At 40.9% G+C, this 72,089-nt stretch overlaps 1 long non-coding RNA gene across 1 annotated transcript; it reads left to right on the top strand.

Annotated features, from left to right (window-relative positions):
- The first annotated feature begins 17,578 nt into the window (after window positions 1-17,578).
- On the top strand, window positions 17,579-61,452 carry LOC135969051 (uncharacterized). The gene is made up of 3 exons (XR_010584114.1): window positions 17,579-17,691; window positions 24,745-24,881; window positions 61,201-61,452. It is a non-coding gene; the product is annotated as an uncharacterized lncRNA (long non-coding RNA).
- The last annotated feature ends 10,637 nt before the right edge of the window (window positions 61,453-72,089 follow it).

Here is a 72,089-nt window from a genome sequence, read left to right as displayed (position 1 = left end):
GTTTTTAACAAGAGAAAATGTTTGAGACAGCCATGCACTGCATTGCTAAGGCTATCACAATGGCATTGTCAAATACAGGAACACATGATGAAATCTGTGAGTGGCTCTAGACTAATTTGGTTGATGAAAGAGATGGTCTAAATATACACTTAACAGGAACCCAATCAATACCTGTTCAAAGAATAATAGTAGGCCGGGCACAGTGGCTCACACCTGTAATCCTAGCACGTTGGGAGGCCGAGGTGGGCACCTGAGGTCAGGGATTCAAGATCAGCCTGGCCAACGTGGTGAAATCCCATCGCTACTAAAAATACTAAAATTAGCCAGGTGTGGTGGCACATGCCTGTAATCCCAGCTACTCGGGAGGCTGAGGCAGGAGAATTGCTTGAACCCAGGAGGCGGAGGTTGCAGTGAGCCGAGATCATGCCTCTGTACTTCAGCCTGGGCGACAAAGTGAGACTCTGTCTCAAAAATAAATAAACAAATAAAAAATAATAGTAGTGGCTACAATGTATGCAGCACTTACTGTGTCTAGATACTATTCTAAGCACTGTCCATGTTGCAACTCATTTCATTCCATCAACTCTTCAAAGTAGACATTACTAAGATCCTATTTTACAACCAGGAAGCATTCACAGAGAGTATGAATAATTTACCTGAGAAGGGGTAGTACAGGGATCAGAGCCAAGCAGTGGGTAGCAGAGTCCATGTAAGTAATTACCACGCTACACTACCTCATGGATGAGCAATACCATCAGATCTTAGAAGTGAAATGCAATCTAGCAAGGAAAATTAATTGGGTCTTGTAATCAGTAAGGTCAGAGATGGGGCAGGATGCTTAAACTTTTAGAGAGGAGATGAGTCTGTTTTTCCCTCCTGTTTTCTTATTCATTTCTCCAACCAATTCTGGACACCTCCTATAGTTTCTGTCCTTCCCTCATTTTTGTATTTCCAAGGGCTTTATTTTCCAGTGCTTTTATTTTTGAAATAAAAAGAATTTAGGCCCACAATTCCAGTGTTTTGGGAGGCCAAGGTGAGAGATCACTTGAGCCCAGGAGTTTGAGACAGCAGTGAGCTATGGTCTTACCACTGCACTCCAGCCTGGGTGATGAAGCAAGACCCTGTCTCAGAAAAAAAAAAAAAAAAAAGAGAATTCAGACACACACAATTATTATTTGAGCTGGCATAGTGTTAACTTCCCCTGTGAGTAGATTGTCTCCTGATCCATACAAGGGAATAGTCTTTAGTTCTGCTCTTTCTTGATTGGTAAGTTATTACAGCTAAGATGTTAATGGCCAGTAATGGTTTAAGACTTTGCTTCTCAAACTTTTCTACCTATGGCAGACAGATTCTAGGGTGGCCCTCATGATTTCTACCTCCTGGGATTCACACCCTTGTACAATCCCCTCCCCTTGAGTATTGGCAGGACAGGTCTCGTTTCTAAGCAATAGAATACAGCAAGCATGACAGATGTATGTGATTTCACATATGTGATTATGTTACATAAGCAAGATTTTAATGTGTCTTGCTAGAAGACTCTCTCTCCCTTGCTGGCTTTGAAGAAGCAAGCTGCCATGTTGTATGCTGTCATATGGAGAGGACCACACAGTGAGGAGCTGAGAGCCCACAAGAAACTGAGGTCCTCAGTCCAGCAATCCACCAGGAACTGAATGCTGCTGACAGTGATGTGAGGTTGGAGATGGATCCATCTCCAGTTGAACCTTCAGATGAGAACCCAGGCCCAGTTGACACTTTGATTGCATTCTTGCAGAGGATCCAGCTAAGCCATGCCTGGACTCCTTACCCACAGAAACTATGAGATAACAAATGTATGTTGTTTTAAATTGCCCAGTTTGTGGTCATTTGTTATATAGCAATAGAAAACTAATACAGATTCCAAGCAGACCTAACAGCTGAGGAGCATGAGGTATATGTCTGGAAGGCTAGAGACTACCAGAAATGGTTTCTTACAGCAATAAATTGCTTTTATTTTGAAAATATGTGCAACATTTGCATTTTACCAATAACTTATGTTTTTGATTGCTTATCACTTAAATACCTTTAATTTTTCACCAATGGTTCAAATAAAATTGCTCTAGTAATTTCCTTTTTGTTTATTCTGGGGATTCAAATTCCCTCTCTTGTTTCTTGGGGAATGAAAATTCCAATTGGTTATACCTCTCCGACTTGCATTTTCATGAGTCCCATGGCCATATTTCAGAAGGTTTGGCTGAATAAGATGTTTAGAGAGAAGTATCACAGGCCCAGGGGAAGAGAAAGAAACTGGAAGGGCTTAAGGCTAGAATTATATGAATTAATAGGGCTGAAGAGCTGGTCCTCAAAGTGGATAGCCAGTAGTACAAAATATACTCCCCCACGGTGAATCAAACTTGGACTTTTTTCAGACTTTTGGTAAAATTATTGGCTGTCCTGTTCAGTGTGTAGGGCAGAGCAAGAGAAATATCTCCATTCAAATGGGAGTGTAGACAGGGCAGGGTCATGGTTGTTCAGGAGACTCCATCACTGTCAGTGTTAAGTGATGTAGGATGGGAATAAAGACCCTGGCTTACTGGGGTTTAGAGATAAAGTTTATTTCTGGTAGAGAAAACTGGAGTGTTAATTAGGAAAACAAAATCCAGAACATTGTAGGCAGACTGATCTGACACAACTGGTGTTGGAGAATGGCTATAGCTTAATGAACATAAAAACCATAGCAGAGTTTATCCTGGGCACACCCACAGGACCAAACTCAGGCTTTAACAGCCTTGATTACTATGGCTCAAGAATCATGCAAGATTAAACTTACAGGCGATAGGGCCCAGGGGCAAGTGAGACTGCAAAGGATAAGTAACTGGAGGTTTAGGAACCAAGAAAGAGCCTGGGAGAAAGATATCTGTGCACTTGGAGGACTTTGTGAATTAACCTCAAATCACACTACGTGTTCATCTGTGAAGATGGCCCTGTGAGTAATTCCTAAATGACAACTCTTTTTTTTTTTTTTTCCTTTTCTTGAGACAGGGTCTTGCTCTGTCGCCCAGGCTGGAGTGCAATAGCAGGATCATGGCTCACTGTAGTCTCAACCTCCCAGGCTCAATCAATCCTTCCTCCTCAGCCTCCTGAGTAGCTGGGACTGCAGTCATGTGCCAACATGCCAGGCTAATTTTTGTATTTTTTTGTAGAAACAGGGTTTCACCATGTTACCAAGGCTGGTCTTGAACTCCTGGTCTCAGGCAATCCACCCACCTCGGCCTCCCAAAGTGCTGGAATTACAGGTGTGAGCCACTGCACCTGGCCTCTAAATAACAACCTTTATCACTCCTTGAACCTTAAGCCCACCACTCTTGATTGCAGCCCCCTCAAATAGACCTTTATCTATTTAGAGAAGCTGGAGATGAGAAGAACACAGGAGAACATGAATACTGTCTTCAAATACTCTATAACTTTTCCCACATCAAAAAGAGAGAGAGAGAGTGTGTGTGTGTGTGTGTGTGTATTTGTGTGGCTATATGTGTGTGTATATTGTGTGTCTGTGTATATGTATATACATACATATATCTGTGGGTATATGTATATATTGTGTGTCTGTGTATATGTGTATACATACATATATCTGTGTGTATGTGTGTGTATAAAATCTCATGACTAGTGAATGGCAGAAAAGAAACTAGGTGGATAAGATGTGTTGTCTAGAGTTACTGGAAACGCAAATATCTGCCTAGCTTCCAAAGGTCACCTTCTTCCAGTGAACTTAGAAAAAAGACAGAATTTATCCCTTGTTCACTCTGGGGCAGGCCAAGATCTCCATGGCAACATGGACTTCTAGCCACACTTTAGGCTTCTGTTTGGTCTGCATTGACCATGAACTGGAACCCTGGTACTACCATTCTCTCTAGACACAATGCTTAATGCCACACTGGGCTCCAAGGACTGATGATACAGAGAAACTTGTCACTCTTCTTGTGTCTTGCATTATTGGCTGTTGAATGTTTTAGGATAATAAGATGGATTTACAGCTTTGGAGGTAGAGGACTTGAAACCAGGGTCACATTACGTAAAATTTATGGGAGGTCATTGTTTTGGATTGAGCTCCTGCACTAGGCTCCAAAAGACTAGACCAAACAAGCATGGAGTCACTGTGCTAGGTGCTATATTATCAAACTGAACTTAGAAATGGTCCAGTTTTCCAAAAAATTGGAGATTCATAGCAAACAATCATAAGGGTCCCAGTCAATCTGAGCTGGCATGATAAGGAAGTCTCCTCTGCTTTAACCCTCTAAGGAAAGTAATTTTGAAATGGCCAGTCTGCTTTTTTTTCCACTATGCTATTTCCTTGTTCTAGTTCAAGCTACCTTACAAAAACAAACTGTTCTGCCATGCCTGGTGAAGCACCCTTTTCTTTCATAGATGAGATACTGCCTGATTCATGAATCACTAATAAAAGACAATGAGACCATTAAACTCAATTTGTTGAAATTTTGGTTTTTGGCAGTTAATATGACCCTTTTGAGAGTCCACTGAAAACCAAAATGTTAAACTCTTTATGGCAGATTTGTACATCCCATTTGGGCATCCCAGTTCCCAGCCCAGTATCTCAATCTTCTCCTTCCATCTTCAGAGAGCTTCCTCTACTTACTGTGTGAATCTCGACCACCCCTATTCCAAGGTAACTCCTTTCTTAATTCATAAGGTTTGGTTTAATTTTACAATCCACTGTTATTTCCCACCTGCGTAGCCCATAGATAAAATATGCTAAACCAAAATAGTTCCCCCAGGTCTGATCTTCTCAGTTTAAATAACACTAGAGGAGGGTACAAGGCTTTAGTAGAACAGTCCAGAATGGATGGACTTTAGCACTCATGTGACACACTTCCCTAGGATGAGGTAAAAATACATTTCCACAGACTTACTTCTAGCCCCCCGTGTATAGCTCTTGAACAAAACATGTTTCCCAAGGATAAACAAAGTATATCATAGACATTATACTTCAGATACATTTTAAGAAAGAAAAACATTTTCCCAAAGTCAATACAGTCCACAGGATTTTCCTTTCCCTCAGTGGTGACAGACTAATATAGTTTGGCTCTGTCCCTACCCAAATCTCATCTTGAATTGTAGTTCCCATAATCCCCACATGTGGTGGGAGGAACCCAGTGGGAGGTAAGTGAATCATGGGGGCAGTTTCCCCTACACTATTCTCATGATAGTAAGTTCTCACGAGATCTGATAATTTTATAAGGGACTTCCCCCTTTGCTCGGTTCTCACTTTTCTTCTTCCTGCCGCTATGATTATGTTTCCTGAGGCCTCCCCAGCCATGCTGAACTGTGAGTCAATTAAACCTCTTTCTTTTATAAATTACCCAGTCTTGGGTAAGTCTTTATTAGCAGCATGAGAACAGACTAATACACAGACTTTTACTTTATTAATCAGAACAATTTTGTTTCTCACATGCAGGTTCTAGGGTTACACTTTGCATAGCCAGGTGTTGCTATCAATAAAATAGCCTCCAACACCAAGTGTTGATGCCCCAGCAGCAGAAAAAATCAGCAAAAGCTGTGAAATTAAAAAAAAATTAAACATGATCAAGAATTTTTAGCTAAGATTTCCTTCCTGATACATCTTTATAGGTAAAAGGGTGACATTACAAAGATTGATCATCCCTAGTCCAGACCAAGTCACCAAGGAATGTGGGTTTGTTCCTCTCCCACTTAGAGTTTTCACTAAACCATACCAAAGTCATGCTATGTATATAAAATGTTCATATTTCATCTTGTTATAATTACCTTTCAATCAGCAAAAGAAACTGCTATTGTCTGAATGTTAATGTTCCCCCAACCCCCCTGCAAATTCAAATGTTGGAATCTAATACCCAATGTGATAGTATTAGGAGGTGGGGCCTTTGGGAGGTGATGAGGTCATCAGGGCTCTGCCCTTATGGATGGGATTAGTGCCCTCATAAGAGAGGCTAGAGGGAGCCCATTCGCCTCTTCCACCATGTGAGGACGCAGCTGGATGGTGCCCTTTAGGAGGAACAGGACTCCACCAGACACTGAATCTGCTGGCACCTTGATCTTGAACTTCTCAGCCTCCAGAACTGTGAACAATAAATTTCTGTTGTTTATAAATTACCCAGTCTAAGGTATATTGTTATAACAGCCTGAATGGACTAAAACAGAAACTATCTTAGTAAAGATGTTAATAATTTGTTTAATTCTCTTTCCCTTCCTTGATCAATAGGAAATCAGTGTGGAGTCTCTATTTTGCTAGGACCCATAATCTTACAGTCTGCTAGGCCAATTTGACTCTTAAAAAGTGGTAAGTGGGTTTTAAACTTTCTTCCTACAGAGCATTTCAAACATACCAGAATAAAACAGAGTACTTTCAGAGCAAGTTAGCCAATAATTGTCTGGAATCTTTTTTCACACAAGGAGGAAAGCAAATCTGTCATAATTACATAGAAAAAATGCAGAGATGAATTTCTACTCTCTAGTAACTCTTCCTTCTGAAGCAAGCAGTGCCATTCAGTAATTGTATGAGTGTTGCAGTTGTACTCCTTTTGTAGTGCATTTGAGCTTTCTCATTTATATTAATCCTTAGCATGATGATAAGACTCAGCAACATCTGGCCCATATTTCCTTGTTGTTTTGCTCTATAGGTTCACACCACATTGACCTTTCAGTTCCTTAGTCATTCCTTTCTCCTGCCTGCTGCTGGGCCGAAGTGCAGTCTTCCCACTGCTGGGAATTCCCTGGTCTAGGTCAGCTTCACGGAATAATTTGTTTTCTTCTTGTTCAGTTGCAATTATACACAGGTTTGTGTATTTAATTAGTTAATGCTTGGATCCCTCATGAGATTGTAAGTTCCATGAGAGCAGGAACCAGATTTATATGTTTTATTCTTTTTATCAGCACATTCATAGTAGGTGCTGAAGAAATACAGCATAAATGAATGATTGAATGAATAAATGACTGTTGATTTGGGGGATGGATTTTTGCATTGGACTACAAATTATGTACGATAAAACTAAATAACAGCAGAAAGGATATAATGAGGACAAAAGGAACAGATATAATGAAGACAAAAGGAACAGAAAACTGCTAAAAATTCTTGCAAAGGAAAAGGAATAAAGGCACGGTAACGGCAAGAGATGGGCTAAAATGAATCAGAGAAAGAATGAAGGAAACGTTGATACGCAAGAGACCCTTGGCTTTTTCAGTTATTTTATAGGTTGTTACCAGGTGAGATTAAACCAACAGTCCAGAGAATTAGGGAGCTTCCAGCAAGGCAGTTTCAGCCTGGATTATGTGGTCTTGTCTATGACCCACTAGAAAGAGACTAGACTTTCTCATCCTCAGGAGTGAGGTGGAGTGAAATGAAGATGAGCCAGGTCAAGACTGGCTTTGTAAGTCATTCAACAAACATTTATTGAGGGTCTTCAGGGCATCGTATGACATTCTCTAGTGAAAGATAAATGAATGAAGAAATGGTCTCTGCCTTGGGAAATTTAAATCCTAGTCCAGGAAAGGAAAAAACTATGGAATACACACACACACACACACATTAATACACACATACACATATAAGCACATATAAAACACAAATATTTATAATGCACCTTAGTGTTGGAGTTAAATATGCTTAAAGTGCTTTTAAGCACTAAGGAGAGAGGGTTCGGTCCTTTGGTGCAGTGGGGTGGAACTATTAAAGTTTTCCCACACATGAAACCATTAAAGTTTTCCCACACATTTGGTTCTGAAACAATGCTATTTGCATGAACAACCCTAGTGTCAGCGTGAGGAAGTCTGCTAATCTTTCAGCTTTCATCGTGGTTGAAGTGAAAATGCCCACATAATTTTGGAAGCCCAGTGTCCCTCCTTTCTGGTGCTTAGGGCTCTGCTGAATCCTTCACCTCTCTCTGTTATTCATCCCTGTTCATGACTACTCATTTCTGAATTTGGTGGTCCTATTCCCTTCCCCATCCAAGTGCTCCCAAGTCAAGGATCTGTTTGTAATAGATTTTACTGAATGCTATAGGCAATGGCAGTGTGTGTGTGTGTGTGTGTGTGTGTGTGTGTTGGTTACATCACAGACCAGTAGAGCAAACAACTTAAAATGGAATATTAGAACACCTCATCCTTAAAACTCCTATCCTCTACTTGGCACCAAGGAGCCACCACTAACCAGCACTTTATCCCACTTCTAGCCTCCTGCTATGTTTCTGGGCCCTCTCTCAAGAATTTCTGGATGACTTTCTTTTTCCTTTCCAGCTTGTAGGCCCCCCCTCCCAAGGCTTTAAACATCCTGAGTAATTTATCTTATCATCTTATCCCAAACCATTTTGACTTTATTCCCAGAGACTTTTGCTTAATAGCCAATTATGCCTATTTAGGAGTTAGCTTAAATTGTGCTGTCTCTGGAATGAAATCTTGGGGTCAGTCTTTAAAGTAACACTTGTTTTTTTTAGTTCACACTTAGAATTGCTTGCCAAGTGCTATATAATGTCAAGTATAGTTTTCAAAAAAGTTAAAAACATGGTCTCATATGAATATTTAATAAATATGTGTCAAAGATGTATTTAATTCACTAGTGAGGGAACCAACAGGTTCAAAGTTTCAAGGACAAAAGGAAATGGTAAATGAATAAATGAATGACTACATATCTTCATCTAAAACAGAACACTGGAATAAGATTGCAAATTAAGATACAAAATTGATTAATTAACCAATTCCTGCAGTGGAATAAAACTGTAACCTTTGGGGTTATCATTCTACCCAATAGAAATCATATTTGCATTTTGTCCATCTTCTAAAAATTAATATCTAACTTTACAAAATCTTTGGGCCGGTTAAGGGATAATTTTTTAAAGGTAAAACCGTAAGTTTTGAACAAATACAAAATAATCTCATAAATTAGTGAGGGAATAAGTTAGATGTCATAAGAATTTCAAAGGAGAATTTAAAGAACACAAAGATATATTGGCAACCAGGAATACTAAGATGAATATATAAACAGATGCAAAACAGATCAATATCCATAAGGCAATGATCAATTAAATTGCCTGGACAATTTTATTTGCATTTCCATGAACAAGCATAATTTGGATTATTATCAGTTTTCTGCAATGCACAGAGTCGTAAAATAGTTCAAAGACAATGAAAGGCACATATAGCCTGGAAGAATAAGCTAGACAGTACATCCAGAAATCTTTCTTTGTCTGTTTCAAAGTCTTTCACCATTCTTCCTGACAGATTCTAATCAATAGTAAGTAGTATGTCAACCAAAAAGCTACCTCTCCCTAGAGCATCAGCTGATCCTAAGGGGGAACTTATCAGACAATGCTCTAGTATGACTTTGTAAAGACATGCAATAGACAATCTGCTTTTTTCCCATTTGGGATAATTCTTCTTAACAAGAGTTTGTACCATAAATCCTTTCCTTTTAATACAACAGGTCACTACACCTTGCAAGGCTGGCAAATATCCATAGTGTAGGAGGAAGGCTGCTGATAAGAAATTGGAGAGTGTAGTTGCTCTTCCAGTGCCACTGCCAGAAAGGGGTGCCTATTTCCCAGGGCACTGACTATAGAGGGGACCAGTCAGAGGGGACAGATTGCCTTTCTCCTGGGGGCAACCTGTTACTCTGTTGTACCTTTCACAGGACTACAGATTCCCATTTGTTTTTTTCTTTTTAAAGAAAGCATGCTTTGATTTGCCTTTTATTTTATTTTTTATTTGTATACATTTCTGGGATACAAGGGCAAATTTGTTACATGCATAGATTGCACAGTGGCTACATCAGGTGGATGTCAGGGTATCCATCACCAGAATAATGTAGATTGTACCAATTAAGTAATTTCTCATCATCTACCAACTCCCATCCCCTCACCCTTCTGAGTCTCCAAAGTCTACCATTCCACTCTCTATGTTCACGTGTACACATTTTTAAACTCCCACTTATGAGTGAGAATATGCAATATTTGTCTTTCTGTGTCTGACTTGTTTCACTTAAGATAATGGCCTCCAATTCCATTTATGTTGCTGCAAAAGACATGATTTTACTCCTTTTTAAATGGCTGAATAGTATACCATTGTGTATATATATCACATTTTCTTTATCCAATCATCTGTTAATGGACACAGGCTGGTTCTGTACCTTTTGTATTGTGAATGACACTTGTTTTTTCTGACATGGAGATCTGGTTATGCACCTTAGAATATGCACATTTTCCCTGGCACCTGAAGCAGCACCGAGGAGGAAGTAGAGAGAGCCAGAGGAGGCTCGGTAACTCTTTCCTCTTCATCAGGTCACTATTTCATACATGGTAGAACCATCAAAGATGCCACTGGTGATCCGAAAGAGTTAATGTTTATAAACACCTGATTTACCCCCTGGGAGAAGCTTAGTTAGATCCAGGCCCCACGGGGTAGCATCTGCTTTACAGGAGGCCTCACAAGGTTATTTGGTTTCTTGAATGTCTAATTCTCTGCTATGGTAACGTATGCAGTAAAAATGGTGTGTGTATTTGTATATGTATGATAGAGATGCAACACACAAAGACAGAACTAAGGAAATCTAGGAAGACAAATAATGAGTCTTTGCTTTGTTTGAGAACAATTGTGCACTTACACACTGTCCTTCAGAGTTTTGGCTGATGAAGACTAACATAACTGCATATTACTGCCTCCTAGACATTGTGTGTCTTTGAACTACTCCTCCCCCTGCTCTATTTTAACCACAAAGCATCACTAACAACCTGGGGAAAGACCAAGGGCAGCTTTGGGCCCTCCAGTTTTGTGTTTGTGGGGGTAGATGTTGGGTTTTGGGGGGTTTTGATTTTTGAAGGTTCACAGATTGCTGCAAGGCACCTCCCTCCAGCACAGCACAAAGAAAGAAGGGAGGACACCCAAGTTGAGAGCACACACAGTGTCCCACAGAGGACATCTCGCCTTCACAAATTCCTTCTGAACAAGTCGTGGTGCACTTTCCCTGTGGTGGGAGACAAATGGAGCCTCAGCTTTCAACACCATAATCGGGGCTGCTGCTGCCTCTCTTCTGTACCTCTATTTACAAACTTGGGAAGAAGCTGGACTGTCTTTTCCAGATTCCAACCATCTCTTCTGAATATCTACTCTAGAGTCCTGAGGCGAGTTGTCTGCACCATGCTCTCTGCCTCCTTTGTTCCTGCTGCCATAGTTCACAATATTGTCATTTTTTTTACATTTCTTCCTCATATTCTCCATTCATGAACTTTTTAAGGATTGGAAACAGTGTTATTAGCAAATAGCAAATGCTCATTTAGTATTTCCTAAGTGACAGCACTGTTTGGTTATGCACCTTAGAATATACACGTTTTCCCTGGCACGGGGATCAATTATATATATTTATGTATATGGTTGCCAAGGCCTCTGTTGGAAACCTTCAGGGCTGCATGCGCTCAGACAGCAGGATTTAGGGGATTTTTGAAAGATAATATGGTGCCTATGCCTATTACCAAATACCACTGGCAAGATCAGGTGCAACACCATAGAGTCAAACACATTAATATTTCTCTAGTTTCATGCATGAATTTTCACACTAAGTAAGAAAAATAAAAATAGTAAATAGCCTCCTATCAGTTCACATCAGGTGTTGCCACAAGAAGGAGTGATGAGAAAGCTTTTGGCTTATATAACCTTTTGATTCCAGAAGGGCAGATAGAAGCAGTGAACCCATAACGGTAATTCCGAATCATGGCTGCATTAGAGTGCCCCCTAAATCCTGAGAAACTTCAATGGGAACAACGGCCAGTAAATACGGAAAGTCTTGAGAATAAAAAAAACCACATGATGTGACTTATTCCTTTACCTTTTCTCAGTTTACAGTGTTAAGATGCGTTTTTTGTTGTTGTTGTTTGTTGTTTTTTGTTTGTTTTTTTTTTTTTTGAGACGGAGTCTCACGCTGTTGCCCAGGCTGGAGTGCAGTGGCGCGATCTCGGCTCACTGCAAGCTCCGCCTCCCGGGTTCCCGCCATTCTCCTGCCTCAGCCTCCTGAGTAGCTGGGACTACAGGCGCCCGCCACCGCGCCCGGCTAATTTTTTGTATTTTTAGTAGAGATGGGGTTTCACTGTGGTCTCGATCTCCTGACCTTGTGATCCGCCCGCCTCGGCCTCCCAAAGTGCTGGGATTACAGGCTTGAGCCACCGCGCCCGGCAAGATGCGTTTTTGTTGTTGTTCTATTGCAGGGTGCAAATTCAAGTGTCTCCATGGCAAGAAAGTGGCATAAATGAGTGAAGTTCTACCTATTGTTGCTTTGATGGAGCGTCTGCCCATTGTGACAGCTTCTGATTACTCAAAAGAATCCAGAAATCTGTATTTTTATTGAAAGACTTCTAATTTTTCAATGTTAGCTCTTTTTAAAATAATTATATTGTAATAAAACACAACATTTAGCCATACTTTAATGGTCTACAGTTTGAGACCTAAGGGACTGAGATCTGTTAGACTTGGGGACTGATGTCCTACAGTTTGGGACTTCTGGTTCTTGGTTCTGTTTTCAGCACCATCTGATGTTCAGGCTGTCTCATATGTGAACGTGAGGAAAATTAACCAAAGTTTAGAGTTAGAGCCATCTGGTAAACATTTTACTGAGTTAATTGATGTGTGGGGAGGGAAGGCATGAATTAAAAGAAAACGACCTCCCCCCCATGCCAAACCACTCATTTAGAATAGTTTGTCTTAGAGCAGCTCTTTTCAAGTGACTGCTATTGGCAAACGTCAGTTAGCAAGCACAATCTGAAATTCATATGTGATTATCTAATCTAGCTCTCTTGTTGGAGAATAATAAAGTAATTGGAAAAAAATGGCTTGATTTGATATGAGACAATCACAGATGATTGAAGTGATTTTATCTGAGGTATATATAGATGTTTTTCACATCCAGTATCCCCTTTCCTCTCTAGTTTCAATAATTTCCCCTTCATCAGTGAATTTAGTGCTTGACTGTTTTTCCATAAAAGAAAATGAAGTATATTATTCCACCTTTCCTTGAATGAAGGCATTATTTGGTTTCTTGAATTTCTAGCAGTCTGCTATAGTAACTTATGTAGTAAAAATCATGTGTGGTGTGTGTATTTGTGTATGTATGATGCACACACACAAAGAGAAAAAGGGATAGAGAGAGACACAGAAAGAACTGAAAGACAGAAGCATACAATTGTGTTGGAGCAGTGAAGGTGATTTTCGTTTCTTCTGTAGGATGGCTGGCTGCTGCTGGCTTAGGTTTAAGTGGTTTAGGCCTTGCCTTTTCAGGTTACAGAAGTAGCATCATCATTTTTTTGCAATATACAAACTGAAGATACCATGGATCTTTTCATTTAAAAAAAAAAACTGTTGGCCGGGCACGGTGGCTCACACCTGTAATCCCAGCACTTTGGGCGGCCAAGGTGGGCAGATCACGAGGTCAGGAATTCTAGACCAGCCTGGCCAACACGGTGAAACCCCATCTCTACTAAAACAAAATACGAAAATTAGCTGGGCATGGTGGTGGGCACCTGTAATCCCAGCTACTCGGGAGGCTGAGGCAGGAGAATCACTTGAAATCAGAAGGCGGAGGTTTCAGTGAGCCAAGATTGCACCACTGCACTCCAGCCTGGGCAACAAGAGTGAAATTCCATCTCAAAAAAAAAAAAAAAAATCTATCTGTAGGATTCAGTTCTTGAACTCAGAGAACTTGTGTTTCTGCTCCTGTTTTGTAACATGCATCTGCTATGTTTTGAATGTGTCTCTCAAAGTTCGTGTATTGGAAACTTAATACTCAATGCAAGTGTTGTGAGGTGGGGCCTAATAAGATGTGATTAGGTCATGAGGTCTCTGCCCTTGCGAATGAATTAATGTCATTATCATGGGAGTGGTTTAGTTGTCTTGAGAGTTGGTTTGTTATTAAAGTGAGTTTGGCCCCCTCTTGCTCTGTTGCTCTTGTTCTCCCTTGCTCTTCCGCCTTCTCCCATGGGATGATGCAGCACGAAGTCCCTTGCCAAATGCTGATGCCATGCTCTTGGACTTCCCAGCTTCCTGAACCAAACCATAAGCCAAATAAATTTCTATTCATTATAAATTACCCTGTCTATGGTATTCTGTTATAGCAACACAAAACAGACTAAGAAAATGTCTTTTAATCCTCAAGTTTTCTCATTCTTGGAGGTATCTAGTGGTGTGCCATTACATGTTTAGGAACTGGTACTCAAGAAATAAACAACACAAACAACAAAGTAAATAAACGAACTATGTAGACTTTGCCAATTCTCATGGTATAAATGCTCACACCATGGATGATTTCAAACTACTAACATAATGTGACTGCTGAGCTGTGCAGAGACACACAATTGGCTCTCATGAGTGGGTAGGATCTGGCTCCATCACACTGGGTGTAGCCAAAAGAACACTAAACAGAATTAAGAAGACCTGGGACAGTGTCTCATCTGTAAAATGTGCATAAAATAACAGCTCAGATTACCTCATGGGGATATGTAGTCATTTTCAAGTGGAAATACTAAAGAAAAACTGTAAAGAACTTTGAAAATATTTATACAAATATAAATATCATCATTACCATCCTTGGAGAGCCCCAAATTGCTCAATACCCAAAAGTTTTTTTTTTAAAAAATGACTTGGACTGCATTAGGTACTGCTTTTAAAAATGTGTTTTGTATCTTCTGGTCATAAAAGATTCAAACTATGTGAAAAGAGCCAACAGCCCATTTGACTTTAAGAACAATGAACTCATCAGAGTTATTTTTACATGGACTGTAGTTTGGCCTAGAGCCACTGGTCACAAGAAAGCATGAGTGTGTTCTGGGCAGCATTTCTGCCTTAAGCAGCTTCAAGGCAACACCTCCAAGACAAGGCGGTTCCCTTTGCAAATCTTTTCATGGTTTACAGAATTTTAACTAATTAATGTTTACCTTGGTTTTGCAAACAATATTACACAAAGAGAAACCCTCTTAATAGGGACATCCTCTCTAGAAGTATCTTTTTTAGAAGAGTGCTGTCCGATGAAATATACTGTGAGCCATGCATGTAATTTTTCTTTTAAGACAGTCTGACTCTGTTGCCCAGGCTGGAGTGCAGTGGCACAATCTCGGCTCACTGCAGCCTCTGCCTCCTGGGTTCAAGTGCTTATCCTGTCTCAGCCTCCCAAGTAGCTGGGATTACAGGTGTGCGCCATCACGCCTGGCTAATTTTTGTATTTTTGGTAGAGACAGGGTTTCACTCCATTGGCCAGGCTGGTCTCAAACTCCTCACCTCAGGCAATCCACCCACCTTGGCCTCCCAAAGTACTAGGATTACAGGTGTGAGTCACAGCACCTGACCATGCATGTAACTTTATTTGTTTAATAGTCACATTTAAAAAAGTAAAAGAAATGGGTAAAATTAATTTTAATAATATCTTTCATTTAACCCAATATATCTAGAATATTTCATTTAGCCCAATATATCTGGAATATTATTTCAACATGTAATCAGCAGCAGGCATCCCTTACCTGGCCACCCCCACCCTTTCCCTCAAACTGCCTTTGAAAAATCTCTACTAAAAATACAAAAAATTAGCCGGATGTGGTGACGGGCGCCTGTAGTCCCAGCTACTCGGGAGGCTGAGGCAGGAGAATGGCATGAACCCAGGAGGCAGAGCTTGCAGTGAACCGAGATCACACCACTGCACTCCAGCCTGGGCGACAGAGCAAGACTCTGACTCAAAAAAAAAAAAAAAGAGAGAAAGAAAAAAAGGAAAGGAAAGGAAAGGAAAGGAAAGGAAAGGAAAGGAAAGGAAAGGAAAGGAAAGGAAAGGAAAGGAAAGGAAAGGAAAGGAAAGGAAAGGAAAGGAAAGGAAAGGAAAGGAAAGGAAAGGAAAGGAAAGGAAAGGAAAGGAAAGGAAAGGAAAGGAAAGGAAAGGAAAGGAAAGGAAAGGAAAGGAAAGGAAAGGAAAGGAAAGGAAAGGAAAGGAAAGGAAAGGAAAGGAAAGGAAAGGAAAGGAAAGGAAAGGAAAGGAAAGGAAAGGAAAGGAAAGGAAAGGAAAGGAAAGGAAAGGAAAGGAAAGGAAAGGAAAGGAAAGGAAAGGAAAGGAAAGGAAAGGAAAGGAAAGGAAAGGAAAGGAAAGGAAAGGAAAGGAAAGGAAAGGAAAGGAAAGGAAAGGAAAGGAAAGGAAAGGAAAGGAAAGGAAAGGAAAGGAAAGGAAAGGAAAGGAAAGGAGAAAGAAAGAAAGATCCCTAACCTACAAGCTTTGGAAAAGAGTGATTTGAGTACTAACTCTGTATCCCACGTGGCGTGCCCAGCTTTGTGTCTATTAAACTCTCTACTACACGCCATGGTCTTTCCTATTGCAGTGGGTAAGAAGAACCCCTTGGGTAGTTACAATAATCTCTTGATTCCAAGAAAACCCATTGTTTAAGGAAACTCTCTTATTCTGACTACAGGAGCTTTTGTTATGGGAATTGACTATGCAGGGAAAACTCTCTCTAACTTTTCCTTTTCCATTATCCATTAATTGGGTTGTCAGGGCAATCTAGATTGAGTGTACCTATAGTTTGTAGGATGACCAGCCATACTGATTTGCCCAGGACTGAAGGTTGTCCCTGTACATGGACTTTGGTGCTAAAACTGGGAGAGTCCCAAGCAAACTGGGATGAACTCATCACCGTAAATTTAGAGAAAATGTTTTAAGCACTGCTGGGAGAGCCTATGTGGTGTGTCCTTACAGCAAATATTTGGGTAACAATCTCAAGATTGCTTAAACTCGCCATGCCTCAGTTGCCTTCCTGGCCTCAGTTCCATATTGGTAAATAAAGATCATAAATATAACCTATCTCATAGGGTTACTGTGAAGATTTGACGTATATTTAAGGTGTCTAGAGAAATGTAAGTTGCTTTAAACAGACTTGGCAGATAGTCAGTGCTCAGTTCATGCTTATTATTAGATTTTTAATTTGTTTCTTGAGGTCAGGATGCACATCTAATATCTCCGCATCACCCCTTCCCCAAAATGCTTAATACGCTGCCGTAAAGTAGAATAAACACTCATCAAATAGCCATTGATGGCTGAGCCCAGCAATCCCAGTTGTCCTGGCTCTGGTCTGGATGTGGAAGCCAGTCTCTGAGGCCTCCCAAATATGGTCAATGTGGTGCTTCCCAGTTCAGAATAGGCACTGACTGCTTCAGGTCCTGGTTTCTGGCCTGTCTGTCATCCTGCTGTGAAATATGACATCATTAGATGGTGTCATCTCTGGCCAGAACCCGAGTACTATCTCGAATTGTTTTCCCATGATTATCTTTGCAAAGCCGTTGGGTTCTGGGTTTTCCAAACAGCACAGCCAAAAAGAAGGCTTCAACATGGGATTTAAGCTATATGGCATCAAGACTGGTTGCCTTCCCACTGCCAGCATCCTTCTGCTCTTTTGTTTCCAGCAGAACCTGCCTCCACCATGCTGGAGACAGATAATACCACAGACTCACTTTCCCAGCTTCCCCTGTGTCTAGAGCAGGTGACCCATTCCTGGCCAATGGGACCAAAGAGAATACCTGCCAAGGGATTCTGGGACAAAGTTCCTCCCTCCTTTTCTGATATTTACTACTTGGAGCTGAGGGGGCCGTTGCAAGACCATGACAGAGAATCAAGAGAACTACAAAGAAGATGGAATTGGATGGAACATAAAGAAAGAATATGTGAGTCACTGCTGCTTTGAAGTCATTTAACTGCTGAATTAACCAAGTCTGGAACCTCCTGCCTCCAGACCTCTTATTATGTGAGATTTATCACTAGACCCCTGTTATTTAAGTCATTTTTAGTTGGATATTTAGTTTCTGCCCTGGAAAATATTCTAACTGACACAAATGAGTTCTTTGATGGCCCTAGGAAGAATTAGTCCTTAATTAGGCATAATCCCATGTTCTTTCTTCAAGACCCCTGCTGCCAAAAGCCAAGGGTAATCTGTCACTTCTAGAACTTCTCTGGCTGGCTCCTGCAGACAGTATAGTTTGATGGTTATGAGCACAAATCCAGGAGTCAGATCTTGGCAAGTGTGAGCTTTGGCAAGTTACTTAAACTCTCAGTATCTTAATTTTCTTCATCTGTGACCTGGGACTGATGATAATAATGCATCTAACTTGTAGAGTTTTGTGTTAAATGAATAAACACACAAAAAGTACTTGCCTGGCTCATAATATGCACCATAGGTGAGAGCTGTTTCGCTTATTTACTATTCATTTTATGTAACCTTGTGCTGTTATAGATTTACACACACATACACACACACACTTCTTCCATTACTCTTTCATGTCTCAATGGTTGTACTTATCATCCATAAAGAGAAATTCCATTTTCTAAAACAGCACATTTCTAGGAGCCAGGGAACATGCTTTTTCACTCGCTAGCTGTGCCATGAGCACTTCACTTATTTTCTCAGTATTCAGGTTTCTTCATTTGAAAAAGAAAGCTGGCCAGGTACAGTGGCTCATGCCTGTAATCCCACCACTTTGGGAGACCGAGGTGGGTGGATCGCTGGAGTCCAAGGTGGAAGGATTGCTTGAGGTCAGGAGTTCAAGATCAGCCTGGGCAATGTAGTGATACCTCATGTCTACTAAAAATAAAAAAAAATGAGCCAGGCATGGTGGCATGCACCTGTAGTCCCAGCCACTCGGGAGGCTGAGGCTGGAGAATCACTAGATTTAGGGAGGCCAAGTGAGCTGTGCAGTGAGCTATGATTGTACCACTGCACTCCAGCCTGGGTGACACAGTGAGACCCTATTTAAAAAAAAAAAAAAAAAAAAAAAAAGGAAGAAGAAAGAAAAAGGAAGGTATTGTCTTTATTTCAGTTTCCCCCAAAAAAGACCCTGATAAAGTGATAGTCATTTACTTGGGAGGTGATTCAAGGAAACTCCAATAATGGAGTGAGAAGGTGAGCCTGGAAAGGAAGGAAAGGCAGGGAAGCCATTAAAAGGTACATTATCAAGCTAACTTCCTGCTATGGACAAAGGGACAACAGGGCTTCATCCCACGAAGAGCTCTCAGCATAGACCACCCCATGCCTCAGAGGTACGCCCGCAAAGGAAGAGCCTGCTGGCTATTTAAGCACCATCTCCCTTCAGGCATTGGTTGAGAGCTGCTGGGGATGGTGGTGCATTCAATCTCAGGCTCTCCTCCCTCTGTGGGTGGGCTGAGCAGGCCCAGCCTCCAGAGGAAATTGGCAGTCAGCTGAAAGTGGGGCAGCACATACCACAATGGGAAGGTCTGAGGGGGGGCCTCTCTAGGCTAAAGCGGTGATTGATTCAACTCAGTAAATATGTTTTTGCGGGGGAGAGAGGGAAGTGGCAGAAGCTATTCTGTCCAAAGAACTTTGCTAGCTAAGCAACAGGATACGAAGATGAGTAAGAAATGGTTCCAGACTTTAAGGGTGTCACAATTCAGTGGCAGAGACAGGCATGTTAACAAATATTATGTTAACAATCTTTACCGTGTGAGGAGTCCAAGACTAGAAGTTTGTTTATTTTTACCTAACAGATTGGTAAATAGTGAGGCTATGGGAAAACAGACACTCTCGTGTATGGTTGCTAAGAGGAACGATTTGCCAATGTTTTTCAAAAATACAAATGTGTTTGTTTACCCTTTGACCCAGCAATCCATCTTCTGGGAATTTATCCTATAGATCTGCCTGTACATGAACAAAATGATGAATGTACAAGGTGATTCACTGCAGCATCATTGTAATAACAAAAGACTAGAAATAATCCAAGCGACCATCAGGAGGGACTGGTTAAATGCAGTGGAGTAATTTGCAGCTGTATAAAAGAGTGAAGGAGTCTTCCCCAGAATATATTGTTAAGTTAAAAAAAAACAAAATGAAAAGGCAGAGTATATATGGTGAGATAGAGGATTCAGAACTGATCAAGGAAAGGACATGACCACAAAATGACAGTAGCACAAATGAACTTTGTTTGGATGGTGCTTGGTTGGGATACATGAGTGAAGTTCTTCACACCAGGAGATCTTCTAGAAAGAGCAGCATGGAGCCACCACCCAGAAGAGGAGGAGAACAAGGGCATTCCCAGGGGAGAGGGAAATTGGAGAAGTGGCTCCTGCAGGTAGATGATGTTACCCAGTAACAAGGTGGGGAGTCTTTGGGTGACAGAGCTTGAATGGGCAGCAGTGGCTTGGTGTCTTTCGTATCCCCAAGGTTCATCTTATCTATGGCTTGCAGATGTTGGGTACAGCTTCATGGGATGTGCAGGGCAGGCAGGCTTTAAATAGCTAAAAATATGGTTATTTGGGCTACATTTAAGGCAACCAGATGTATATGAATTTGAGTTTAGTGCCAGAGGGCTTTGAGCTAATTGTCCTAGCCTGCTGTGAAGAAGTAAACAACATGGGGACCAATATCCAGGGTCCCCCACTTTTAGCCCATTTATATAACAGCATGTAACATGTTAACTCTATGTAAGAATGAGGGAGAAATCAGAACATATATGTGTTTGTACATAGTTCCATAAAGAAACATTGGAAGCATATGCAAGAAACTAATAAAAGGAATGAGGCAAAAGGATGGAGGACAGACCAGCTTATGGATGCCAGTAAGATTTCTAAATATATTTTTATACCATTTTGACTTTTGAACCATGTGAACGTCTCACTTTAAAAAACAAGTAAAATTAAAGCAAACAAAGAAGAGGGTTGTCCAAAGTTCACAAGCATCATGGAGGCAGGTGGTTAACACTGTTGGAGGGATGGGAGATTATGGTTTTAATGCAATCACATCATTCAGGTATTTATTTGCTGTCCACCTTGTCCTAAAACTTTAGTTCTGGCACATAGTAGGCACGTGGCAAATATCTTTTTGAATTAACAAGTAAGCAATGCAGAATTTGAGAAGCTAGTTTTCTGCATCTTTCTTTCTTTTTTTTTTTTTTGGAGAGACAAGGTTGCAATCTTGTCTAGGCTGGAGTGCAGTGGTGTGATTATAGCTCACTGCAACCTCGAACTCCTGGGCTCAAGTGATCCTCCCACTTCAGCCTTCCAAGTAGCTGAGACTGCAGGCATGCCACCATGCCCAGCCAATTTTTTAAAATTTTATAGAGAAAGGGTCTCACTATGTTGCCCAGGCTGATTTTGAACTCCTGGCCTCAAGCAATCCTCCTGCCTCGGCCTCCCAAAGTGCTGGGACTATAGGCGTGAACCACCACACCTGGGCAAGAAGCTAGTTTTCAAGTTCAAATGCAATTTCTAGGGGCATTTTATAAAGTGTAAGTTGCTATTCAAAGAAAATAATTGTTTTTATGTTTCTTACATTCCCTACAGAGCTTAACAAAAGTATCCTGCACTTCTTAGACCCTAAGATATTTATTGAACAAATGATTTAATTAAGAAATAATTTCCAGATTTCTGCTGTGATGGTACTTTTCCACTTAGGAGGCTTAGTTTTAAGTAAATTTCAGTTTCAAAAAGCCCTTTTTTTCAATTATTGGTTTATTCAACAAATATGTGTTCAACGCTTACTATGACCATGACTGACTGAATAGCCACCAAATACATGATTAAATCTCAGTCTCTTTTTTTTTTTTTTTTTTTTTTGAGACGGAGTCTTGCTCTGTCACCCAGGCTGGAGTGCAGTGGTGCGATCTCAGCTCACTGCAAGCTCCGCCTCCTGGGTTTACGCCATTCTCCTGCCTCAGCCTCCCAAGTAGCTGGGACTACAGGCGCCCGCCACCTCGCCTGGCTAGTTTTTTGTATTTTTTAGTAGAGACGGGGTTTCACCAGGTTAGCGAAGATGGTCTTGATCTCCTGACCTTGTGATCCGCCCATCTCGGCCTCCCAAAGTGCTGGGATTACAGGCTTGAGCCACCGTGCCCGGCCAAATCTCAGTCTCTTATCACACATCAGATTTTCATATCATTTATGGCATATGTAGGTATGTCAGGCAGTAAAGAAAACCTGTAGAATTTATTCTTTTTTTTTTTTTTTTTTTTGAGATGGGGTCTGCTATGTTGCCCAGGCTAGAGTGCAGTGGCACGATCTGGGCTCACTGCAAGCTCTGCCTCCTGGGTTCATGCCATTCTCCTGCCTCGGCCTCCCAAGTAGCTGGGACTACAGGTGCCTGCCACTACCCCCGGCTAATTTTTTGTATTTTTAGTAGGGACGGGGTTTCACCATGTTAGCCAGGATGGTCTTGATCTCCTGACCTCATGATCTGCCTGCCTTGGCCTACCAAAGTGCTGGGATTACAGGCGTGAGCCACCATGCCCGGCCAGAATTTATTCTATCCTTATGAACGGTGCTTGCTTAAATGTAATCCTGAAGTTTTTTTGTTTTGTTTTTGTTTTTTTCTTTACTGAGTACAAAAGAATATTTGTTTCTGGAAAAAGATATCTGCAATACATATATCCAAAAAGGATTTATAACCAGAATATATACAAAATTTCTCCAAATCAATAAAAGAGGACAAAAAACAATTTAAAACAGAGCAAAAGATTTAAACAGGCACTTTATAAAATAGGATATCCAAATGGCCAATGAGCATGTAAATATGGTGTTCAACATAACTGTTAATAGAAAAATGTAAAGTAAAACCACAGCAAGATATCACTACATACATGAGAATGGGTAAAATTTTAAAATCTGACAATGTCAAGTGTTGGTGAGGATGTGGAGCAACTGGAATTCATATACTGCTGGTGGGAATTTAACATGGTACAGCTCCATGGAAAAATGTTTGGCAGTTTCTAATAAAATTACCACTTGACCCAGCTATTTTAAATGAAAACGTGTCTGCAAAAAGATTCATATATGAAGGGCAACAAAGGCCTGGTCCAAATGTCCCTCCCTCCTCTGGGCTCTTTGTGGGCATTTGTTTCATACCACTTTCACCAATACACTTGATTGGGTGTCTATTTCTTAGCTGGATTACGAATTTTCATAGAGCATAAATGTGATGTGTGTTAGCTACTGCAGCTACCAGGCATTCTTTTTAAAAAATCCCCAGAGTGTGGCCGGGCGCAGTGGCTCAAGCCTGTAATCCCAGCACTTTGGGAGGCCGAGACGGGTGGATCACAAGGTCAAGAGATCGAGACCATCCTGGCTGATACGGTGAAACCCTGTCTCTACTAAAAAAAAAAAAAAAAAAAAAACTAGCCGGGTGAGGTGGTGGGCGCCTGTAGTCCCAGCTACTTGGGAGGCTGAGGCAGAAGAATGGCATGAACCCGGGAGGCGGAGCTTGCAGTAAGCTGAGATCTGGCCACGGCACTCCAGCCTGGGCGACAGAGCAAGACTCCGTCTCAAGAAAAAAATAATCCCCAGAGTTTAACTTATGGCCTGCTGCCTAGTAGGCACTCAATAAACGTTGAATTAATGAATCACCTCCATTTCAAACTAGTCATTTAAAAAAAGAGCCAGTGCCATGTTTTTACCCTCTGCTAGCATTGCATGTAGTGCCCCTTTAGGCTAGTCTGTGCAGGATGGGAGCATTTTCATTGAACTATATAGGTTTAAATAACCATATGCACGATGCAGAAATTAGAACTTGAAAGTGATAAACAGTGTCTGATTCAATACACAGTAGCCTAAATGTAAGCCAGTCATGGTGAGTTATGCCCTGTCATATACATACGTAAATATACATATACATATGTATGTAAAACGAAGCAGAATCAGTAGTTCTTATGGGCAACTAACTGTGCTTAGCAGCTGCCAAAAATTCACAGGAAACCCCTAAGCGGTCAGACTCATGGTGCCTGGAAAGCAATCCAAAGTAAATTAACTAGTGATCATACAATATTCTTATTCTCCCGGATCATCTGTTTGCTGGCATGAAGAGTGGGTGGGAGGAATTGTAAAAGAGAGAAAAATAAAGCATCAGAAAAAGCTGTAGAACACAGCAAGAATATCTTTCCCGGAAGGTCTCTGGGCCCCATATCCTAATTATTTTGTTCCATCCTCCCCACTGAATACAGAATTTCTGAAATAATGCGGGAGTTCAGTTGGTGCAGTTTAGTCCAGCCTGAATTGAGAATAACTCTTTGTTCTTAAAAGACTCTACAGTGTACCAAGAACAAGGAAACACTTTGGAAATAACAATTCTGTGATGCCTCCCAGGAATAGATGATAATCCTAAAAGCATATTTCCATTTCTAACTCCAAGGGCACTTTAATAATGGAAGTCATGTAAGTAGCTAACCTTGGAACATTTAAAATCTGAGTACAATGTCTATGGCATATTCATATTTTAACAATCATTTTTAAATACTCAAGATTCTACCAAAGTCTATTTTTCTTTCTCCACGATAGATAACATTGGATTGTCACATCACGCTTCATTTATTTCACATACGTGTGAGATAAAATTAAACTCAGAATGATTTTCTGCTATTTATTGTTTTGACATACTATTTTTACATTTAGTACTGAATGTGAAAAAAAAACTCTAATGCCATTTTCTTTAAGAAACATCACACGATCTTGCTGAAATGTTCATTAATATTGGGTTAATGGAGCTTTGGATTAGGATCCTAAAAATTTCACTGTTTTAAATTTTCAAAATGCAAACAACGACCTTTCCCCTTTGAGTATTTTCAAGAGATAGCTATGAATTAATTAGTCAGTTTTATAAACACGAATGTTCTTCTCTAATTTGTAAGCCAAAGAAAAGTTACTTTTTTTTTTTAACAAGTTCCAATCAACCATACAGTTTTAAATTCGGGGCCCTAAATCTGACTCTCAAATTCTTGTTCCAGGGTATGTGACAGAGCTCCCTCCTGGTGGTTTTTAAAGATGCTGGAAAGAGTGGTGGGGACATGGAGGCCTTAGAAGAAGCCCTTGCAGTGTTGTCTTGCGCTTTCCTGGGGACTGTTGGAATCTGCTGCAGGGATGAGTGAGTAATTAGACTGTGTCTCCTCTGAGCTCTTTGACTGAGCTGTCATACATTTTGCCTCGTTTCCAAATCCTCCTCTGTGTGGTACGTGATGTGTACTTCCTGCTGCTTGGCCTGCCTGCCTGAAAACCACCACACCATCACAAACTACCAGTTTTAATAAAATTACAGAATTCAAGTGACAAGCACAACTGGCCTACTCAGCTGTGGGAACCAATGCAACTGATTTGAAGTAAGCATACAGCCCAACTGGTGAGAGAGAAATGCTCAAGGTTGACAGAGAGAGTGGCCTATTGGCTATAGGTGTTCAGTGTTCCCTACCAGTGTGCAGAAGAGGAAATGGAGGCTGGTGAATCCCTGGTTTTGGTTTGGCAAAGTGTCATACCAGAGCTTCTGATGTACTTAAGGCAGGGCTGGTTTTGGAGAAAATTGTAAAGAAATGTGCTCTCTTCATGTTTTGGGGAGTTTTATTGAGGTATAGTTCATAAATAGGGATTATATATATTTAAGATACACAACTTGATATTTTGATACATGTAGACATTGTGAAATGATCATTGCAATCAACCGAATTCACTTATCTATCACCTCATATATTTTCTCTTCTTTCTTCCTCTTTTCTTTCTTTCTCTCTCTCTCTTTTCTCTTTCCCTTCCTTCCTTCCTTCCTTTCTCTCTTTCTCTTTCCCTCCCCTGCCCCCTGCCCTCCTCCCCTCCCCTCCCCTCCCCTCCTCTCCTCTCCTCTTCTCTCCTCTCTCCTTCCTTCCTTCCTTCCTTCCTTCCTTCCTTCCTTCCTTTCTTTTTCTTTCCTTCTTTCTTTCTTTCACTGAGTACACTTGATATCTACCCTCTTAGCAAATTTCAAGTATATAACACAGTATTATGACAACACAGTAGTCACTCTACTGTATATTAGACTCTGAGCACTTATTCAACTTGTATAACTGAATTTTTATCACCTTTGACCAATATCTCCCCACTTTTCCCCCACCTTAGCAACCACCATTCTACTCTCTATTTCTAAGAGTTTGACTATCTTAGATTCTACAAGAAACATGCTCAGTTGGTTTTGATGCCCTGATCTTGCAGCATTCTCTGCCCACTGGCAGACACTCACAGTCCTTGAGTTTCCCTAGCTTCTCAGGGCCTCCCACCAAGTCTTTGCACCCAGGACAAGACGCTGCCTCAATGCTTCTAGATCCCATTTCAGTGGATGGGATTTTAGGGCCTGAGAGTACAGAATTTTAAAAAATAAAGTAAGTGCAGAAGTATGAGTCTCTAGAATGCATTTCCTTGCAGTGTACTGGCTTTTGCTTGATCACCCTTCATTATTTGCTAGATACAGAGCTAAGTCCTCATACAAGGAAGAGTTGCAGAAAGAGAAAATGAAAGCATCCTTGCCCTTTGGCAGCTTACATTCTAAGAAAATTTGAAATGCATGTATAATTTCTAATTAACCTTTAGGAATAAAAACAAACACGGAAACGAAGTAGGAAACATACCAGAGAGAACGTGGCCGTTTTGAAATGCCCTTTTCTCTCAACAGTCCTTGTGATTTCTAGGATTATTGGGTTTTCTTCTTAGGCTATCCCATTAAACCATGCAAGGTAAGGTAATGGAGAACCAAAAATGTCCCAGTTTCTTCTTCAATAAGTGGGTCTTTGTAGGTTGAGTCCCAAGGACCTTGCCAACAGTAAATGATCATATACTTGTTGATGTGTATTATGATTGTGTGTGCTTATTTCTTTTAATCTTGCCTCCTTGGCTAGACTACTATTTCTTTTTGTTTGTTTTGTTTTGAGACGGAGTCTCTGTCACCCAGGCTGGAGTGCAGTGGCACAATCTTGGCTCACTGCAACCTCCGCCTCCTGGGTTCAAGCAATTTTCATGCCTCAGCCTCCTGAGTAGCTGGGATTACAGATGCCAACCACCAGGCCCAGCTAATTTTTTGTATTTTTTAGTAGAGACAGGGTTTCACTATGTTGGCCAGGCTGGTCTTGAACTCCTGACGTCAGGTGATCCACCCACCTGGGCCTCCCAAAGTGCTGGGATTACAGGCGTGAGGCACCGCGCCAGGCCCTAGACTATTATTTTTCAATCATAGTACCTTTTCCATTTAGAGTCCACACAACTTCAGATCTTTGTCCCTAATGGGTGTATATTAAATGCTAACTTACATATGTTATGTATGTTATGGCAAACTGAGCAAGTATGGTCATTACAGGCAAATGCTTCACCTGTGGCTGTGATTTCCACATTGCTGTATACACAGCACATCTACTCCCGGGCTTGTTCCATTTTCAGACCTTGTGTGATGACCCTCAGCACAACAGAAAGTTCTCCAACTGGTAAACTTTCCCTATGTGACTCCTGACCCGTGGCCTGCCAAGACTGGCCCAGAGACTATCGCCTGCCCTTTCTTTCTTTTAAGCCCTCCTAACAATGACCGTGCTGTCTCTCCTAGTATTCTGTGTGCTTCTAACATTCTGCTTTAGGAATACCGTACTGTCTTTCAAGAGGCTAATTAGAAGGAAACAGAAATTGGGCTGTTGAAGACGATTCCTAGTCATGTTCTAAAAATAACAGATTGTTGAGGCTGTGTTGGAAGTAGGCTTCTTGAAATGCACACACTGCCCTTGTCTGATCATTGTCTATTGTGTTGAGTAAGGTGCTTTATGTACAAGAACATACAGGCCCAGAGAGATCCATTGCCACCATTTTTAGTTAAAGGTCATAATAGCGTAGCCCCAAGGGTTTCACTTTTGAGTCTGTCTCAGTGGAACTGATCTTGGAAATTGCTTCCTCCCACAGTCTTGTCATTATCCCATTTTCAATTCGCCCTGCACACTGGCAGATAGCATCTCTTTGGAAGATGGATGGGGGCTGCAAATGGGTAGGGACTGCGGGCTGGGGGTGAGCCCTTTCTCTGAGCTCCTCTTGTCTTCACCAGGCTTTTAAAGTGCACAATCATTTTTTCTTTTATTATATAAAGGTGGCAGGTTTATGTACAGTTAAGGAAGAATCCTTAGCAGGTGGCTAGATTTTTATTTCTGCTCGCTGCAGGTGGAATGGGGAGAACTAAAAGGATAACATAAATTAAAACCCAAGCAGGTGGTTTCATGCTTGGGGACCGAGTTGGAAACATTGCTACTTGGAGGTGATACAAAAATTAAAATAAGGAAACATGGACAGGCTTCGATTACTGTGACAGATAATGTCAAGAACTTCTTTCCTGGCAGGGTAGATTCTGATGTGGACTAAAATGGATTTGTGTAGTTATTGCCTTATGGTCTGTGGAAAAGTAAACATCCAGACCAAAATAATCTCTCTACCTATTTTGGAGTAGTGAAAGGAGACGCACCACCCCTGGCCTTTGGAATTGTGTGTCAGGTTGGAGCCACAGTCTTACTCTTGGGAGTGGGCAAACCCTATCATCAGGCCCTGTTTGGAGGGAGTCATCTCCTCCACAACCCAGGACTCTTTACACAGGGAAGAATACCACCTTTTGGCAGAGGCAAGAGCACTTCATGTTAGTGACCCTTCATGTGATGGGGGATAAAGGGACAACACTCTTGTCTCCTGGCGTCCAGTAATTTTCATCATGTTAGAATAAAAGGAAGATGCCATCGAGACAAACGAGGAATTATTCTTAGTTTTGGCAAGCCCTAAAACAGTGATAGGGGGGCTGAAAAGTTCACATGGAGTAGAAAGTTATTGCCAAAGTACTTGATCGCACAGGCCCATGATCCCACAGTGCATAGATTGACTCTGTAATTCAGTCTCCATAGAAGTTGATTCGGTACCACTTTTGCACCGAGTGGGTGTGGCTGTCACAAAGAGAAAGCTAGTGGGAGCAGAGATAGTTGATTTATGTAACAACTTTCATGCCTCATAGAATGTTCCATTCTCTAGAAAAAATAATTACCTGCTTATGAGCAATTCTTTGGAGCAGAGCTCTGCTTCTTTTCTGCATAGTACAAACTTTATTTATTTCTAACTTTTGCCCCTGGGCCTTCAATTTGTAGTCCAAATATACTACAGAAACATGAGACCTTTAAGGCAGCCAGGCACAAAATGTCGAATTGAAGGGAAAAAAAGCAAGTTTAAAAAAGAGAAACCATGAATTGTCTTCTTGAAAAAATGACATGCATAGCCCAATTATTCTTCAATTCCTCCATAGCAATTTGACCTGATACTCATTTTTAAAACACAGCTCTCATTCTGGGTGTCCTCTCAGCTTTCTAGGATAGGTTCCTGAAACAAAAGCCAAACAAAAGCCAAACATTCTAATGAAACATGGCCACAAACACTGGTGCAAGAAGTCTCCAAATCACTCAAAACAATGTATATAGCATGATTCGTAGGGAGTACTTTCTAGACGAATGAGCCTTGGGCTTGTTTTTGTCACTGGAAGGAAACGATTGTCTGACATCTTTGGAGATAGAACGTGGCTCTGAGCAATTAAATTATTTTTGACAGAACTGCTTAAGGCAACTTCATATGGTTAGGGGGAAGCCCTTTGAATTATTGAATTGCCTATTTTCCTGCACACAGAATTTCTCACATGAACCAATTTACCATGGGGACAAATAAAGTGCAAAACAGGAAAAAAAAAAAAAAAGCAGAGGCACTTTTTAAGAAGGAATATTTTCTAAGAACCTGGGTGCTGGGGTTTGGAGTTAATCAAGTTTACCAACTTCTCATCTCTGTTCCATGAGGGACTAAAAGCTGGCATTCATGAGATTACTGGAAATGATCCACACACAAAGGAATTTGATAAATGCTAGCTTGGTACCCACTATAATATGTGTTTTGGGTACGAGAGGAGAAAACGGAGAGACAATGGCAAAATGTACAAAGTCAGCAGTTCTGACTAGGAAGAGGAAGCAATATTCATTCAGCTCATTTGCTGCTCAAAACAAAGAGATCCACTTCACACTAACAGAGTTGTATGGGGGCCTTCTTATCTCTGTGTCTCAGGAGTTGGGGTCTGGGGCCTTGGGTCTTTTTCTGCTCCAGCAGGAGATGCTCTGCTTTGGTTTGCAGCAATAGCAGACAGATGGGGAAACTGGTGCTGTTTGGGGCTCTGCCTGTTTGGTGGTAACTTCTCAGATGAACAAGTGGGCTCCTCTCTGCCTGCAGAGAGCTGTTATCATATATATGACTCTCCAAGAGAGCAGCCAGGATAGGCCTTAGGCATCATTAAAAAAAAGAAGTTGGGGCTGAAGGTGGCTCATGCCTGCATTCCCAGCATTTTGGGAAGCCAAAGTGGGAAGATTGCTTGAGGCCAGGGGTTTGAGACCAGTCTGGGTAATGTAGCGAGACCCCATCTCTACAAAAAGAAGAACAAAAAATTAAAAAAAAAAATTAGCCAGGCATGATGGCCTGGCCTGCATCTGTGGTCCCAGCTACTCAGGAGGCTAGGTTGGGAGGATCACCTGAGCCCAGGAGGTTGAGGCTGCAGTGAGCTGTGATGGTGCCACTGCACTCCAGCCTGGGTGATGGAATGAAACCCTTTCTCCAAAAAAAAAAGAAAGAAAAAAGAAAAGAAAAGAAAGAAAGGAAGAAAGAGAGAAAAAAAAGAAAAGAAAAGAAAAGAAAGGAAAGAAAAGAAGTTAACTAAGTTGACTCTCACCCAGAGGCTTTCCCTTCCCTGTGGCCATTAGCTCTTTCTCCTAGCAGAGTCTATTAAGCTCATAGAGTCTGTATTAGTCTGTTTTGCATTGCTATAAAGGAATAACTGAGACTGGGTAATGTATATTAAAAAAGAAGTTTAATTGGCTCACGATTCCGCAGGGTGTACACAAAGCATGACACCAGCATCTGCTTCCGGTAAGGACCTCAGGGAGCTTACAATCATGGCGGAACATGAAGAAGGAACAAGCTATCACGTGGTGAGAGGGAGCAAGGGAGAAAGGGAGATTGTAGTCTCTTTTTAACAACCAGAGCCTGCTGAACTCATTACTTGGGGGAGGGCACCAAGCCTTTCATGAGAGATCCACCCCCATGAGCCTCACCTCCCACTAGACCCCACCTCCAACATTGAGGACCACATTTCAACGTGAGATTTGGAGAGAACCATATCCAAACAATATCAGAGTTTATTCTCATTCAATGGTTAAAGAAGGATTTCAAAACTTTGGCACTACTGACATTTTGGGCAGAATCATTCTTTGTTGTTAGGAACTTCTGTGTGCACTGTAGGATGTTTAGCAGCATACCTGGTCTCTGCTCACTAGATGCCAGTAACAACTAATAATTTATAAATCTGTGTCTGTCTCATGAAATATTTGGAACATAGATATACTAAATAATTAGTTGCTATTTATTTGAAATCAAAATTGAACTGAGTATCTGTATTTTATCCGGAAACGCTTCTTGGGAAATAAAAATTGCCTAGCTTGAGAACCACTGGGCTTAGGTATTTTCTCCTTGAGAGACCAAAGGAATCAATTTCTAACTGTAAAACTTCCACTTCCGCAAGATGGAGGGTGAAGATATAAAATGGTCAGTAAGTACACGAAAAGATGCTTAGCATCATTAATCATTAGGGGAATGCAAATAAAAACCATAGTGAGATAACACATCACACCCACTTGGATGGCTGTATTCAAATAGACAACAATAGCAAGTGTTGATGGGGAGGGGTAGCTGTTTGGAAAGCTGTCTCCAAACAAATTTTGCTCTTGGCCTCGCAACACATACCTCTCTGGACTAATGACATGATGAGGGTTAACCTTCCCAAAATGGAAGAAAACATACCATGAGAACAAAACATGAACTAATACCTTCAGAAAAAATCTCTGCTACAAATCTAGCAGGTTCCCTTGCTTTCTCTGCTTCAAGTTTTCCTTGCTTCCACCCACCCTTCATATCGCTAAGACAGTGGTTTTTCTAAAACAGCAACCTGATTGTATGGCCCTACTCCTTGAAAATATAATGGCTGCCAATGACAATGGCAGCGTCCAAATGCCTTCCAATGGCAGTCAAGGTCTTCTGCAGTGTAACTCCAACTCACGCTCCCAGTCTGTTTGTTAATAACAGTCTCTTTCGCATATAATTCATGTAGCCTACAGTTCACCCACTTGCAAGGTACAATTCCATGTACTTTTAGTGTGGTCAGAGTTATGCAACTGTCATCCCAATCAATTTAGGACACTTTCATAAACTCCAAAAGAAACCCCATATCTACTAGCAGTCACTTCCCATTTCCTCCCAAAATCTTCCCCCCATCCCTTGGCAATCAATATGCTACCTTCTGTTTCTGGCTTATTTTCATATATTTTTAATTAAGGTAAATGGAAATAGACTAATGCTTTTTGAGAGTTTTTCTGTACCTTTTTTCAACTCAGCGGATCCCCTGGGAAGTCTGAGGGTAGGTTAGGAGGGACTGAAATAAACAAGATATTGTTTATATTAAAGGTCAGACCTGTGTCGGCCACACGTCTGAAACATTTCACCCCCTTATCTACTTTTATCTCAAATATATGTACTTAGTGTAGTTCCCACAGTTCTTATCAGTCCCGTACTAACTAGTTACCACTTGTAGGATTAATTATCTTGTCATAAAAGGCATTAGCTGAAGTAGAAATGTGCACAATCAAAACTCTTACTTTACAGCCAATATGTAAAAATGCTAGCTTTAAGGCTAGCGTGAATTGATGTGATTTAAAAAGTTTTATTCCACTGTCTAATTGTGAAATAATATCAGCAAGGCTTGTTAAAAGCAACAAAAAACAATTTGTAATCAAAAAAACTATTTGTAATCAAGATCTCATTTCTGTGTGTTTTTCCCAACATAGTACAACAAATAATAGTAGAGGCCCTCTCTGGAGGCTTTCATAAACTTCTCAGCCTAGACTGTGGGAGACTGAGGCCTGTAGACCCGTCTCAAATCACAAAACCGTTCGATTGATTCTGGCTTAAATGGCTCTACAGCTGAACACAAAAGGAAACAAAGAGGAAAAAGGTGAGTAGTGACATCAAATGTGGAGTCACATGATTTTAAAGTTACTTATTCATTCAGTGTGAAATAATTACTTCATTAAAAGCAATCCTCCAAACATAATAGTATTAAATTACAGTGCTCAAGGCTCTACATGCTCCTGGGTAAATTGAAGAGCCTCTAGATTGAATTCATTTTTCATCCTCTACTAGGTTTGTATTGGCTTTTTCTAGCCAGAGGACTAAGAAGAAGAGAAGATAATGAAGGAGACTGGGAAGTTTCCATCTGTATAAATTCTAATGACTTGCAAAGCTAGCTCTTTCAAAATTATGACATGAAAGGTATTGAATAAGAGTTTACTCTTCTGTTTGGATATTCCCCAAACAGAAATTATATAAGGAGCAGCAGTATTTGCAGTGATCGCATCAGTGGTCAGCAATTTCAGTTTAATTTTTGTTAATAATGGTCATGTCTACCACTGACAGAAGAAAAGCATTAAGAGATCATCTTGTCCTGCCTTGAGGCAGGTAAATGTCTGAATCATCCAGAACAGATGGCCTTTTTTTCCTAAAGGTTCTAGGGGGCTAAGTGGGGGAGGGAAACTGCAGCTTAACTTGATGAACAAGAGAGTTTAAACAGCAATTCAACTCAATTTTTACCCATCCTTCACTTTTGTCTGATTTCTCTAAGTGACCTAAATTCCCTAAACGATCTTGTCCACCCAGCTGAGAGAGAGAAAATAGGAACATGGAGTTATAGTGCACACTTTCTTGTGTTAAAAATGAAATTTCATTTTATTTAGGGTAGTTTTGCCTCAGGCTATCTATTGCCAGTGTTTATAATTACGTTTCCTAGATGATATGATCATGGTAATGTCAGAGGTGTTTAAACCAGAGCAACTCCATCTTGAATAGGGGCTGGGTAAAATAAAGCTAATAAGTTAAGACATTTTAAATTACAGGATGAGACTGGAGGTCAGCACAACATACAGGTCATAAGGACCTTACTGGTAAAACAGGTTGCAGTAAAGAAGCTGGCCAAAACACACAAAAACCAAGATGGTGATGAGAGTGATCCCTGGTTGTCTCATACTCCCACAAGCGCCATGACAGTTTACAAATGCCATGCCAACATCAGGACCGTATCCTATATGATCTAAAAAGGGGAGGCATGAATAATCCACCCCTTGTTTAGCATGTAATCAAAAAATAACCATAAAAATGGGCAAACAGCAGCCCTCGAGGCTGCTCTGCCTGTGGAGTAGCCATTCTTTTTATTCCTTTACTTTCTTAATAAACTTGCTTTTACTTTGCACTGTGAACTCGCCCTGAATTCTTTCTTGTGCGAGATCCAAGAACCCTCTCGTGGGGTCTGGATTCAGACCCCCTTTCCGGTAACAGTAATGTGGCTGATCACCTGTATGAGAATATCCAATGTATTAACTATGAAAATAAATGTTGTTTAATAATAATACTTTAAAACATTAATATTTCATTTTTAAAGTGCTTTCCAGAATACACGGAACTCCTCCATATTATATTCATTTAATGTTCAGCAACCGTCTAAGGTATATCTGGCAATTCCAGTTGCATAGATAAAGAAAATGAAATCTCAGGAAAGTTAAATGACTTAGTAAAAATAACTCTGCTAGAAAATATCAGTACTCTAATCCAGGGATTAGCAAATTACTGAACCTTTTGGTCAAATCCAGCCTGTCACTTCTTTATGTATTGCCCTCAAGCTAAGAATCATTTTAACATTATTAAATTATTTTTAAAAATTCTATGACATTGGACTATATGAAATTTAATTTCCGTGTCCATAAACAAAGTTTTATTGGAACCCACATGTCCATTTGTTTACATATATTCTATGGTGCTTTTTCATGCCACAATGGCGGAGTTGAATAGTTGTGACAGGGACCAAACGGCCCACAAATCCTAAAATATTAACTGTCTGACCCTTACAGAAAAAGTTTACCAACTCCTGCTATAATTCAACCTTAAATTGTACCCTTGGATGACTTTTACTAGATGGACATATGGAAAACAATAATGAAAGAAAGACGGTTCTTTGGAATTGGCGTTGACCTTGCTACTTTGTCAAACACGCAATCAAACCCATGAAATGATTTCAGTAGTATTCAATGATCTTTTGCAAGATCACAAGACCATAAACTAAACAATTGTTATTTTCACTCTGTGTTCCCAGCTGCTCTAAAAACATTTGAATTATTTGGAGTCTTTTAAAAAAGAATATATCAATACAAAATCATCAATATTTCAGGAATCATTATGGAATTTTTAATATGCAAATCTGTCCATAGCATCTGTTGAGACTTCTTTGAGAGTGGTTTATTATTATTATTATTATTATTATTATTATTATTATTTTTGAGATGGAGTCTCACTCTGTCTCCCAGGCTGGAGTGCAGTGGCGCGATCTCGGCTCACTGCAACCTCCGCCTCCTGGGTTCAAGCAATTCTCTGCCTCAGCCTCCTGAGTAGCTGGGATTACAGGTGCCCACCACCACTCCCGGCTAATTTTTTTGTATTTTTAGTAGAGATGGGGTTTCACCATCTTGGCCAGGGTGGTCTTGAACTCCTGACCTCATGATCCACCCACCTGGGCCTCCCAAACTGCTGGGATTACAGGCGTGAGCCACCGTGCCCGGTGCTATTTTTAAGGGGGAAATTAAGTATGCATGGTTTAGCAATTTAGCTTAACCCTCACTCTGCCTCTTGAAGTATTCAGTTGGCTACTTCTAAACAGCCCACAGGCCTTTCATTTTGTTCTTAGAAATACTTTATTCACCCCATTTGCCAAGCCAACGGTACACATAGCTGGTTTAGAAAATGTGACATGAAAATGATTTTGTAAAATTGAAGGAAAATAATGCTTGCTTTTCATTACCACACGAGGGAAACCCCCTCCCCAACACCCTCCCTGCCACTCCCCCGACCCGCTGCTGCCCCAGTTGAATAGTCCTCCACTTCATCAACACCTCAAAAGGAAAACCTCCAGGCCATTAGCATCATTCATCTCTGGGAGATAACTCTCATTCATCCTTACCAGATAACTCAGTTTTGCTTGAGTAGAGTACTTGAGTTGCTAAAGAAATCATTTTACTGAAACGTAATTTACTTACAATGAAATATACTGATTTTAATGTTTACTTTCATAAGTTTCACAAATGCACACATGCATGTAACCTGCCTCATCAAGATATAGAACATTTCTAATCACTCCAGAAAGCATCTCCCCTGCCACTTCGGGTTAGTAACAGCCACACCTCCCTACCCCCAACCCCAAGCAACCACTTATCTGATTCTGTTACCACAGATTAGCTTTATCTGCTTTAGAGCTTCACAAAAATCCAGCGGGTTCATTTTGCCCACTGCCCAGACAGAGCCGATTTATCAAGACAAGGGAATTACAATAGAGTTTAATACACGCAGAGCCGGCTGAACGGGAGACCAGAGTTTTATTATTACTCAAATCAGTCTTCCTGAAAATTTGGAGACTGGGGTTTTTTGAGGATAATTTGGTGGGTAGGGGGCCAGGGAGTAGGGAGTGCTGATTGGTCAGGTTGGAGATTAAATCATAGGAGGTCGAAGCTGTCCTCTTGCACTGAGTTGGTACCTGGATGGGAGCCACAAGACCAGATGAGCCAGTTTCTCGATCTGGGTGGTGCCAGCTGATCCGGCGAGTGCAGGGTCTGAAAAATATCTCAAGTATCAATCTTAGGTTCTACAGTAGTGATGTTATCCCTAGGAGCAACTGGGGAAGTTTAGAATCGTGTGGCCTCTGGCTGCATGACTCCTAAACCATATTTTCTAATCTTGTGGCTAATTTGTTAGTCCTGCAAAGGCAATCTGGTTCCCAGGCAAGAATAGGGTTGTTATCCTCTTTATTTCAAAGTTAAACTATAAACTAAGTTCCTCCCAAAGTTAGTTCGGCCTATGTCCAGGAATGAACAAGAACAGCTTGGAGGTTAGAAGCAAGATGGAGTTGGTTAGGTCAGATCTTTTTCAGTCATAATTTTCTCACTGTTACAGTTTTTGTAAAGGTAGTTTCAGAATCATAGATTATAAATTCTTTTGTGCTTGTCTTTTTTTTTTCTTTTTTGCTGAGCAGGTTTTTAAATTTGTCCATGTTGCTATATGTATCCATAATTTGTTCGTTTTTTATTGCTTAATAGTAAGCCATTGTAAGAATATACTACAGTTTGTTTATCCATTCTCTTGATGGACATTTGAGCTATTTCTTATTTTTAGCTATTATAAATAAAGCTGCTACAAATATTTTTCTACAAGACTTGTTGTGCACATATGTTCTCATTTATCTTGGATAAATACCTATAGATGGAATTACCGGGTCATAGGGTAGGTATATGTTTAACCGTTTAAGAAACTGCCAAAGGGTTCCACAAAATGGTTGTATCACTTTAAACTCCTTCCAGCAATTTGAGAGTTCCATTTGTTCCACATCCTTGCTAACAGTTGATAATGTCTGACTCTTTAATTTTAGTCATCTTAGTGGGTGTGTAGTGCCATCTCATTGTGGTTTTAACTTGCATTTTCCCTGATGCTTAAAACTGTTGAGCATCTTTTTAAAAGATATGTTTATTAGTCACGGTTCTTTCATGAATGTCTGTCCAAGTCGCCCCCATTTTTTATTAAGCTACTTTTTATTGTTAAATTATATGAATTCTTTATATGTATATATTTTTTTGAGGCGGAGTTTTGCTCTTGTTGCCCAGGCTAGAGTGCAATGGCATGTTCTCGGCTCACTGCAACCTCTGCCTCCCAGGTTTAAGCGATTCTCCTGTCTCAGCCTCCCAAGTAGCTGGGATTACAGGCACCCACCACCATGCTCAGCTAATTTTTGTAGTTTTAGTAGAGACGGGGTTTCACCATGTTGGCCAGGCTGGTCTCGAACTCCTGACCTCGTCATCTGCCCGCCTGCCTCGGCCTCCCAAAGTGCTGGGATTACAGGCGTGAGCCACCACGCCTGGCCGAATTCTTTACATTTTTAACATGTAAGTCCTTTTCCAGTTTTATATGTTGCAAATATTTCACCCAGTATGTGGCTTGTCTTTTCATTGTCTCAGTAGGGTCTGTTGAAAAGCAGTTTTTAACTTTAATAAAGTCTAATTTATCAATTTTTCCTCTCATGGCTAAAGCTTTCTGTGCCCTCTCTAAGAGATCTTTACTTCCTGCATGGTTACAAAGATATTCTCCTGCCTTTATTTTAGAAGCTTTATAATTTTAGCATTTATATTTAGGTCTATGATTCATCTTGAATTAACTTTTTGCATGTGATGTGAGGTAAGAGTCAAAGTTCTTATTTTTAAAAATATGTACATCCATTTTGTGTAGTGCCATTTGCTAAAGATGTATTAGTATTTTTATTTGCATTATTTAGATGAAGAAATTGAGACTTGAAAAAGCCAAGCATTTTGCCAAGTCACATGGCTGTCCACGTGACTCCAAAATCTATATTCTTTCTCCCATCACAGCACTTTCTATGTCAGTTATCAATATGACAGGACGTCATCAATCCCTCTCATTCTGTCCCTTTCCTCCTGAGCAGATGAAAACAATATACCCTTCACTGTTTCACTAGTCCTTCTTTTGTGGCATCCCCAACCCCTATGACCAATACTTTAAGCCTGGCCATGATGATCTTTCAAAATTTATTACATACTAAATGTAGTACAGTGAATGAAAGGAAAAACCCACTGAAGACACTGTGTCTGTCAGTCAAGAAAATGAACATCTTTATATGAGAGATTAGGTTGATAGGCATTAATTAGACGTTCAAACTTTTCTGCAGAGATCCCATAAACTAGTACAAAACACTCAAGGGCTGAGAGGACGAATGAGGAAGAGTGGAATTTTGAGGACTTGTAGATTCCAATGTTATGTCTGCAGATGTTTGTGCTAACCCAAGTTTGAGAAATCGTGTGTTAAAAGTCAAACATGTCACACAGGCAGATCACTTGGCACCAATGCAATGATTAAGAGAAATGCAAATGTGCACCTTGAATTTGAATAGCAGTATGTGGTTGTATGATGGTTGACCAGGTAATCTAGAATATGCTATGTTATTATATATTTTCTGACATTTTAAAAATAATTTTTAGTTAAGCATTATAAATTAATAGAAAATAGGAAAAAAATAAGGTACTATCCTAGATTTTTTTTTTTTTTTTTTTGCAATTCTTCTTTTTTTTTTTTTTTTACTTTAAGTTCTGGGATGCATGTGCAGAACGTGCAGGTTTGTTACATAGGTATACATGTCCCATGGTGGTTTGCTGCACCCATCAACCTGTCATCTAGGTTTTGAGCCCTGAATGCATTAGTTATTTGTCCTAATGCTCTTCCTCCCCTTGCGCCCCACCCCTCAACAGGTCCTGGTATGTGATGATCCCCTCCCTGTGTCCATGTGTTCTTATTGTTTAACTCCTACTTATGAGTGAGAACACGCAGTGTTTGGTTTTCTGTTCTTGTGGTAGTTGGCTGAGAATGATGGCTTCCAGCTTCATCCATGTCCCTGCAAAGGACATTAACTCATCCTTTTTTATGGCTGCATAGTATTCCATGGTGTATATGTGCCACATTTTCTTTGTCCAGTCTATCATTGATGGGCATTTGAGTTGGTTCCAAGTCTTTGCTATTCTAAATAGTACTGCAATAAGCATACGTGTGCATGAGTCTTTATAGTAGAATGATTTATAATCCTTTGGGTATATACCCAGTAAAGGGATTGCTAGGTCAAATGGTATTTCTGGTTCTAGATCCTTGAGGAATCCCCACACTGTCTTCCACAATGGTTGAACTAATTTACACTTCCACCAACAGTGTAAAAGCATTCCTATTTCTCCACAGCCTCTCCAGCATCTGTTGTTTCCTGACTTTTTAATAATCGCCATTTTAACTGGCATAAGATGGTATCTAATTGTGGTTTTGATTTACATTTCTCTAGTGACCAGTGATGATGAGTTTTTTTTTTCATATGTTTGTTGGCCACATAAATGTCTTCTTTTGAGAAGTGCCTGTTCATATCCTTCACCCCCTCTTTGATGGGGTTGTTTGTTTTTTTCCTATAAATTTGTTTAAGTTCCTTGTATCAGCTTAAGGAGTTTTGGGGCTGAGATGATGGGGTTTTCTAAATATACAATCATGTGGTCTGCAAACAGAGACAATTTGACTTCCTCGCTTCCAATTTGAACACTTTTATTTCTTTCTCTTGCCTGATTGCCCTGGCCAGAACTTCCAATACTATGTTGAATAGGAGTGGTGAGAGAGAGCATCCTTGTCTTGTGCTGGTTTTCAAAGAAAATGCTTCTAGCTTTTGCCCATTCAGTATAATATTGACTATGGGTTTGTCATAAATAGCTCTTATTATTTTGAGATATGTTCCATCAATACCTAGTTTATTGAGAGTTTTTAGTATAAAGGGATGTTGAATTTTATTGAAGGCCTTTTCTGCATCTATTGAGATAATCATGTGGTTTTTGTCATTGGTTCTGTTTATGTGATGGATTGCGTTTATTGATTTGCATATATTGAACCAGCCAGGGATGAAGCCAACTTGATCATGGTGGATAAGCTTTTTGATGTGCTGCTGGATTCAGTTTGCCAGTATTTTATTGAGGATTTTCACATCAATGTTCATCAGGGATACTGGCCTGAAATTTTCTTTTTTTGTTGTGTCTCTGCCAGGTTTTGTATCAGGATGATGCTGGCCTCATAAAAGGAGTTAGGGAGAAGGCCCTCTTTTTCTATTGCTTGGAATAGTTTCAGAAGGAATGGTACCAACTCCTCCTTGTATTTCTGGTAGAATTCGGCCATGAATCCATCTGGTCCTGGGCTTTTTTTGGTTGGTAGGCTATTAATTACTGCCTCAATCTCAGAACTTGTTATTGGTCTATTCAAGGATTTGACTTCTTCCTGGTTTAGTCTTGGGAGGGTGTATGTGTCCAGGAATTTATCCATTTCTTCTAGATTTTCTAGTTTATTTGCGTAGAGGTGTTTATAGTATTCTCTGATGGTGGTTTGTATTTCTGTGGTATCAGTGGTAATATCCCCTTTATCATTTTTTATTGTGTCTATTTGATTCTTTTCTTCTTTACTGGGCTAGCTAGTGGTCCATCTATTTTGTTAATCTTTTCAAAAAACCAGCTCCTTGATTCATTGATTTTTTGAACAGTTTTTTGTGTCTCTATCTTGTTCAGTTCTGCTCTGATCTTAGTTATTTCTTGTCTTCTGCTACCTTTTGAATTTGTTTGCTGTTGCTTCTCTAGTTCTTTAAACTGTGATGTTAGGGTATTGATTTTAGATCTTTCTAGCTTTCTGTTGTGGGCATTTAGTGCTATAAATTTCCCTCTTAACACTGCTTTAGGTGTGTCCCAGAGATTCTGGTACATTGTCTCTTTGTTCTCATTGGTTTCAAAGAACTTGTTTATTTCTGCCTGAATTTCGTTATTTACCCAGTAGTCAGTCAGTAGCAGGTTGTTCAGTTTCCATGTAGTTCTGCAGTTTTGAGTGAGTTTCTTAATCCTGAGTTCTAATTTGATTGCACTGTGGTCGGAGAGACTGTTTGTTATGATTTACATTCTTTTGCATTTGCTGAGGAGTGTGTTACTTCCAATTATGTGACCAATTTTAGAATATGTGATATGTGGCGCTGAGAAGAATGTATATTCTGTTGATTTGGGATGGAGAATTCTGTAGATGTCTGTTAGGTTCGCTTGGTCCAGAACTGAGTTCAAGTCCTGTATATCCTTGTTAATTTTCTGCCCTGTTAATCTGTCTAATATTGACAGTGGGGTGTTAAAGTCTCCTACTATTATTGTGTGGGAGTCTAAATCTTTTTGTAGGTCTCTACAAAGTTGTTTTATGAATCTGGGTGCTCCTGTGTTGGGTGTATATATATTTAGGATACTTAGCTCTTCTTGTTGCGTTGATCCCTTTACCATTATGTAGTGCCCTTCTTTGTCTCTTTTGACCTTTGTTGGTTTAAAGTCTGTTTTTACCAGAGACTAGGTTTGCAACCCCTGGCTATTTTTTTTTTTTTTTTTGCTTTCCATTTACTTGGTAAATATTCCTGCATCCCTTTATTTTGAGCCTATGTGTCTTTGCATGTTAGTTGGGTCTCCTGAGTACAGCACACCAGTGGGTCTTGACTCTATCCAATTTGCCATCTGTGTCTTTTAATTGGTGCTTTTGGACCATTTACATTTAAGGTTAATATTCTTATGTGTGAATTTGATCCTGTCATCATGATGCTAGCTGGTTATTTTACACATTAGTTGATGCGGTTTATTCATAGTGTCATTGGTCTTTATATTTTGGTGTGTTTTTGCAGTGGCTGGTACCAGTTTTTCCTCTCCATATTTAGTGCTTCCTTCAGGAACTCTTGTAAGGCAGGCCTGGTGGTGACAAAATCCCTCAGCATTTGCTTGTCTGGAAAAGATTTTATTTCTCCTTCACTTATGAAGCTTAGTTTGGCTGGATATGAAACTCTGGGTTGAAAATTCTTTTCTTTAAGAATGCTGAATATTGGCCCCCACTCTCTTTTGGCTTGCAGGGTTTCTGCAGAGTGATCTGCTGTTGTTCTGATGGGCTTCCCTTTGTGGGTAACCTGACCTTTCTCTCTGGCTGCCCTTAACATTTTTTCCTTTGTTTCAACCTTGGAGAATCTGATGATTATGTGTCTTGTGGTTGCACTTCTTGAGGAGTATCTTGGTGTTCTCTGTATTTCTGAATTTGAATGTTGGCCTGTCTTGCTAGGTTGGGGAAATTCTCCTGGATAATATCCTGAAGAGTGTTTTCCAACTTGGTTCCATTCTCCTCGTCACTTTCAGGTATACCAATCAATCATAGGTTTGATCTTTTCACATAGTCCCATATTTCTTGGAGGCTTTGTTCATTTCTTTTCATTATTTTTTCTCTAATCTTGTCTTCACACCTTATTTCAGTAAGTTGATCTTCAATCTCTGATATCCTTTCTTTGGCTTGATTGATTCAGCTATTGATACTTGTGTATGCTTCATGAAGTTCTCGTGCTGTGTTTTTTAGCTCCATCAGGTCATTTATGTTCCTCTCTAAACTGGCTATTCTAGTTAGCAGTTCCTGTAGCCTTTTATGAAGGTTCATAGCTTCCTTGCATTGGGTTAGAACATGCTCCTTTAGCTCAGAGGAGTTTGTTATTACCCAGCTTCTGAAGCCTGCTTCTGTCAATTCTTCAGTCTCATTCTCTGTCCAGTTTTGTGCCCTTGCTAGAGAGGAATTGCGACCATTTGGAGGAGAAGCAGCATTCTGGTTTTTGGAATTTTCAACATTTTTACACTTGTTTTTCCTCATCTTTGTGGATTTATCTACCTTTGATCTTTGAGGCTGATGAACTTTAGATGGGATTTTTGTGTGGGGGTCCTTTATGTTGATGTTGTTGCTTTCTGTTTGTTAGTTTTTCCCCTAATAGGCCCCTCTTCTGCAGTTCTCCTGCAGTTTGCTGGAGCTCCACTCCAGACCCTGTTCACCTGGGTATCACCAGTGGAGGCTGCAGAACAGCAAAGATTTCTGCCTGCTCCTTCCTCTGGAAGCTTCGTCCCAGAGTGGCACTGGCCTGATGCCAGCCAGAGCTCTCCTGTATGAGATGTCTGTTGACTCCTGTTGGGAGGTTTCTCCCAGTCAGGAGGCCAGGGGGCCAGGGACCCACTTAAGGAGGAAGTCAGTCCCTTAGCAGAGCTGGTGCACTGTGCTGGCAGAATTCCTCTTGTCAGGATCAGCTGCTCTCTTCAGAGCCAGCAGGCAGGAATGATTAAATCTGCCGAAGCTGCACCCACAGCCGCCCCTTTCCCCAAGTGCTCTGTCTGAGGGAGATGGGGGTTTTGTCTGTAAGCCCCTGACTGGGGCTGTTACTTTCCCCTCAGAGATGCCCTGCCCAGTGAGGAGGAATCTAGAGAAGCAGTCTGACCACAGCCACTTTGCCATGTCCATCCCAGACCTCGCAGCCTCCTTAGCACTGTCAGGGGAAAGCCTCCTACTGAAGCCTCAGTAATGGAGGATGCCCCTTCCCCCACCAAGCTCAATCATCCCAGGCCAACTTCAGACTGCTTGTGCTGGCAGCTAGAATTTCAAGCCAGTGGTTCTTAGCTTGCTGGCCTCCATGGGAGTGGGACCTGCTGAGTGAGACCACTTGGCTCCCTGGCTTCAGCCCACTTTCCAGGAGAGTGAACGGTTCTGTCTTGCTGGGGTTCCAGGCGCCACTGCGGTATGAAAAAATACTTCTGCAGCTATCTCAGTGTCTACCCAAACAGCTGCTCAGTTTTGTGCTTGAAACCCAGAGCCCTGGTAGTGTTGGGACACAAGGGAACCTCCTGACTTGCAGACTGCAAAAACCGTGAGAAAAGTGTAGTAACCCAACTGGGTAGTACAGTCCCTCATGGCTTTCCTTGGCTTGGGTAGGGAGGTCCCTGGCTCCTTGCACTTCCTGGGTGAAGCAACTCCCCACCCTGCTTCTGCTCGCCCTCCGTGGGTTGGATCCACTGCCTAACCAGTCCCAATGAGATGAACTGGGTATCTCAGTTGGAAATTCAGAAATCACCTGCCTTCTGTGTTTGTCTTGCTGGGAGCTGCAGACTGGAACTGTTCCTATTCAGTCATCTTGGCCCCTCCCTCCTGTTATTATATTTTTATGATGAATTTAAGATGAACAAAATTTAATAATTCCCATAGGGAACTTTGGGACACCTGAGCATATGTCCTTGGATGTCATCTGAGATAAACAGATTTAAGGGGAACAGGGGACAGAGTAATCCAAGAAGGGGAAACAAAAGACGAGAAGGCCCTGGGAGTGGTGGTAAATCAATGTCTGATTGGCTCGTTCTGTTGTAGGAAAATCTGGATTCTTGTCACAGACCAGGAAAGATTAGGCTCACAGACACATAGAAGGGTGAAAAAAAAATGGATTTATTGGGCAGAAAGAAAAAAAATGGGAAACAGGGACTCTCAGCAAAATGAGAATCCTGCTAGCAGGTTTCCTGCTTCACTGCTTGAATCCCAGGTTACCACCCAGGAACAGGAGAAGCCAGGCTCTTCCCCCCTGCAAATGGCTTGAACTTTCCAAGGCTCCACCCTAGTGCGCACCTCTCCCAATGCAAAGGCTGGCTGGGGATTCTCCGGGGTGCCCTTTTTACTTGGCTGTCTCAATTCCTTTAAAGTGAGTGGCGTGAGCCTGGGTTATTGTGGCTCTCTAATGAAAGAAGGTGACACCCAAAGACACAAGGATCTAAAGGAGAGAAGCAAAATGTGTGGAAAGGCAGTTCCATTGAGTCGACCTGTACCCATTTCCCCTTGCCAGCTCATCCCTCATCCTACATGCCTCAAGAGGCAAAGAGATTTTTCTTTGATTCTACAGAGTTGATTCCTGTGTGTTTGGGTCAAACCTGAAGGCGTTCATCTCATATATCAGAGGGCCTCCCTGCCTCTCACAGTGGACTCACTTAGTTCTGCCTTCCTTTTGAGCACTTGCAAAAACCTAACCCCTGCCTCAACTTTGTCCACTAAAGGTAGATGTGCAAATGTGAGCCATGTGTGCCATTTTAAATTTCCTAGGACTCATATTAAAAAGATAAAAAGAAACAGGTGAAATTGATTTTATTTTATGTTTTTATTTTATTTTAATAATATATTTTATTTAATCCAATATATCCATAATGTTATCTGTTCAACATATAATCAATGTAACAATTACTAAGGAGATATTTGGTATTCTTTTTTCTCATACAAAGTGCTCAAAAAGCCAATGTGGAGTTTATACTAACAATACATCTCAATTCAGACTGGCCACATTTTGAATGCTCAGCGGCCACATGGAGCTAGTGGCTTTGTCATAGACAAACTTCTCCTATGGATGAAAGGCTGCTCCCTTCTTCTCTCACATGGTCCTTTCTTCCTCTCTGAGCTGAGGAAGAGAAAAGAAGAAAGGGAACATTTAATATTTACTGGGCACCAGCTACTCTTTGTTAGGTATCATAACAGGGGACTTCTCATGTTATCTCTTAGAAACCTCTTATTTATTTATTTATTTGAGATGAAGTCTCGCTCTGTCACCCAGGCTGGAGTGCAGTGGTGCAATCTCAGCTCACTGCAACCTCTGCCTCCCAGGTTCAAGTGATTCTCCTGCTTCTGCCTCCCAAGTAGCAGGGATTACAGGCACGCACCACCACACCTGGCTAATTTTTGTATTTTTAGTAGAGACAGGGTTTCATCATGTTGACCAGGCTGGTCTCAAACTCCTGACCTCAAGTGATCCACCCTTCTAAGCCTCCCAAGTGCTGGGATTACAGGCATGAGCCACAGCATCCGGCTTATCTTCCCGTTTAGACCAATAGGCAAGCCATGATTCCAAATTCCATATGTTTGGCTACATCAGTGGTAAATCCCAATAAACGTTGGATCCCAGAGATCAAGGTCTTTGGGGCCTCAGTGAGGTAGAAGCAATGGAGGGCAGCCTGTTTTAGCCTTAGATTAGCAAAACTATGGTTTGGTTCCAGTAGTGTCTTGTCAGTCTCTTATGTCTGTATAAAATCACAAAGACCCAGGAAAGGCCAAAAGCCATAGCCTTTGACAGTTCAATGTAATTATCCTGGTGAGGATTGTGTGGCTATGAATTGTTTCCCACAGGTGGCTCTTGCATCCTGTCATGCGTCTGGCTATGTTTGGTTAAAATGTAAGACACTACATATTTTATGTATAATATTAACTTTGCTTGGTGGTCATTATCTGTAGTTTCTTATGCTCTTAGCTATAAAGTCTATTCATTATTGTTATGACCAAGTGATTCATTTATTTTTTCATGCTAGTGAGTCTTCAACAAGCCTTCCACATTTTAGCTGTGTTCCATAATGGACTTCTCATTTTTCATGCAGTGATAGCCACCCTAGTTCAGAATCCTAGGGTGCTGGTGAAAACGCTCCAGGGATGGAGACATAGATAGTCAGGTGTCATTTCAGGAAGGCAAAAGCCATTTCATTGTTTAAGAGCTTTCCATTTTCCCCTTAGTTTCCTTGGTTACACTCAATATTTTGGGTTAATGGATGCTCCTGCTAATATGCTGACCTTTTCAATCAATACATTTAGCTTCAGGCATTCTTGAAGTCAGTTCTCTATGCTGACTCTTCAGCAGCCTCTGCATTAGATTAGAACCTTCCTTCCCTCATCAATATACCAATTTTAGATGCCGACTTGCAAAGGCATTGTTTTATAAAACAATTACTTTAACTTTGGTGGCTTGAAATTTCACCAGACATTCCAAAATCTTCTAAAATTTAAAATGTCCCTATTCTTATAAAGCTACCTACAGGAAGATAATTTTTAAGGAAAACCTGGTCTGGGCTACATACCTATTCTTAAGACAAGCAAGATTTTTCATTATAGTCAAGATTGATTGACCTGTCTATCAAACAGACTACTGTAGGATAAAGCCTTATAAATAAATGACTAGCATGGATTTTTATCTCACCACCACCTTTTATTTTAGTGTTTGAAATCATGAGTGCTAATAGTATAGTTTATCATGATAGAAGCATATTTTAGACTTCTAAGTTTTAAACCTTAAATTTTCTCAATGCATCATAAAATAGAGCAGTGTGGTTTGCATTGACTTAAGTAGAAATTGGGCATTTTTATTCTGGTAAAAAAGTGCCTGGGCTTGGAAATGGATGGTGGATATAGATCTTAGCACTACTGCTTATAGCGTGGAAAGTCTTGGATGAGCTACTTAAATTCAGAAACAATTCACTTAATCACTGTAACTAAAATTTTCACATCTCTAAAATGTTAACTTATTCTTAGCACTACATGAGAGGCCTGAAGAGTGTATCTTACAGAATATTAAAGAATTTAAATGCGAAATGCCTTTTAAAATATGTAGATTGAAACTTATTAGAGCACCAGGTGGGTGGCCAGGCTTGGTCGCTCACACCTGTAATCCCAGCACTTTGGGAGGCTGAGGCAGGAGGGTTGCTTGAGGCCAGGAGTTCAAGACCAACCTGGCCAACATAGTGAGACCTCGTCTCTAAAATAAATAAATAGATAAATAAATAGACACCAGGTGGAAATAATGGTGGTGAATAAAGCACACTAGTTGTCATTACCACATTTCTAAGTAGGGACCAGTGCAATCGCCCCTACATAGTAATACACATTACATTGCACATGTCTACTAAGTTCTTGTGTCCAGTTTCCCAGGAAATGCAACAAGATACAGGTGAAATGAGAAAGTAATGATCCTATGAAGACTTGTGAGTTTTTAAGAAACACTGAAATGATTTGTATGAAAAATGAGAGATCCTCAAGTTTTAAAGGTTGATGGCAATATAGAGCGGGAAGAGCAAGTCTGGGCCCAGTCATGGAGACACTAGAGAACTAGGAAGACAATGAAGAAAGAGAGCTATTTCTTCAAATTATTTGTAAGGAAGGAAAAGAGAAGATGTCCAGGTAGTAGGACTGGGATGAGGTAGTGAAGCAAAACTGAGTCTCTGAACTCTATCTGACTAGGGACTTGATTTTTCCAGAAAGTAGGGTAATGCTGAATGTGCATTTGGATACCTATCAGTCTAAGCTAGGTTTTGGGGGCTGTTATCAGCTAATGTTTGTGTAGTGTTTTTCACCTCACCAATCATGTCAAGTAGGCATTGCCTATCCATTTTATAAATGTTTCATCCATTTTATAAATGGATAGACAATGGACTCAAAGATGTTAGTGACTTTAATGTCACTCTGACTGAGACTGCTTGTTGCCTACCTAATATTCACTTTTCCTTACATCCTTAGTCAATGAGTCTTGATATTTTTCAGGGTGGCAGCCTGACTAAAAGAGTGTATTTCCCAGCTAAGCATGGCATTATAACTGAATTCTGTCCAATCTGAAAGCTATTGGATGTCACTTTCGGAAAGCCTCCTTAAAAATGAATAGGACATGCCTCTTTTTGCCTTACCCCTTTTACCTTCCTGTCCCCTGGAATGGCAGCCAGAGTAGCCATACTGTGACAATGAGGATGCAAACCATGTATGTATGAGAATGGTGAAGCAGATAGAAGGACTCTGACTACCCAGTGACTTTGTTAAGGTACTACAACGGCCTGGACTGACCACCTCTGGACTTTTTTTTTTTTTTTTGGAGACTGAGTCTTGCTCTGTCACCCAGGAGGCTGGAGTGCAGTGGCATGATCTTGGCTCACCACAACCTCTGCCTCCAAGGTTCAAGCAATTCCCCTGCCTTAGTCTCCCGAGTAGCTGGGATTACAAGTGTGTGCCACCACGCCCAGATAATTTTTTTTTTATTATTTTTAGTAGAGACGGGGTTTCACCATGTTGGCCAGGCTGGTCTCGAACTTTGGCCTCAAGTAATCCGCCTGCCTCAGCCTTCCAAAGTCATGGGATTACAGGCATGAGCCACCATGCCTGGCCTCACCTCTGGACTTTTTAATAATCCCTGGAGGCTATCAGAGTTTATTAAAAGACCCAGAGGTTATGATTAGACCAAATTCAGTTGGTCTAATCATAACCAACATAGTCACATAGCTAGGACTTGTAGAGCTTGGACTTTAAGACGTCTAACTTTTGCTATTTCCACTCTGGACACGCACCCAGGCAGGTCATTTAAAGGCGATACTTAAGTGGAAGAATAATCAAGATGTAAAACCACTCAAATAGTTTCATAAATACTTTTTGGGGAACATAGAAGTTACTGGTCTTATAGAAGTCCTGTGGTAGAAAATTGTTTTATTCAGTTTTCACTTTAGAAGTTTAAAACACATTTAGGTTTTCTCTTCTCTGGTTCATTTCAATAACTTTCCCTCCTTATCTGACTCTTAGTCTTGTTGGAATCTGGTCATGTGGTTGCTGTGTCTGGATTGTGAGAAATATAAGAATGCACGAAGCCAGTGTGGTCTTCTCGCCCAGCCAACTAACACATGACTCATGCATTCCAGTAAAGCTGGAGCGGGCCTGGCCACCAAAACCTGACCCCTGAGTCATTTCAATCAACTGCGAATGCCCAAGGCAGCTGCATGAATTTGCTCAAACATTCTTTGGAAGGTATATGCTAATCCTTTCTTCCTAGATATAAATATTAACTCATCCGTGCCTGTAGTACTTGTGGTCTCTGAACCCTACTTTTGGAATGCAGTTGGGGATATCAAGTTTGCAGGCTTGAGACACTGCCAGGTGACAGTTTGCTTCATTTTTCCACGGCCTTATTTAATCCTTTATTACTTTTTTTTATTTTGGTAGCACATGGCATTCATTTATGCACTCCTGGGTGAGCAAAGTTCTTAGGCAGTTAACCTGAGTGACAAGGCACAAATCAATGGTCACTTCTTCCCTTCACAATGGGAAATTATTGACATAACCCTTCTAGTTTCTGGTTCAGCAGGGATGCAAGAGGTTACTGAGAACAGTGTCAATAACCTTGCATGATGTGCTATTTCTTTTTCTCTTTTTATTAGGCTGTTTGCCCCCCTCATCATGCCCTTACAAAATTATCCTCGTATTTGTGTCATCAACCCTTTAACCGATTTCAACACACTTCCAGGAAGATTCAGTGGGTGTTTCAATCTACTATTTTGCAAGAGTGTCTCTTCTTACCTATCCATAAACATAACTAATCTTTCTTTCATATCAATCTGTACTAATAGTACATTTGTAGCTCATGGAATCTAATAAGGATTATGTAAATTTCTGCCTATTGATTTTTTTAAGTCCTCCAAACTAGATAAAAGGAAAAGCTTTTATTTTCTGATGTCCCATTTAATAATTCAGTCTTCTTTTTCTGCAACTTAAACTCCATATCTACTATAATCTCTGCTTCATAGAATAGCTATTCTCGTAGATACTTCAAAATTTTTTTCAGAAGGTCAAACAAGAGCTTTCTGCAAGATATAAAGGTGAGAGAACATTTAAACAGGCATCTCCAGTCATTGATATGTTACTTGCTTCCTTGAAAATTCCAATTATCTTGTGTACATGTTTTAAATTGCAGACATTGCATTGGATAGAGATATCAGATTCACTGGGAAAGAGAAAGAGGGGCTAAATTTATTTTAGCTGAGATTTCTGCCACAGGCTCTTCAAGTTGAGCACCTTCTCTCGCTGGGTAGAGAGGCTAATTTAGCTTCATAAATGATGATTTTCACAACACAGATGCAATGTACCATGAATTTCACTAGTTTAGAAAGCTAGTTATTATGTACCTTGTGTTTTAAAAGTTCCAAGAAAAGGAACCATTAACCATCTTACTTTTATCAATCAAAATAATTGGATTGAAAATAACATGAAATTTTCTAAGTAAATCAGTTATAATAATTGCTTTGTGATTTATGAAATATGAGTGGGCTGTTGAGAAATACACTCTCTGGTTGATGGACCATATATTATGCTAGCTGTTCCTTAAGGCTGCTCTTCTGAAAGCAGATCTATTTGCTGAAAGAAGTGGACTGAAATGGGAAACAAATTGTGCATTAGAAGGCACTAGAATTATGAATGTCAGTCTGGAATGGAAAACATATAATTCAGAAACATGTTTCTTGGGAGGATAGACAAAGTATGAGGTCATAGGAAGGAAGGGCAGAGATGGGGAATAAATGATTAACAAAAAGCTTCTGAATGCTCTGTGGAACAGCCCCAAGTCCTTTCATAGATCAGTTTTACATTGCCTTAACTTTCCAATGGGGGCGTGGGGAGGCCCACGGGCATTTTAGAAAATTATAAAGTTTGCATTCATTTTTTTCATGATTAGTATTTTCCCTTATTCTTCATTGCCTCTTCCTGAACATTCTCTGTGGTATTATTAGAACTCTTATTAAAAACAAAAAAACCTCTTTCCAGCTCATGCCATTTCACCCCTGTACCGCCTTCTGTCTCTCCTACTGACCTCCTGGTAACTCTCCATCATTGATGGAAGACTTTTGCACCTTACCCACAGTCTTCCTTCCCACCTCAAAACATGTTGTCATCCTGGGTAGCTTCAACATAGTAATTAGCTATACTATTTTGGAGACTACCACTGAGGCAGGAGAATAGGGCCCGAAGGCAGGGAACCTAAGGACGTCCTAGAACTTAATCAAATGGAAACACTTCAGCTATGACAGGAAATATCCTCTTCATTTACATAGGGCATGCAATAAGTAAATGACTGATATGGTTTGGCTGTGTCCCCACCCAAATCTCAACTTGAGTTGTATCTTCCAGAATTCCCATGTGTTGTGAGAGGGACCCAGGGAGAGGTAATTGAATCATGGGGGCTCGTCTTTCCCATGCTATTCTTGGGATAGTGAATAAGTTTCAGGAGATCTGATGGGTTTATTAGGGGTTTCTGCTTTTGCTTCTTCCTCATTTTTCTCTTGCCACTGCTATGTAAGAAGGGCCTTTCACCTCCCGTCATGATTCTGAGGCCTCCCAGCCATGTGGAACTATAAGTCCAATTAAACTTCTTTTTGTTCCCAGTTTTAGGTATGTCTTTATCAGCAGCCTGAAAATGAACTAATACAATGACTTTGTAACTTTACTTCATCCTCTTCATTTACATACGATGTACTCCAAGTAAATAACTTTGTAACTTCACTTTAGTCTCTTCATTTACATAGGGTGTACACCAAATAATCAATGGAAACCTCTAGAGGGTATTTAACCCCCAGAAAATTCTGTAACTGGGCTCTTGAGCTGCTTGCTCAGGCTGCTCCTACCTTGTGGAGTGTGGTTTGCTTTTCAATAAATCTCTGCTTTTGTTGCTTCATTCTTTCCTTGCTTTGTGTGTTTTGTCCAATTCTTTGTTCAAAACGCCAAGAACCTGGACATGCTCCACCAGTAACACCATCTGATATTCACCCTCCTTCTAACTTCCTTCTGAAAAACTACCTCTTCCCCCGACTCTTATTTCCTTACTGTAACTTGCAGCATTTATCACTCTTGCAGTCTCACATCTATTTCATGTTACTTGATTTTCTGGCTTCCCCGTTAGAGTGTCAAGTAAGCTTTATAGAGGAGGAGACCATATTTGTTTTTTCACCATTTTATCCCCAACCATGATTACAGTGCCTGGCACATAGTGAGTGCTCAATAAATACTTATGGATTGAATGAGTGCATCCTTCATCACAAAGCACGATGCTTATATAGAGAAGTCTTGACCATCCAGACTGACTGGGGAAAAAGCCTGTCTAATGATATAGAACAGATTGGAATTTTAATTTTAAGATAAGCAATTTATGATTATAAACATTCAAGTACCTTCAGTGTATGACAGGTCAAATCTTGGGCAAAATGGTGAAGCAGACATCAATCTCCTTTTTTTGTTTTTTTCACACTTTTCCTCCTCTTCAAGGACTTGGAGTCTTGTCATTTTTCTAGTCTATCAAAACCTGCAGGGTGTGACAAGAGTTGCTGAAACCTCAGTATGCACTTCCCTCAAGGCCTTCCATCTTGCTTGACCATTTCCATTTATGTATTTCTTGTTCAGAAAGGGAAAATTTTAAGACCTGTGGAGAAGTTCATATGGAGAAGAACTGAGGCCTCAGGCCACCAGACATGTGTAAGTCATTTTGGAAGAGCAAAGGTAGCTATCTATTCTGGGTTTGTGTATTAGTCCCGTGTTTCTGATGCTTTCACGTTTTCAAGCCTTGCTGACCCCGGAGGGACAGCCCTTCCCAGGGCTAGTCAATTCCTAGAGATAGTGAAGGGCTCACCTGCAAGTGTGTCTTTCAGATGCAAACCAACCAATCCAAAGCCCATACCCTCAACCACTTCCTTTATTGAACTCTTACACTCCACGTGGTCCTGAATGGCATGGCGTCTCCATCTTCTTCGGAAGTGTAACCAACCATCTTTTCAATGGCAATCAGATCTGTTGGCCTCACCATATCTGAATAATAATAAACCTACATTTGAAAACAGCATGCCACCTAGAATGTTTAGGTAAGCATGACTTAGTTGAGGGTGAACTAATGAAGTTCCTTAGGAACACAAAGAAGAGCCATGTACATTTGTCTTTGAGTGGGGCGGCTTATGGCAAAACTACAGGATAATTGAGGAGTCTGTGGAAATCACCACATCATCCCCACAATCATCTTGAATCCCTTAGGTTTGAGATGAAGATGTGAGTAGGATTTCATGGAGAAGAAGTGAAGTATCTGAGGGATTCCCAGAGAACAACCAGGGGCAAGGCCAAGGGTGGATTTGTGAGAGAAAGATCCTCAGACACTCCTTCAATTTCTACTAATGCCTCTCAAGCCACCCACTTATCTAACACTCTTCAATATGCGCAATTGGCATTATCTTTTTTAAAAATAAATAATTTATTTCATGTTGAAACAAACACAAACTTGCAGAAGAGTTGAAAGAAGAATACAGAACTGTTTTTCCCTGAACCATTTCCCTGAACAAATTCCCAATCTGATGCTCCAACCCTCCCGAATCCTATAAAAAACAACATTTTCCTACACAACCACAATACAACCATCCAAGTCAGGAAATTAGCACTGATACATTAAGACCCTGCAATCTGCAGGCATCAACGAAGTTTTGACAACTATCCCAGTAACACCATTTATCACAAAAGGATCAGTGCAAAGTCACATGCGGAACTTGGTTGTCATATCTTTTCCATTTCCCTCAGCTGAAACAGTTCCTCAGTCATACTCTGAATTCCATGACTTGGACACTTTTGAAGATTATAGGGCAGTTATTTTACTGAATGCCTCTTGATTCGGGTTTGTCTGAGTTTTCTCAGGATTAGATTCAGGTGGGCATTTTCTTAGTCATAGGGAATGTGAGCATAAGAACACTTCCAGCAGCCTTTGCTATTTTTAATGACCTGTAGCAAACAAGTGTGTGTTTGTTGGGCAAAATGAGTCCCTGGGAGGTGATTGTTTTCAGAATGAGGTGAAGTGTATACGTGTTTACATGTGTATACACTGGATAAGTGTACATAAGTGAGTGTGCGTGTATCCACTCCAGCAATAGTCGATGAAGGAGCCTATTCAGGACTCAATACCGCTGGAGTTATTTAGAGCTTGAAGAATCCTCACTAAACCTATATCTAGTAGTCTGCTAGTTGACATGCATGATATGAAGAATATTTTATTGGCAAAATGAGTGGTGGTCATGAAAAGCCGTTGGTTGGGGATAATGTACAAAATGCACCACTCTTTATGTCTAACAGTTTATTTATTTTAAGTTTTTGTTTTTGAGATGGAGTCTTGCTCTGTTGCCCAGGCTGGAGTGCAGTGACATGATCTTGGCTCACTGCAACCTCTGCCTCCCAGGTTCAAGCAATTCTCATGCCTCAGTCTCCTGAGTAGCTGGGATTACAGGCACACACCACTACTGCCCAGCTAATTTTTGTATTTTTAGTAGAGATGGGGTTTCACCACGTTGGCCGGGCTGGTCTCAAACTCCTGATCTCAGGTGATCTGCCTGCCTCGACCTCCCAAAGTTCTGGGATTACAGGCATGAGCCACCGCACCCAAACCCAACATTTTATTTTTATTTTTTTAATTTTTAATTTAGTTTTTTTTTTTTTTTTTTTTTGTGAGATGGAATCTCTCTCTGTTGCCCAGGCTGGAGTGCAGTGTTGTGATCTCCTCTTATTGCAACCTCCGCCTCCTGGTTCAAGTGATTCTCCCACCTCAGCCTCCTGAGTAGCTGGGACTACAGGTGCCCACCGCCATGCTCAGCTTTTTAAAAAATTTTTTGGTATTTTTAGTAGAAATGGGGTTTCACCATGTTGGCCAGGCTCATCTCCAACTCCTGACGTGAAGTGATCTGCCTGTTTCAGCCTTCCAAATGTTTGGGTGAGGGAGAAGGGACAAGATGGAGGAAGGTAAACAAGAAGGCACCGCCCCTGTTGTTTCCGGGTTTTTCATCACCAACTTACCCGTGCGCAGGAAAATGCAGCCCGTGCCCGGGAAAATGCAGATCAACTGAGCAGGCGCCGTGGGACGTCAATCCGAAGAGATCGAAACTTACCCGGCCACGCCTATGGAGACGCCCCTATCACGCCCTTATCCCGCCCACTGCCCTCCCCCTTCCAGTACCAATGCATAAAAGTCCGTTGCCGGCAGGAGCCAGCGTGACTTCTTCCGCCCGCATTCGTGCACCGGAGAACCTCACCCGAGAGTGCCCGCGTGACTTCCCTGGCCCCCCCACACCTGAGGACCAGAGAACCTTGCCCGAGAGTGTGCGCATATTTGCAATAAAAGACTGCCACTTTCTTATGTACTTTGGCCTCATGTTTAATTACTTAGCTCTCCTAAATTAAGTTACATTAAATTAAATTAAGACAGCAAAGTGCTGGGATTACAGGCGTGAGCCACTGCACTCAGCCAAACAGTTTAAAACAATATGTGTAGTTCTTGAGGTCTTGAGATACAATGTCCCAAGGCTCTCCTCTTCTCAACACCCCCTGACTATCGCTTGAGTCTATCCAGTCCTGTTGGCCGAATATCTTTGTATTCACTTCAGAGTAAGCCTATCACATAAGGTGCTAGTCGGTGTGTTCTGGGGGAGAGTGGGCAAACCCTGTACTATGGAACAATGTGATGGTTTTGCATGCCTTCTTGCTCATAAGTATTTACGGGTTTGGCAGACCTTGGTCTGCCATGGTAAGATGACTCTTCAGTAGTGACGGTGGAGTAAGAAAACATAGCTCACACTACCAGGCGTAAGTTAAATGACACCACAAGGAAACATGCAGATAAATCCATTATGTAGAACAAGGCAGTTCAAATGGACTCTTTTGATAGTTGATGTCATGAAAGGAAAAGTGGGGAGGAGTGCTATGGATTGAAACTAAAGGAACACACTGTCTAAATGTTTCTATGAGCCATGATTAGATTCTAGTTGAAAAAATAGCTATGAAATCCAAAATATTAGGTAATTAGAAAAAATATGGCCTGGCATGGTGGCTCACGCCTGTAATCCCAGCACTTTGGGAGGCCGAGGCAGGTGGATCATTTGAAGTCAGGAGTTCGAGACCAGCCTGGCCAACATGGTGAAACCCCGTCTCTACTAAAAATACAAAAATTAGCTGGGTGGTAGTGGCGCAGACCTGTAATCCCAGCTACTTGGGAGGCTAAGGCAGGAGAATCGCTTGAACCTGGGAGGCGGAGGTTGCTGTGAGCCGTGTTCATACCACTGCACTCCAGTCTGGGCAACAGAGTGAGATCCTGTCTCAAAAACGCAAAACAAAAAAACCCCAAAAGCTTTTATTTTGATATAATTTTACTTACAGAAAAGTTGCAAGAATAATACAAAGAATGACCATATAAACTCCACTCATAATTTCCAAGTGTTAACATTTTACCATATTTACTCTTTCCTTCTCTCTCTCACACACATATGTACATGCACACACACACACACACAAAATATGTACATTTATATATTTAATTTTTTCCGGAACCATTTTGAAGTCCACTGCAGGCATGATGCTTCTTTCCTTCAGTGATAATTTCTAAGAAATAAGGATATTCTCTTACATAACCACACTAATAATATTTAAAATCAGGCAATTTCCATGGACACTATACTGTTATCTAATCTATAGACCTTTTTCAAATTTTGCTAATTGTCCCAATAATGTCCTTTACAGCAAAAGAAAATTTCAGATCTTATAAAGCATTCAGTTGTCCTGTGTCTATAATCTCATTTAATCCTAAATACTTTCTTAGTCCTTCTTAGCCTTTCACAACAATGACATTTGTGAATACAGATTAGTTACTCTGTATAATGTTCTTTAGTTTGAGTTTGTCTATTTTCCCATGATTAGACTCAGGTTATGCGTTTTTGGCAGGAATAGCACAGAAATCACGTGTTCTCAGTGCATCATATTGTGGGTCACATTTATGTCAGTTTGTCCCACTTCTGATGATGCTGAATTCGATCACTTGATTAAGATCTTGTATGACAAATTTCTCTACTATAAAGCTACTTACTATTTTCCCCTTTGTAATTAATGAACATCTTGTGAGGAAAAACTTTGAGACTCTGTAAATATCCTTTTACTCCTGGTGCTAGGCAGAATGGCCTCCCAAAGATGGCCATGTCCTAATCCTGGAACCTGTGAATATGTTACATGGCAAAGGGGAATAAAAGTTACAGATGGAATTAAGGTTGCTAATCAGCTGAGAGGAAGATTATGCTGGTGGGCCCAAGGTAATCGCAAGGGTCCTTAAAAGTTCAAGAGGCAGACAAATGAATCAGAGTCAGAGAAGAAGTTATAATGACAGAAGCAGAAGCAAAATCAGAATTATGCAAAGTGAGAAGGACTTGACCCATCATTGCTGGCTGTGAAGAGAGAAGGGATCATGAGCCAAGAAACATGGGTGGCTCTTTGTTTTAAAATGTGGATCTTATTATTATTCAGATACAGTGAGGCCAACAGACCAGGAGATTATTTCCATTGAAAAAATACTTTGTTATACTCGCAGATCCCAAGTGCGGACATGCCAAATGATGGGGGCTACATGAGGAAGCACTGGGCTTGGTGTTTTAGTTCATCCTCACACTGCTATAAAGAACTACCTCAGGGCTGGGCGTGGTGGCTCAAGCCTGTAATCCCAGCACTTTGGGAGGCTGAGGCAGGTGGATCACAAGGTCAGGAGTTCGAGATGAGCCTGGCCAACATGGTGAAACCCCATCTCTACTAAAAATACAAAATTAGCTGAGTGGTAGTGGCGTGGACCTGTAATCCCAGCTACTCCAGAGGCTGAGGCTGGAGAATCGCTTGAAACTGGAAGACAGAGGTTGCGATGAGCCGAGATCGTGCCACTGCACTCCAGCCTGGGTGAAAGAGCGAAACTCCATCTCAAAAAAAAAAAAAAAAAAAAAAAGAGAAATACCTCAGGCTGGGTAATTTGTAAAGAAAAGAGTTAATTAGTTCACAGTTTTGCAGGCTATTATAGGAAGCATAATGCTATATCTGCTCAGCTTCTGGGGAGGCCTCAGGAAACTTACAATCATGATGGAAAGGGGGAGCAGGCATGTCACATGGCCAGAGTATGAGCAAGAGAGTGAGGGAGGAGGTGCTATACACTTTTAAACAACCAGACCTAACAAGAACTCACTATCATGAGGACAATACCAAGGGGGATGGCGCTAAACCATTAATGGTTTAACTGCCCCCATGATCCAATCACCTCCCACCAGGCCCCAACTCCAACATTGGGGATTACATTTCAATATGAGATTTGGGCAGGGACACACATCCAAACTTTAACAGTTGGTCAGGAGGCAGAGAGTGCAAGGTGAAAACATGGGCAAGAGCCTTTATTGTGGTTTCCATTGGAAGAAATGGGTGAGGCAGGGTAAGCAGGTTTAGATCAACTAGTTTGAATAATTTCAGTGGACTCTGAGGTGTAAGGGCTCTCTCTAGTGTCTGGTACCTGGACTGGGTGATTAAGGCAGGGTAGTGGTGGCCCAGAGTGTCAGAGCTCAACAGAGGAGGTAGTTGTGGGTGTGGGCTTTGGATTAGTTGGTTTGCATTAGAAAGGCACACTTGCAGTCAAATCCTCTACTATCTCTAGGGATTAGCTAGTCCTTGGAAGAGCTCCAGGGTCAGCAAGGTCCCAGGATATCAAAGCATTAAAAATAGAGAAAATAAAAATATGCTATTAATACACCTCTAGAAGTTGGAAATGGCAAGGAAAGGGCTTCTTCCCCAGAGTCTTCAGAAAGGAATGCAGCCCTGCTAACATGGTGGCGTTAGCCTGGGGAGACTTGCATTGGACTTCTAACCTACAGAATTGTCAAATAATAAATCTGCATTGTTTTAAGCCACAAAATTTGTGGTAAGTTGTCACAGCAGTAGTTGGAAACTAATACAATATACTCCTCAAGCTTCCACCCACTAATTTTAGTATCGATTGATGATTCTTGCCTAAATCAATTATTATTATGATGGTAATTTTTCTTATCCCATTGTTCCTTCTACTTCATAGGTGGTTTTCTACTACAAAGACAATGTTTTTTCCCCTTGCCTCCCCACCATTTATTTATATAAATATGGACACACAGGTCCTTCTTTTGTTTAATGGACTATACTCCTTTATTGTCACTATTCATTTTGATGCTCAAATTTTTCCTAATTTCATCAGTAGGAACACCCTTAAGCTGACTTCTGTGTCTTTTTGACTTGTCAGTTGGAAAATTTGCATGTGAAGGCCATGTAATGGGATTATTATTAATCTTCTTAAGTATGACAATGGTATAAGGTTATATAGGAGAATGTCCCCTTTCCTTGGGAGATATATTTAGGGGTGAAGAGTGATGGTATTATTTGCAACTTACTTTCACATGGGTCAGCACCTCCAAAAAGGCGATGTTTTTATATGCTTTGTGCATCTGTGTCTCTCTCTCTCTGTGTATGTGTCTGTGCAGGGAGAGAGAGAGAATTAGCAAATTTGGCAAAATGTCAAAATGATCAAATCTAGGTGGAGGATAACCAAGTGTTTATTGTGTTATTCTTTCAATTTTTCTGCAGGCTTAAATTTTTTTACAATAGAATTTAGGGAAAAATGCAAACAAAGAAAAATAGCCTTAAGGAACAGCTGATTCATTGTTCTCAGAACATAGTTGTGCATATAGCATACACTTCATGATCTTTCCCTTAGGTCCAGGGTACAAAAAGAATAATTTTTTTAATGAACATTTTAAAGTGTCAGCTTAAATCTGGCCTCTGTGATTTAATTAAATGGAAAGTTCGCCCATAAAGTGCCTGAAAGCAATGACCTCATTAAAGTATGTAAACACTGGCCCTCAGATCTCATTTACACTTTTTTATTTGTTCTTGTGGACAAAGTTATTTTATAATCCAATCCCTGTCTAAATCACCATAAGTTTTAGATTAGCAATGACCCATAAAGGGAGTTTTAATATGTAGTTTATAGAAATCCACATTCCAATGAAAATCCAACCAAAGGGGAATGAAAATGCAATGCAAAGCTTATTAAACTATTTGAAGTTTCTTCTACCCAATTTTTCAGAGCTTTTTATACATGACTAGACTCATACATTTATAATCATTGAGGTTTGGCAGGTACAGAGAGCTGATATGAAGTGTTGCAAGAAAACTGATGAAGGAACCACCCAGACAGTTGCCCTGTGGTAGCTTTAAAACAGGTCAATAAATTCTTTGAAACTTTTCCCCTTCAAGAGTGGAGACCCATTCTCTTCCACTTGAGCATGGGTTAGACTAGTGACTCACTTCTAACTAATAGAATATGGCAGCAGTGGTGGTGTGTGGCTTCTGAGACTAGATGGTGTCAGCATGGCAACTTCCTCTTTGCTGTCTCTCTTATATCATAGCTGCCATGCCGTGAAGACACTCAAGCAGCCCTATGAAAAGGTCCCCTTTGGGGGGAACTGAGACTTCTTGCCAACAACCATGTGAGTAACCCATCTTGGAAGAAGATCCACCAACCCCAGTCAAGCCTTCAGATGACTGTTGCTCTAGCCAACATCTTGACTGCAACCTCATGAGAGACCCTGTGCCAGAACCACCCAGCTAAGCTGCTCCTGAATTCCTGACCCCAAGAATCTGAGATAATAAATGTTTATTATTTTGAGCCATGATATTTTTGGGCAATTTGTTGCAAGGCAATAGATAACTAATACAGGTTCTCATAATGTCATTATTTGGGTCCAGTCAGCATGCTTTAGTATCTGGGAGTTTTTTTTCCCTCTCGTTCATAATCTAACAGCAATATAAGAAATACAAGAAAAAGACACTAAAGAGACTTCCCTGGATTCTCCTGGTATTGGTGGAGGTAACATTTGACTCTTTACTTCTTCCCTGCTGAGTCTGAAGGGCTTTTGCTTGAAGTAATTTGCCATTTTGGAGGAGGAGCACTATTTGGCTAGTGTGTGTTTTAGTGGCAGAAAGTCCCTTAGGAAATGAATAAACCCAGAGTCTCCAACTCACTTAATAAAGGATTGCATTAAATCCTGCAACCGTCCTGTGATGTAGGCACTACTTGCCTGATTTTAAGACTGAGGGAATTGAAGTATTATGTGTCAGGGATATACACAAATTTGGGGGAATATGAAAGGTCTTGGAGGCTGTCTTCATAAATATCCAGTTACTTCTGCGTCATGGAAGAGAGGAAAAAAGAAAGGCATTAAGAAGGGAACAGATATAATGTACTGAGTATGGGGAGAAAGGTACTCTCTTTTCTCCCAAATGAGAGAATTATTTCCTGAAAGGCTGGGTGAAGGTCTAATCAAGTTGACATGGTCCTCAATCCCCAATTCCCTTGAGGCCTTGGAAACCCAGCCAGCTGAGGCCTGAACAATGAACATCCACATGGCTACTTTCCTTTGATCTTCTGCTTTCTTTGAACAAAGTAGCAGAAGGTCTTGAAGGGCAAAAGTTGCCAATTTCTAGGTTTTCAAAGACTCTGGGAGCTGGTGAATGAAAAGGGATGTTTGTAGCTTTATGTTGTGTCAGGAATTTGATAACCACTATCTGGGGATGTTGTATGACATGGTTGAACCTGAACAGACACTGCAGACATGGTGGTCTGTTGTCAGTCCTACAGCAAAACGACATTCACTATTCTGGCCAGGTTTTGAAAAGGAAAGTACCAGCGATTTGAAGTCAAACAGATTCTCGTCACTCCCTTAGTCCTGGTTCTGCTACTAACCAGCTGTGTCCCTTCACTATGAATCTTGTTCTCTTCATCCACAAATGTAGATAAAGTATTTTCTCAGAATTTTTTTAGCTCTGACATTTTAGGATGACATGATTCCTCCAGGAAGCTCCAAAAGGCTCCAGTTCCATAAAGTAAATGAATCCTAGTTGTTTTATTTGTACCTTGTCAGAGGTGTTTGAACCAGAGTGACTCCATCTTGAATAAGGGCTAGGTAAAATAAGGCTAAGACCTGTTGAGCTGCATTCCCAGCAGGTTAGGCATTCTAAGTCACAGGATGAGATAGGAGGTCAGCACAAGATACAGGTCATAAAGACCCTGCTGATAAAACAGGATGTGGTAAAGAAGCTGGCCAAAACCCACCAAAACCAATGGCAATGAAAGTGACTTCTGGTCATCCTCACTGCTCATTATATGCTAATTATAATGTATTAGTATGCTAAAAGACACTCCCACCAGTGCCATGACAGTTTACAAATGCCATGGCAATGTCAGGAAGTTACCCTATATATAATATATAGTTACCCTACATGTGTAATAATTGTTATTATCAAAATAATTCCCCTCTGATTAATGTTATGGTAGATTTCATAGTCTTTAAAAAATATGGTGAAGTCCACATTTAAGCGAAACTGAGTAACTCTGAGTAGGGCATTTTGGAAATAATTTCTCTTTGAAAGCAGATTGGGCAGCCTGAGCACCAACAAAGAGTGTTGGAAAAAGAAGTATCTTTTTTGTGACTTAGTTATTAACTTAATGAGAAGTCAAAACAGATATAGGGAATATTTACTTTTAACTTCCCCAAAGTGACAAAAAATAAACAGCCATTTAAGGTGAAAAAACATTGGTGGCTTTTCCCCAGAAAGTCCTAATGTATGTCTTCATTTTAGTTTATGTGTTCCTAGTAAAAATGACAGAAACACTGAGCTAGGCTTCTGTGGTTATTTAAAATTCAGCATGCTCTGAACTTTCTATGATAACAGACGTGTTCTATATCTGTGCCATCCAGTATAGTAGTCCCTAGCCACATTTGGTTATGTACTTGAAGTGTGGCTAGTGTGATTCAAAAACTGATTTTTAATTTTATTTAATATTAATTAATATATATTGAAATTCAAATAGCCACATTTGTTTAGTGCCTACTGTATTGGATAATACTAACCTAAAGCCTTGATATGCTGAAAATGTCTTTGCAAAAATTATAACTGAGGAAATTATGACAGTGAAAGAGATTAGACCTAACCAACTCCATCTTGCTTCTAATCTTTAAGTTGTCCTCATTCATTCCTGGGTGTAGGCCAACTAACCTTGGAAAGGAATTTAATTTATGGTTTAACTCTGAAACAAAACTGATAATAGCCTTTGCCCATTTGAAGCCAAGGCTGGCTCCTCAGTCCCTGCTCCCAGGGTCTCTGACCTTGTTCCTGCTGTATGTGCTCAGCTTGGGTTAGGATAACAAAGTATTACAAAGATCAATAAGACCCGCACTATTGTGAGCTCCTCACATACAGTATCTCATTTAATCCTCGAAAGATCTCTGAGATGTAGCATCGTTTTCACTCAGTTTGCTGCTAAGGAATATAAAGTTCAGTGAGGTTCAATTGCTAAGGCCACACTGTTACTAACAAGTAGAGCTGGAATCAAGCCAGGATCTTTTTAATTTTATTTTAGTTGTTCTGAGATGGAGTCTTGCTCTGTCACCCAGGCTGGAGTACAGTGGCACGATGTCAGCTCACTGCAACCTCTGCCTCCCGGGTTCAAATGATTCTCCCACCTCAGCCTCCCAAGTAGCTGGGATTACAGGCATGCACCACCAAGCCCCGCTAATTTGTATTTTTTTTTTTTTTTTTTTTTTGAGACGGAGTCTCGCTCTGTCGCCCAGGCTGGAGTGCAGTGGCCGGATCTCAGCTCACTGCAAGCTCCGCCTCCCGGGTTCACGCCATTCTCCTGCCTCAGCCTCCCGAGTAGCTGGGACTACAGGCGCCCGCCACCTCGCCCGGCTAGTTTTTTTTGTATTTTTTAGTAGAGACGGGGTTTCACCGTGTTAGCCAGGATGGTCTCGATCTCCTGACCTCGTGATCCGCCCGTCTCGGCCTCCCAAAGTGCTGGGATTACAGGCTTGAGCCACCGCGCCCGGCCAGCTAATTTGTATTTTTAATAGACACAGGGTTTCACTGTGTTGGCCAGGCTGGTCTTGAACTCTTGAACTCAAGTGATCTGCCTGCCTTGGCCTCCCAAAGTGCTGGAGTTACAGGCAAGAGCCATCGTGCCCGTCTCTGACCCACCATATGACACACCCCAGATTCTGATTTGCACTTTTGGCCAGTACCTTGGGGGAATCCTATATTTTTGATCTGATTTGCAAATCGTGCTTTGAGAAACATGACCCATATTCTCCTCATTCTGAAAAGAATTCCAAAGTAGAGTTGCCTTAAACCAGAGGTTCTCAACTAGGGGTGATTTTGCCCCCCAGGGGACATTTGGCAATGTCTAGAGCCATTTCTGGTGTTAAAATTAAGTTTGGCCTAAATCTGCCTCCTTACATATTTCAAGTTTGGCCTAAAGGTTTCTCCCTACATACTGAACTGTAACCTAACTTGATATGTAAACAGACTAACTTACCATTGTACCAATCACAGAGTTTCAGCCAATCACGGGCAGCCAACTGTTCAAACCCTGTTCAAATAAGGCAAACACCGTGCTATAAACCCAATCCAGCAGTTTCTGTACCTCACTTCCGTTTTCTGTGTGTCACTTTCCTTTTTCTGTCCATAAATGTTATCCAACCATGTGGCAGATCTTCGGGTCTGAACCTATTGTGGTTCTGTGGGCTGCCTGATTTTAGAATTGTTCTTTACTCAGTTAAACGCTATTAAATGTAATTCGTATAACGTTTAACACTGGTTGTCACAACTTGTGGGGAGGTTGCTGCTCGAATCTAGTGGGTAGAGACCACAGATATACCCCGTGTTGGGGTGGGGGCTGGTACTGTCCTGTGCACTGTACGCGGTTTAGCAATATCCACTGTGCGTTTTCCCCAAATGTTAATTAGTTCTGAGGTTGTGAAGCCTTGTCTTTAAGCAAAGCCAGGACCTCTGGTGTCCCTGGGAAAGGCGACAACAACCTGAATGTAAAGTGAAAAAAATAACAAATTTCATCGTTGACTTTAAAGAAAACCAAAATATTTCACCCCAAAATATATTTCTTTGACATATTTTGAGATGGCCGTTCAGAGCGCCTGCAAACAGAAGCAGCCCTGCAAAGCTGTCTTTTGTGGGGACAGATTTGCATCTGCAGAGAAAATCTGCACTGATGCAGCCAGGCTTTCTCTTAGCTCTGCCTTGTCTGGATCTAGGAAAGATGAACTGACAGTCTGACACATTTAAAGGTCTGAAAGAAACATTTACCATCTATTCTCTCTGAGGGCTGCTACCTGTGAGGTCTTATCTATGTAATGAGACCAACTATGCCAGCCAGGCCTCCTCTTCTCCTTCTCCTATAACTTGTTTTGCCAACATAGCGTGCTTTGCAGTCTCCCAAGTCCCCATTCATTCTGTAACCTCAAGATGGTATAAAAGCATAAATTAATTATCTGGCCATTTCTTTGAGATCTCATATTTTGTAGGACTCTCATGCACGTTAATAAATTTGTATGCCTTTTGTCCTATTAATCTGCCTTTTGTCAGTTGATTTTTCAGCAAACCTTCAGAGGGCAAAGGGAGAAGTTTTCCCTTGGTCCCTACACATTGGTTTCAAGCAGCATAGATTCCAGTGATTTACAGAAATTCAAGGCAGTGATTTCCAGCCTTATCAGAACAGTGCTCCCCTTTAATAATAAATAGTTGTAGGAAAACTAAGAATGAAATAGTTACAAATGCCAGTAGATTCAGGTGTGTTATATTGAGAACTGGTGGTGTCAGGATTTTCCAGAACAATGAATGACTTGTGCTAAAAGTTCCATACAGAGCAAAACACAAACTTTTGATTCATACAGTAGTTGATTTCCAGAAAAATTCAGGGTTTATTAAAATTGCTAAAAATACTTTTGTGTTTATTTGTAAAATGCTGTGAGCATCTATCCTCAGATAATCTTGAGAAGGTTTTTACACACAATGCAGGTCTAGCAGGGCATCCAGAAGTCCTGAAGGACGGAGAGGATCCTTCTTTTCTCTGGACTTTATGACCAATGAGGGTTGCTTAAAATCCCCAGCTGTGGCTCATGAATATCTAAGGCACCCCCTCCCTTGGGTATGCTAATCAAAAACACACAATGAAATATTCTAATTTCCCTCTAGCACTTGAGGCCAGGAGTTTGAGCCCAGCCTGGTCAACAAGGTGAAACCCCGTCTCTACTAATAATACAAAAACTAGCCAGGCTTGGTGGGCCTGCAGTCCCAGCTACTCACGAGGCTGAAGCAGGAGAATCGCTTGAACCTGGGAGGCAGAGGTTGCAGTGAGTCAAGATCATGCCACTGCACTCCAGCCTGGGCAACAGAGTGAGACTCCATCTGAAAAAAAAAAAAAATCAAACTTCAAACTGTACCCTCCATGCTGATCACCTCTACCATGAAAGATCTGGATGGTGAATGTTTTCAACATCCCTCTCTGTTGGCTGCGTGGTCCCTGGAAGTATTCCTTTTCTCTTCATATACTAAATTGAATGATTTTGGCACAGAATAATAACATGTCGTTTAATGGACAGAAAACCATGATGGAAAATGTTATGCTGGTAGCTACTATGTAGAACTGATGGGCCCTGACCCCTGATGCCAAATTTTAAGTATTTTGAATGTTTCTCAATATACTCATCACGGCTAAAATTATGAGGAGATTCCTGTTTGGCTTCCACGGTCTCTTCCCGCATCCCTCAAAGTTTTCAGAATCTGAAATGATAGGCTCCACACCCTGCCTTCCTAGGGGCCCAGAGCAGCACAGGGATCTCTGCCATATGCCTGTGACCTGGGTTGCCCAGTGACTCTGAAACACTCATAAGCAGATTTGCAGCCTTTACAGAGAAAGAGGGGAGCTTGTTTTCACAGTTGCTGTCTTATCTTCTCCCTTGCACTTTTGGCAACCCATACGTATTGATACCTTTTCATATTCAGGCAGAGAAAGTCACATCTGGCTGCCTTAGTATGCTGATAAATGTTTATAGCACTTACCACTTGCCAGGGTGTAAATACTCCCACATTGTCTGACGTGAAACCACCAACTAGCTATCACTGAATGTGGAGTTGGGGAAAGAGGTATTAGCACACCATTAGATGATATTCCCATTATTCTGATAAAATAGACATAAATAACCTCAAGAGTATAGTTAATAGTAACATTCTGAAATTATTTTAGATTTATAGAAAAGTTGCAAAGGTAGTACAGAGGGTTCCCATATACCTTTTACCCAGCATCTCCCAATGTTAACATCTTATATAACCATGATACTGTAAACCAAAAATAAAATTCTAAAGCCCCTGAACCATCTAAATGAACCCCTCCTTTTGGCCAAGGGCATTCCAGAGTTAACCTGAAAAACTAGTTCAGGCCATGATGGAAGAGGGGGTTGGATAAGCCTCATTATACCCCTCCAGCATTAATATCAACACAGACCTTAAGTCTAATAAAAACACATTTACAGTCTATTTTCTCTGAAGCCTGCTACCTGGAGGCTTCATCTGCATGATAAAACCTTGGCCTCCACAACCACTTATCGTAACCCAAACAATCCTTTCTACTGATAATAACTTTTTCAACCAATTGCCAATCAGAAAATGTTTAAATCTACCTATGACCTGGAAGCCCGACCCCTGCTTCGAGTTGCCCCACCCTTCCAGATTGAAACAGTGTAAACCTTACATGTATTGATTGATGTATTATGTCTTCCTAAAATGTATAAAGGCAAGCTGTACCCAGACCACCTCGTGCACGTAATCTGGACCTCCTGAGGCTGTGTCATGGGCATGTCCTTAACCTTCACAAAATAAACTTTCTAAATTGATTGAGAGCTGTCTCAGATACTTTTGAGTTCACAAAACATTGATCGAAACTAATGAGTTTACACTGGTAACAACATATATCCCTTTGTGAGAGAGAGGTGATGTGTCATACTTAGCAAAAAGAAAACTCACACATTTCTTAGTCTATGAAATTTACACCATAGCTTGGAATGAGGCATCTTGACTCACTGTGATGAACTTTATTTCTCAGAAAAAAAAAAATGAGTTCCATGAAAATCTGACTACGTATATAGAATTTTGTTGCTCTGATGAATTTCATCTATATTCTGTCAAGACAAAAAATATGTCTAAAAACCTTTGAGAATGGGCAGCCATACAAGAGTGGTAAGCAGGAAAATAATATGAACAGATTTCAGTTTTAAGAAGGCTATTCTGGAGGCTACTGTGGGGACTCAGAAAACAATACCCCAAAATAAAGGCTCCAGAAGCAGCCTTAGAAGCAGATGTTGTTCTCTGACCTTCCCCTGCCCTCCTGTCTCTCAGTCCCATTCTCCCCAGAGGAGCAATAGAAGCTAGAATCCTTCCCCAAGGCAGGTTCTAGAAACCAGAAACCCTGTTCCCCAAAGCCAGCCATAAAACATAAAAGCATTAACTTTCCCTCCCACCTTTCTGTGTAAAAACTGGCCATACAGAAATGATCTGACCTGACTAGTTTGGCTGTAGGTCCTAAAACCCCCATTCCAGAGAGGGTCCTGCCCCATACGCAGAAGGAAGGAATGCTGCTCAGAGAGGTCAAGAAGAATCTAGACAGACAGGCCTTGTTGGGTTTCCCTACTCACTCTATTAGCTTTAGATCACAACATTTTTGTCCAATCACATTTCTGCACAGCTGTCCACACTATGTTGTACCTAAGCATAAAAATGGCCAGTTTGCTCTGTATCTTTGGGTCTTCATTCTAAAGGTTCCCATGTCACATAAAACTATGATCTCAAATAAATTTGTATGCCTTTTCGCCTATTAATCTAATCTGTCTCTTGTCAGTGATTTTCAGAGAACCTTCAGAGGGCAAAGAGGAAGTTTTCCCATCGCCCCGACCCTGTGAAAAGAATGCACTGGAGCAAAGAAACCGGAAGATAGCTTAGAAGAAACTATTGTAACAGTCCAGGCAGGACTTACTGAAGGTCAAAATTGAGGCAACAACAATGGGAATAGAGAAGCGATGGTTTCAAGCAATGCTAAGGAGATGGAATCTACAAGACTCCATTGATTCCATAAGGCCTCAGTGACTGATTGACAGTAGAGCTGGGTACTCAAAGTTAGGTTTCTGACTTGAAGGGAACATTGGAGAGGGGACAGGTGTTGAGTTGAAACGTTGCTGAAATGCTTGTGGGATTACCTGTGTTTCTGAAATGTTGTTTAAAGTGTTTGTGGGATTACTAAGAAGCATGAGTAGATCAAGTTAATCTTCAGAAACTTTTTATCACATGTTGGGCTATGGGATCAATTTACTGGGCTGAACTTCCTACATTAAAGTTCCTTATCATTCCCTCTATCATGTAATTTAGAGAGCAAGCAGAGAACAAAGACACAGGTCAACAAGCTTCTTTAAAATCTCACTTGCTCTCCTTCTCTATTTCCATTTACCCTGTGAATAAAGAAGAATAAAGGGGTGGGAAAGGCCTACCCTCATTCCTCTTGCTGTTTCCACAGAGGACAATGAGGCAGGACTGAGCAGTGTCTTCATCCCTCGTGGAATTCCAAGGTGGACACCATCTGTGAAACGACTTCATGTTGGCCTGAACTTGCTAGGAGCTTTTAGCCACTCACTTGGGTGTAATCCAACACATGACGTAATAGTCGGCCGTCTGGATTAATCAGTCCCAGCTGCTGGACGCTCTGTTCTGTGTGGGGGTTCAAGCCTCTCCATCTGTTCCTGGGGCCTCTCCACTTATCCCTTCTCTGCTTGAGCCTCTAGCCATGACAGATGGCTCTTTCTCAGTATTACAGATAATTTTTCTCTGATCAGTGTCTCAGCTCCAATTTGTGCTTAACATTTTTAACTGCCCCTAATCACTGCCATCACTGTAGGCATTTATGGAGATTAATTTATACTACGTATGCATATGAATGTGTCTGCATGCATATAATGACCAGCACACACACACATAATTTCATTCTATTTACCATTCGCACACAACAACTAGCATTGTGGTCATGCTGGATGCCCCTCCGTCACTGGGTTATTTCTTTTGGAGAATCTATCTAGATGATCTTACTCACTGGAAAGGCATGATACGAAGGCAACTCAGCTGGGTGAAAACGTGGTTGGAGCATAAGAGTCCCAGCATCAAACATTAACAGAAACAGCAGTAGCAGCAGTGTATTTCTACAGCACTCTTAAACTCGGCCTGGATTCTCTACAATGGCTGTGGGTAGAAAAAATAGCAGGGCCTCTGACGAGTTGTGGATCATCTCCAAAACCCCTCTCCACCACATTTATGAGTACTTGAAACCACAAAAGTTATAATCTACCAGTCCCAAGAGCCTATTCTATATCCTGCTGCTCCAGCCAGGCAGCTTCATTTTTGGCTCTGAGAACCACATCTCTGTAATTACAAAACTCCAGTTCAAACAATGTGGGGATTTTCGGGAGTGGTTGAGAAAGACTGTCAATAGAGAGACTGCACATGGCAGCTGTAGCCCAAGCCAGGGAATATTCTCATCAGCAAACCACAGAACAGGCTTTGGAACAATGTCTTTTACCACACCTGCTATCCCAGTCATCTTCACACGTGAAAGGATAAAATTTACACGGATGTTTCATTTCCTCCAGGGAATATTTCAAAGCAATGATAGTTTTCATTTATTACTTTATGTCTAATTATTAGTACTGTTCTTTTTTTGGCCAGTGATGATAGTAGTGGTTTCCTTTAAGACTGGATATCTAAAATAATCTACTTTATATCCCTTAGCAATCTTTATGTTTCATATATTTGATAAAAAATAATACTATTGCAGTGGTGGTCAACCAGGGTTGATTTTGTCCTCCAGGGGACATCTGGCAATATCTGGAGACATTCTGGTTGACACAACTTCTGTGGGGGTGGAGGTGCTCCTGGTATCTAGCAGGTGGAGGCCAGGGATGCTGAAAACATCCTACTGTGCACAGGATGGCCACAGCAAGGTATTGGCTGGCCCCAAATGTCAACAGTGCCAAGGTCAAAAGCTCAACTCTACTGGATTATATGTTAATTATGCCACTGCTATGCTGTCAGTAAATCTGACAAATGCTGTTCTGTGAAAAGGAGAGCTCGAGGGTATGGAATTCCAGGTGCCAGGCAAGCCTTCTTCCAGAATATTTTGACCTGGATGAAGGCTCAACCCAGAAATCAAAAAATTTTACTTTGATCTTCACTAAATTCTGAGGACCAGCCAGAATATAGGGGCTGGCATAAGGTGATGGGATTGTTTGCCCTGCCAGACAATCTAATTTGGATCTAGTTTTGGTGGATGTCTTGCTCTTCTCAAGACTAAGGATTGTCTTAATCTATAGTCTCTTGTACAGCTAATCATATACTCTTTAAGAAGCAAACA

The sequence above is a fragment of the Macaca fascicularis genome, chromosome X, assembly GCF_037993035.2.
Source record: "Macaca fascicularis isolate 582-1 chromosome X, T2T-MFA8v1.1".
NCBI classification, from domain to species: Eukaryota; Metazoa; Chordata; class Mammalia; order Primates; family Cercopithecidae; genus Macaca; species Macaca fascicularis.
This window is presented reverse-complemented; position numbering and strand designations above follow the sequence as displayed.